Source organism: Amborella trichopoda, chromosome 10 (genome assembly GCF_054954075.1).
Source record: "Amborella trichopoda isolate Santa Cruz 75 chromosome 10, AtrichopodaSantaCruz75HAP2 v2.0, whole genome shotgun sequence".
Classification (NCBI taxonomy): Eukaryota; Viridiplantae; Streptophyta; class Magnoliopsida; order Amborellales; family Amborellaceae; genus Amborella; species Amborella trichopoda.
The window spans coordinates 42,983,616-43,048,688 of NC_142345.1; the positions used below are offsets into that span (position 1 = coordinate 42,983,616).

The 65,073-nt window shown below is 35.1% G+C and overlaps 4 protein-coding genes and 1 long non-coding RNA gene across 13 annotated transcripts; 3 read left to right on the top strand and 2 right to left on the bottom strand.

The window, feature by feature from the left end:
• The first annotated feature begins 5,938 nt into the window (after positions 1-5,938).
• On the top strand, positions 5,939-8,318 carry LOC18447574 (calcium ion-binding protein). The gene has a single exon (XM_006857668.4). The coding sequence runs from the start codon at positions 6,447-6,449 to the stop codon at positions 8,148-8,150; it is 1,704 nt and encodes a 567-aa protein (XP_006857730.2). The 5' UTR covers positions 5,939-6,446; the 3' UTR covers positions 8,151-8,318.
• Positions 8,319-19,905: 11,587 nt separating this feature from the next.
• On the top strand, positions 19,906-23,361 carry LOC18447573 (E3 ubiquitin-protein ligase At4g11680). 4 transcript variants are annotated; one of them, XM_088849144.1, is made up of 4 exons: positions 19,906-20,550; positions 20,765-21,276; positions 21,854-22,250; positions 23,076-23,361. In XM_088849144.1, exons 2-4 carry the CDS (start codon positions 20,825-20,827, stop codon positions 23,220-23,222), a joined length of 996 nt encoding a protein of 331 aa, XP_088705270.1. In that variant the 5' UTR covers positions 19,906-20,550; positions 20,765-20,824; the 3' UTR covers positions 23,223-23,361. The 4 variants fall into 4 exon arrangements, with proteins under 4 accessions (XP_088705270.1, XP_020531154.1, XP_088705269.1 ...); XM_020675495.2 differs by having other exon boundaries at positions 19,916-20,550; positions 21,854-22,259; XM_088849143.1 differs by lacking the exon at positions 23,076-23,361 and having other exon boundaries at positions 19,916-20,550; positions 21,854-22,644.
• Positions 23,362-23,639: 278 nt separating this feature from the next.
• Positions 23,640-24,053, bottom strand: LOC148780250 (uncharacterized). The gene is made up of 2 exons (XR_016042237.1): positions 23,971-24,053; positions 23,640-23,822 (listed from the first exon to the last, which is right to left on the bottom strand). It is a non-coding gene; the product is annotated as an uncharacterized LOC148780250 (long non-coding RNA).
• Positions 24,054-24,740: 687 nt separating this feature from the next.
• RNEE/G (RNAse E/G-like protein) lies at positions 24,741-46,163 on the bottom strand. Of its 6 annotated transcripts, none has more exons than XR_016042235.1 (14): positions 45,726-46,163; positions 44,326-44,426; positions 42,488-42,672; positions 41,876-42,134; positions 40,530-41,791; positions 38,254-38,571; positions 38,063-38,104; positions 37,207-37,331; positions 34,460-34,567; positions 33,320-33,392; positions 29,083-29,195; positions 28,338-28,457; positions 27,191-27,346; positions 24,741-25,281 (listed from the first exon to the last, which is right to left on the bottom strand). XR_016042235.1 is itself a non-coding variant. In XM_006857666.4 (14 exons), the coding sequence occupies exons 1-14, from the start codon at positions 45,848-45,850 to the stop codon at positions 25,102-25,104; spliced, it is 3,207 nt and encodes a 1,068-aa protein (XP_006857728.1). In that variant the 5' UTR covers positions 45,851-46,163; the 3' UTR covers positions 24,741-25,101. The 6 variants fall into 6 exon arrangements, 4 of the variants coding, with proteins under 4 accessions (XP_006857728.1, XP_020531238.1, XP_088705267.1 ...); XR_016042236.1 differs by having other exon boundaries at positions 40,530-41,802; positions 45,726-46,122; XM_006857666.4 differs by having other exon boundaries at positions 34,460-34,607.
• Positions 46,164-56,150: 9,987 nt separating this feature from the next.
• Positions 56,151-58,777, top strand: LOC18447571 (6-phosphogluconate dehydrogenase, decarboxylating 2). Its single transcript, XM_006857665.4, has 2 exons — positions 56,151-56,267; positions 56,907-58,777. Exon 2 carries the CDS (start codon positions 56,966-56,968, stop codon positions 58,430-58,432), a length of 1,467 nt encoding a protein of 488 aa, XP_006857727.1. The 5' UTR covers positions 56,151-56,267; positions 56,907-56,965; the 3' UTR covers positions 58,433-58,777.
• The last annotated feature ends 6,296 nt before the right edge of the window (positions 58,778-65,073 follow it).

The following is a 65,073-nucleotide window of genomic DNA, read 5'->3' on the forward strand; positions in this document are numbered from 1 at the left end:
TTTGGACTTATAAAAATATAATTATTGTTCTTACAAAGTTATAAAAATTCATATATATATTTTAAATTGTTTTATTCAATTTTAAAAATAATATTTTTTTATAATATTCCATGGGGGCCTATAGTGCACATGGGCCCACCATGTGGCATGTGGGTGGAGGTCCACATGTGCCACAAAAGGTGGGCACACCCCACCCTATTTGGATTTTCTTGTTTGCTTATAAGATAAGGTTAGTTTGATTTGTGGTATGTGGTCAAATCTTGGAAGGGATATATTAACCATGGTTTTATCTATTATGTAGTAAGTTTGTTTTAAAGAGATATGGTCAATTTGAATTGATATGGATCTTATCTTATTTATATTTAGTGGTATTTATCTATTTGATATTATTTAACATATTCTTATGGAATATGTGACATGGATAGTGCAATAGAATGCATGATATTTATTTTATTTAAATATATTGATGGAAAAATAGTTTAGGGAAGGGGGATAACGGCCCATACACTTTTTATAAATGTTGATGGCCCATCTATGGAATGGATGGCTCAGATCTCTTACCCCACTAGTCACCCTTGATTGACGGTTTATATTTAATCTCATAAGAAGAGGCAAGCTAAGGAAAACCCTAAGAAACCCTAATTTTATTCAAAACCTATAAAAAAGGATTGTCTCCACCCAAAAATATCTACACCTTATATCTTGTACCTAATTCTCATATTTCTCTTATAGTTCTTAAAGGTTTAGGTTATGGAGTTCTTCTCTCATATCTCTCAAATATGAAAGAACCTAAGGGTTTGGGTTATGGAGTTCTTTTATCCTATCTCTCAAATATGGAAGAACCTAAGGGTTTGGGTTATGGAGTTCTTCTCTCCTATCTCTCAAATATGGATTTACGTCTAAGAGTTTTAGGTTTTAGCAAAAAGAGAATTCATCTCTCTCAAACTAGGTTGCTAAGATAATGCACTGATCAAATGGGTTCATGTTCCATTAGTGTGGCTTGGCTGAATTTTGTTTTCCCGGTTCGAGATTGAAGCTAGACCGTTGATCACACGCCATCAGATGGTGGTGACTAGATGTGGCATGTAATAAGCCCGGTTTCGGTAATCTCTGACACTCTTCTTCTTTTTTGTTTCTTGCAATCTTATCTTTTATTCTCAAGCATAGTTTATAGGTGTTTCAATGACATCAAGTTGTTAAGATCTTGGTTTTATTGTTACGTAGATTTTATTTTGAAATTTATTTTATTATAATAAATACCACCTGTAAGTGATCTTTTGCCAAAAAAAAAGAGGTGAAAAGAAAAAAAAATGTATTCCCTAATAAAAGATCACATAGGTCTTTCTTTCAAGGCATACCTTGAAATATGTCGTTTCAATACCGAAAATCTTTATGATGGATTGAAATTTTATTTTCATCTCTAACTATGATATTTCTAGCTTAAAAAATAGTGTATATCGAGCGGATATATTAACACTTAAAAATCTTGAAAATTGACGATTTAGATCATGCATTATAAAAATGCACTATTTTTAAGACTTGAAGTCCATCGTTTTTTATGCTCGTGTATCTCAAGGTCAAGATGATTGAATTTGAGGATTTTTCAGCATCGAATTTGAGTATTTTTCAAATACAGATACGTGGGGTGGACAATTCTGCCTCACCAATCCAAATTTTGAAACACTATTATGGATGAATAAAAATAATATAAAAAATTCAATATAAAATAAGGACACGGTTTTGGTACGTCAGTCGACTCACCTAGTACCATACGGTCCCTAGCCTATTTAATGTCCATCTCTAAAGTGGATGTCAAAAAATATTACATTCACATAGTTAAAATCGACGGTGAAGAAAGGATTTCAAAAACTAATATTTACATTTTTTGAAAAAAAAATTCAAAATTTTAATGGTGGAGATTTAATTTGAATATGTAGAAAGACAGCACAAAACTAATGTGAGTCGGTCGACTCACCAAACACTTTTCCAATGATAATCCTCTAACCTCGTGTTTTGGGCGAGAAAATATTGGTTGATGATAGTCTTCCAAAACCCCTCTAAAGTTGTTTAATCTAAATGGGTGGTTTAGACTGTATATCACATTTAATTTTTATTATTTATTTTATAAATATCTTGAGGTAAAATTTTGGGATGTATCCACTTCTCCTATAAGTACACCTAAGAAAATTTGTATACATGAAAACCAAAATAATCATGCATTTTCCATGAGAACGAACTGTACAACATGATCATGCAGGACCATAATATGGGGAGAAAATGAACAAGACAAGAAGGAAATTAACGCTCTTGGGAGCGCGTGGGGCCGGCTTGTACAAGTAGCGTAAAGACCAAGTTAAATATATACAGTTGGGCACAATGTTTACCGCGAGACTCGGGAATTGGTACAGTCCGTGTCGGTTCCAGCACAAAATCAGAAACTGCCTGCGGTTTTTAAGTAGAACCATTAGTTTTCATCCGGTTCAGCCCGATTCACACACGTAACGCATGAGAACGAACTGTACAACATGATCATGCAGGACCATAATATGGAGAGAAAAAGAACAAGACAAGAAGGAAATTAACGCTCTTGGGAGAGCGTGGGGCCGGCTTGTACAAGTAGCGTAAAGACCAAGTTAAATATAAACAGTTGGGCACAATGTTTTAAAAAACGGTGAGATTCGGGAACCGGCACAGCCCGTGTCGGTTCCAGCATAAAATCAGAAACCGCCTGCGGTTCTTGAGTAGAACCGTCGGTTTCCATCCGATTCAGCTCGATTCACACACGTAACGCATGACACGCACGTGCAAGCGTGCCCCACGCACACTCACGCGTGTGCACGTGTATCCCAGCGTACGCGTCAGGTTGCCCTAATATTTTTGCACACATATTATAATTTATATTACATAGGTATTTATATACCAAATTTGAATACCTATTTTTCGATGTGGGATAATTTCCAAACATCATTAAATGAAACGAAATGTAAATATAGTCTATTAATCAGCAATTTATAATCATATGTAGTTATATGGTTTAGTGGTTATGACTTTTATTTATTTACTTGATATCCCAAGGTCGAATCCCCTTGGGGTCGAATCCCCTTGAGCATGTGTTGCATTCGAATCCCCTTGAGCATGTGTTGCATTTTTGTTGTGTATATAGTGGGTGGTATAAGTATAAATATTTTTGTTGTATATATAGTGGGTGGTATAAATATAAATATTTTTGTTGTGTATATAATGGTTGGTATAAATATAAATATTTTTGTAAATAATATAAAAGACAAAAAAATAAAAAATAAAAAAATTAATTTTTTATATAACAGTTAATTTTTGTTGTATATAGTGGTATAATTATTTTTGTAAATAATATGAAATGTATAAAAAAAATAAAAATAAAAAGTTTATTCTATGTGAAATCTCCATCTTTCTACTAACAATCTCTTTTACTAAATTTATTACAGAAACCTAAAAAAATAATTTTTTGAAAAATTGAAGTGTTATTTTCAAAATTTATACGTATTTTATTAATTTTTACATTGATAACCAAATCTTTTATTTTATTTATGAATTTTTACATTATAAATCATATAATGTACTACTTTTCTTACAGTTGTCATTAGATAATATTATAAAATATTTTTAATTTGTTATTATTTATCTAATAAAATAATTATAAAATGTAAACTAATAATTATAATTTCAGTATATAATATTATAATTAGTGAGGTTGTAATAATTTTGGATTATAGTTAGTTAAGCTGTAATAGCTTGGGTTTTTTTAGCGGATTAGGGATTTTCGCCAAAACGAGATTTTAATGGCCATTCTTTCATTGATTAGTCTACTCTTTATAATAGTCCATATATAATTATATATTTTATCCATGATAATTCTATGATTTTTCTTTTATTTGATGCAAATTTAATAGTTAAAATAAGCTTATACAGGGAAAGAGCATCTCAATATTCACAAATTGATAAAAAAAATAAAAGTTAATAATGCAGTACCCTCATTTTTATTGGATTCCTAAAAAACAACATTTAGAATGAATTTTATTAATTTTTTCGGATTTTTTTTAAGCTTTAATCCAACCGATTCAGTCGATTCCCGATCCGGATCGCCGATTCGTCGATTCGGATCGATTTTTGAGGTGCCCGATCAGAGTCACCGATCCGCTTTTTAAACCATCGGTTGGGCATAATGTTAGAGGGAGAGCAGGGTGTTGCATATGACTAGTGGAATCTAGATTGAGACAAGCAAACCGACATTTTGGGATTAAAAGAAAGATCGATTAATAGCGGTTAATCGGATTTGGCCCAAGAAGCATTTTTTTTTTTTTTGGCTAAGTGGGGATTTTGGGCCTCATTCATTGATGAGAATTACGGGGCCTTGGCAATATTACCGCCAAAACCCCATGTTATTCTTGGCCTTGATTCACTTCAACTAGCCTAACTGGTAAATCGATCGGTTCAACTGTTCTAATCAAACAAGTCAAGCCCCAAATAATTAAAAGTATTAAAAAAATATAAAAATATTAAAAAAATCTAATAAAATATGAAAAGTATACTAAAAGAAAGAGTAAATAAAAGCACGTCCAAATAAAATTGAAAATTAATGAAAAAATGAATTTTAAGTAATTGTTTTGTACCCAAAGGTATTTTTGAAATTTTCCAAAAAACAATAAAAAAACTTTCTATTTATTTTTACAAATTTTCTATATTTTTTAGAAATTTTTTCAATTTTTGCCATATTGATGAAAAACATAAAAAATATATTACAAACAAAATCTCTCATTTTTTGAGATTTTATATGTTTTTTAAAATTATTTTAAAAAAACCCGGCCAATCATCAAAACTGACTGAAATCGGAATCGGCCAGTAGCTGGTTTTGGTCCAACCGATAACCGGTTAGAATGACCAATTTTTTCAACAATGGGTTAGACCACTATCGCTGGCCCATGGGAAGAGTAGAGAGAGAAAAGCACGTGTAAAGAAGAGGGAGAGTAGAGAGAAAAATGCTAGGTAGAGGGGTCGCAATGGTATGGACCCAAAGGGTTTGAGAAACTGTATTTCTGTATACATATCTCATTATGAGTACATAATGATGTATATCAATATAGATATACATATTCTAATATATGGGATTTAGCGGGTTGGGTCCGGGTCTAAATCTTGGACCCAACACTATTCAGGTGTTGGTCTAGGTTTGGGTCTGACAATATTTTTCGGATCCTAATATATAAAATATATCTAAATATAGATAGCTACACACATGTTCTAATTTTTTGGTCATATCCAATTGGATCTGGGTCGGGGTAGTTCAGTGAATTTGGATCCAGGCCCCAAGTCATTTTTTTAGGTCCGGACATCACCCGACCCATTCGATTATTGTTGTCTTAGAGAGAGAGTAATACATTTTTGGACCGTCAATTTTCAAGATTTTTTAATTTTCATAGATATACTTGATCTACATTATTTTCGAAGGTTTAAATTTGATAATTAGATATGAAAATATATTTTAAGCACATCATAAATATTTCAGATATTGAAACCCTATTTCTCGATACTATTTGAAGGTGGCTTATCGTATAGAGCCTCTGTCCAAACCGCACCTTTAATTTATTTAAATTTTTTCTATACAGAAATAGTTTAAATGGGCCAGCTTGATGGCCCTTGAATACGTGGCCGATAAACGTCCAAGCCTAGTCGACTTTACAAGGTCGTCGGCCCAGGCCGTCTCAAATACGGCGCATTAGGTAAATCGGGCCTGGACCGGCGCACCGACACTTCTATCATGTGAGAAAAGAGGGAGTTATGTGACCTCACTGGTTAGAGCGAGAGTGTGGTAGAGAGAGAAAGAAGACAAGTAATTGGTTAATATTTTTCCACACCCTTTGTCTGGGCTTCAAGTCAATTCAACTCAAAATAAAAATAAAATTATAACCCTGACGAATGGGCTTTAATAAACCCTAGATCCAAGAAAAAACCCTTGTTTTTTACACTTTAATTGATGGGTGCATTAATTGGGTCTATAGATCCAAAGCTCAATAAACGTTGCTCACTCTCCTCAGCTCTCCGCTCCCAGCTGACCTAGTTTTCTGCAACTCAAAACCCTAATCTTACACTTCTTCTTCTCATTAGGAAAACCGTAATTCCTTACGATTTCAGTTGCATCTTCACCCATCAATCCTAATTCGTTTGCATTTTTCTTCTTCATCTCAGAGCCGTCTTTCTTTGCGGCCAATTCTTGTTTCACAGTCGGTAATAGCGTTTCCACTTTCAAAACCCTAATACTCTGGTGGGATTAACGAGTTGGAGCCATTTCTTCGCCATTGGAACCCTGGATCTCTGAATTCATGTCTTTTCTGTTGATCCCCTGATTCTCTGCAACATTTATTTGCATCCGAACCCTAGTTTTTGAGATAGTCCAATCCTCTGCATTCACAATGCTGGGGCAGGCAACAATGGGCAGATCTTCTGGTTTCAACCCTGATGCTTTAGGTCACAATGCCATGACCATTATCACCAACCTTTGCTTCACTGTATTTGTGGTCTCTGTGTTGATCTTCACCATTATAGCTGCAACTTATCAACCTGAGGATCCCCTTTTCCACCCATCAACAAAGATCACAACATTTCTCACCTCGAAATCAAATGCCACATTTCGATCCGATGATTCGGTTTTAAGAACTGGAGAGGACTTCGTCTCAGCAAACCAGTCTACTTTCTTAACCTTCATCAACATAACTGATATATTTCCAGCTTCAAATGTTACTACTGTTGTCTCAGAACCTATTGAAGAATGCTCAAACTCCATTAGAGATCCAATTGATTGCACAGACCCTGAAATCTTCCATCTCATGATGAGATTAGCCATCGAAACCTTTAATGACATTCATTTTTACAGGTTTGGGAAACCAGTGAGGGGTCCGAATCTCACCACCTGTGATATGGCATGGAGGTTTCGCCCTAAGGAAGGTAAGGCCGCTGCTTTTTACAAGGACTATCGTAGTTTTGTTGTTTCTAGATCAGAGAATTGCACATTTCGGGTGGCTTCGATTGGGGATTACCATTCTGGTGTCTATGCGAGGAAGAAGCAGAAGGGGAAACCCGGTGGCTTTGGGCCCAAAGCTAAGGCGGTTCAAGCTGAATCACCTATTTTGCTCCCTGTTTTGGGAGAAGCAGTGAATGATTCGGTCCCAGTAATCGAATCAGAGAGTGGGTTTAGCAGTGGAAAGTATCTATTGTACAATGGTGGTGGCGATAGATGTAAAAGCATGAATCACTTCTTGTGGAGTTTCTTGTGTTCATTGGGTGAAGCCCAGTATTTGAATCGAACACTGGTTATGGATCTGAAGCTGTGTTTGTCTTCGATTTATACTTCTTCACGTAAAGATGAAGAAGGAAAAGATTTCAGGTTTTACTTTGACTTTGAGCATTTGAGAGAATCAGCTTCCGTTTTGGATCAAAACCAATTCTGGTCAGATTGGGGAAAATGGCACAAGAAAGATAAGCTTAGTTTGTACCTTATTGATGACATCAAAGTTACACCAATGCAGCTTGCTGATATTCAAAATACATTGATAATGAGGAAGTTTGGGGCTGTGGAGCCTGATAACTATTGGTACAGAGTTTGTGAGGGAGAAACAGAGTCAGTGATTCAAAGGCCATGGCACACGATTTGGAAATCGAGGAGATTAATGGAGATAGTATCGGCAATTAGTGCCCGACTGAATTGGGATTTCGATTCAGTTCATGTAGTGAGAGGGGAGAAGGCAAGAAACACTGAGCTTTGGCCCAATTTAGCTAAGGATACTTCACCTGAATCCCTGCTCTCTACACTCAAGGATAAGATCGATGCTGGCCGAAACCTCTACATCGCTACTAATGAGCCAGATACTTCATTCTTCAATCCTTTGAACGATAGGTACACAACCCATTTTCTCAATGACTATAGTGATCTTTGGAATGAGAACAGTGAGTGGTATAAAGAGACCAAGGAGCTCAACTATGGAGTGCCTGTGGCTTTTGATGGCTATATGAGAGGGGAGGTTGACACTGAGGTGTTCTTGAGGGGGAAGAAACAGATCGAGACGTTCAACGAACTTACTCGAGACTGTAAGGATGGGATCAACACATGCTCTTCTTGATGGGTACTCTCTCCCTCTCTCATGCATGTTCTGGTCATTGCTTCTGTTATGTTTGTCAGATTAACTGAGGTGATTTCTTAGGCTTTCGGATTTGTTGTTTAGGAGAATGATCTATGTACTGCTTGTATTTGGGTGCCATCAAATTGAGTATTGTAGGTTTGATAGCCATGTAATATCTCTCTTTTTCCTTTCTTTCAATTGTTAGTGTTCTGAGATCTCTTATTTGTTAGCAAACTTCATTAGACCTGCCATTTTCCCACTTTAGAAGCTCTGTTTGATACTTGTTACTTTATTTCCTTCATCTTATTCCATCATTGTCTCAGCCTCTCCCTGTAACTATTTTGGGTCTCATGCTAATTTTGTATCCTTGCTACTTTTGGGGGTGGGAATGTAAATTTTGGGCATTTTGTTCTTTTGGGGTTCTTATGTTAATTTTGACATCCTTGCTACTTATGGGGTGGGAATGTTAATATTGGGCTTCTTTTTTTTTTGGTAGTTTGCTTGTTCTTTTTTTTAGTCATGTTAATTTTAAGGAAAATGGTTTGATAGGGCTGCAGCCCTATCAAAATAAGTAAAGCCTCACCTCATAACTGAACAAAAATTGCAATTCAAGCATTAGAAAACATTTACATCAGCCATCTTGGCTTTAATATTGTTGTTGTGAAAAAAAAAGGATTTCAAAATCTAAAAATAGTGTAAATTACAAATTATCTAGATCGTTCATTTTCCCTAAAATTAAGTGTTACCATTTTTTGAGGTTTGAAATTCATTATCGGTATTGAGAATCGATTTTACATCCATCATGAAAAGTTTCGTTGTCTAAAGTGCTTTGCGGACTAGGATTTGAGGTTAGGCTTTATTTTGTTTTCATAAAATCCTTATAGAAGCATCATCCTAATTTTAATGCTGTTGCTATTTTTGGGGTTATTATACTCTCTCTTCCCTTCTGGGACCAAGAGGCAAAATGTGAACCAGAAGCTTAGCTCATTGTATAACTTGAACTCTAGCCTTGAGCTTAGTTCACCTTCTCACTGTACTGTTACAGCCAGGGATCTGCCATATCAATGACTCAATGTATACTTTCACTGATATAAAATCATTAATTAAAAAAGATACGGAAGTTCTAGAAAAAATTTGGGAAAATCTTCCAGAATTTAGAAAAAACCAGGAATGTTTTAGGACTCGAAGATGATTAAAAATATCGAGTTCAGAGTTTGCGCATTAATATTTTAAGCTTAATTGAACTGAATTTCATCTCTACCATAATACCACACCAACAAAACTTCAAATAACCAACCTTACGGTTTGGAGTACCAAACCCATTCATTGTCAACCCTTGAATTTCTATATTAGAGCGGCGGATCCATTAGCAAGTAATAGAATCAATGTTTCCAATCCATAAAAACAATTAATACACTCAAAAGGATCAAGTGGTGAATATACGGTGTAGGAAAAATCGAATCGGAACGGTTAACTAGACATGGGGCTGGAAGTAGTTCAACCGATATAACCAGTAAATCGGCAAATCGGGCTACTCTGGGGCAGCCAAAAAAGTGTTAAAAAAATTAAAAATACAAAAAACATATAATAAAATATGAAAAGTATATTTAAGGCACGTATATCCAAATGAGGTTGAAAACTAATGAAAAAATAGATTTTGTACCCATAGGTATTTTTAAAAAATTTCAAAAAAGCTGGAAAAATATAAAAAGTAAGTATTAATGGCCAAAACAATTTCCAATCTTTGCCAAAATGATGAAAAACGTTAAAAAAATACATTACACATGAAATCCCTTTTTTTTAGGATTTTATATGATTTTTTTAAAAAATATATTAAAAAGATCCGACCGGTTCACCAAAACCGGTTAAAACCGAAACCGGCCAATGGTTGGTTCCGATCTAACGGTGCGGTTAGAATTTGAACCACCCAATATTTCGTACACTAGTTATAAATAAAAGGAAAAAGAGAAAACATCATTAAAAGTTTTGAATTTTCTTTCTCAATCAACTCGGAAGATCTCATTTATCAAGGTTTGGTTAATTGGGGTTGGCTACATGAATCATATTTTTCAATTCTTCTCTATCAAGGGTCATACCCTCACTAAGACAACACATGTTCAATATTCATGATAAGCTGCGGTAAAGTTTTACACCATTTGCCTCTTTAACCTGAGCTTAGGAAGGCTTGAGGAAAAGTTTAAGATCCTCAATCTTCTTAGACCTACAAAAGCAGGAAATTTAATGAGTATTTAAAGGGAATAGCATTTTTATAAATAAAATATTGAAATAGTTGTTACCATATAAATGAGATCTGCTGAAAGATTAAGAATGTTTAAACAATAAAAATTGTATGATTATACTATAGTAAAAAATAATTAAAAAATAGAAAAATATTTTAAGAGTGTTTTAGGATCCATTGGTGTGGTACATGGAGCACGAAAAGGCTTCTATCATCTTCTTGCTGATGGATGGTGGAGATTGATTGTAGTGGGGCCCACTTATCAGTAAAGAGAAAAAGATTTACCGCTTGGACATTCACCTAGGCTGAGTTGATTCTCCACTGTTGATCACAGCTAACAGAGATGCTCATGTCTCATTGGTGCCCTGTAAACCACATTCCAATGGAGTATGCAAGACCTTTTCCGATTAGAGAAAGTGTACTGTACATCTCATGGATTATGCTGTGCTCATAGTCGGGCTGGCTCATGGCAGTTACTGACTTTATGGATGGTGATGGAATGGTAATGAGGCATGATTCCTGTGATGCAGCCCACTCTCTCCATCACCGTCCATTTCATTGTATGGTGATGACCCCGATGTCCTATGGTGCCATGGTCCCTGGATGATAGTATACTCAGCATTTCGTATAGGAAAAATTGTTTCATGCCAGCTGGTCCGCATTTCTAAATATATGGTCCAAAAGTATAAAGCATCCATGTTAAAGATGGATACATATATGTGGTACATCTAAAAACAATTGAAACTAACGGTCTAAATATTTTTTTTAATAGAATTATTATTTTTAATTTTCAAAAATAATTTAATTTTTCATATTCATGATCTCCATGTTAGACATATCCTTAAAAATTAAATCCAAAAATTCATCTCAAAAATAAATTTATTAAGGGACCCGTATTTCTACATGTGTGTTTGGGCCGCATGCTAACTTCTATTGTATAATGGGAATTGAAGCACATCTAAATGACTTCAATTAAAAAGAGAATGTTTAGGCCTCGTTTGGTTCAATTATAACAGTTTGCATTATTTGGCTTTAAAACACTTAGAAACTTGCATTGTTAACCTGAGACATGTCTAGCTCATGGCCATGAACCACTTTGTTTAAGTTGAAATCATAAGGGACCAGAGTACTAAGCTTATTTTTATGGCAAAATCTTGGTCTTTTTGTTCTATAACTATGGTTTAGAGAGAGAGAAATGCAAATGGAGCATGGGCATGATAAGTTTCAATCCAATATATGAAGATGAACCTAGCTAATTAGTCGGGTTCGATGTGGTTTCAAACACAACATTCTTCAGACTGGTTGATGTTAATCTTGAGAAAATCTCCAGTTCCTGGTCGACCCTGTTTGGGGCCATGGAAATCTGGATTGAAAAGACCCAGAAAGTGCTGGAGTCTCCCGAGTTTTTCACAATATTAATATTTTTCATATTAAAAATAGCACTATGTAACTCCGAATTTTTCATATTAAAAATAGATCTACGTAACTCTGAATCGGATTCGCTCACGGTGGACCAGGGTGACTTGGGCTCCAGGCCATTGGATGTCGGAGCCCAAATTTGACTTTTCAGGGACTGGCTAATACATTATAGACGTGCATATTTCAAGAAATGCAAGAAAGGAATAAAAATAGTGATATAGTCCCTGATTTGCAAGTATCGAAACTTACTTCCTCTAGGGCATGTCTCTTTGATTGAAAGATTTCTTTCCAATTTAGTTAGTGTATCACATTTGACGGACAAGAACTTTGATTTTTTTCCGTCTTCCAATAAAGTTTCTATTCTTTTGTTAAAACATAAAAAGTTTAAGTTTCTAGTGTGAGAGAAAGAACTTGATCTTTTTATAATGTTTTTGTCAGTAGTCCCCATTAACTATTTACAATATAACATATTATATATTTTATTTATATATAAATAATATATTTGATATATAAATTATATTTTAATAATACAAATTATTAATAAATAAATAATATTTTATATAAATATTATAATATTTTATATTATATAATATTAAATTATATATGTATAATATAAGGAAAAAGTTTATATAAGGATGCTACCTTATAATGTAGAACTACAGATGCCCCTCAAAAATTCATCGAAAAAAGTAGTTTTAATGTTGAAAAACCCTTTGATTGATCATCTCGACATCGAGATGTATGACTATGAAAAATATAAAAAAATTTAAGTATCAGAAATAGTGTATTTTACAACATATTATCTACACCGTCCATTTTCAAGATTTTCATATGTTTATAGATCTACTTGATTTTAACCATTTTTGAAATTTAAAATTTTATAATTAGATATAAAAATAGATTTTGAGATAATCCTAAGAACATTTTACATCAAAATTATATACCATGATAAAATTTGAAGGTGCACCTTACCTCTACACCTACGGATGCATCCGTATGCAAACTGCACCTATAATATAAATACATAATATTAGTATGCAAAAGTTTATATAGAGGCTCTAAATCATCAAATTACAGTCTACCTCAAAAATTTCACTAGAAGAGGTTGTATTGATGTCCAAATGTCCTCAAATTGATCATCTCGACATTAAGATGCATGGACATGAGAAAAAAACATGGATTTCAAGTTTTGAAAATGGTACATCTTGTAATACATTTTTGGACCATCAATTTTAAAGGTTTTCATAGATATGCTCGATTTACACTATTTTTTAAGCTTAAAAATTATTAATTAAAGATGAAAATATATTTGAAGGCTATCACAAAGATTTCCAGTATTGAAACCACATTTCTTGATACTATTTGAAGGTGTGCTTTATTTTGATGGTTTAGAGTCTCGGTTCTATACAAACCGCACCCATATTAGTATTATTAAAGATAATAGAACATAATATTATATTATATAATATGATATTATATTATATTTTATTATATCATATAATATTTTCCTATTTCTATTTATTTAAATAATATAAATTGTATTATATTAATTATATATAATATAAATATATATTTATATTTATATTATTAATATATATTTGTTATCAAACACATTACCCATAACTTATTTAAACTTCCCATAACAAAAACAAAACATTGAAGAAATAGAAAAGTCTTTCTTTATGAAAGATATCATTCAGCCAAAACAAAAGGCGCCCATAGGGAACCTTTTAAAGCCAACAAGTGTGTGAGAGAGAGAGAAAGGGGGGGGGGGGGGGGAGTTTACTGATTTAAGATGAATTCTTTGGAGTTGACAGCAAAAGTGTGTGTGTGAGCGAGAGAGAGAGAGAGAGAGAGAGGAGGGGAGGGAGTTTAAGATAATCTTTGGAGTTTACACAGCAAAATTGCCTTTGAGATAATGGTTCAAAAGTTGGAAGGTCCGCTTAGGATGGTGACTAAAATAGTGGAAGTCAATGAAAAAAGCAAGCAGACTTTCTGCTCTTTACTGAAATTCCTTTGTAAATAGATCTAAATATGGAAGTAATATAAATGATATAGAAATTGAAAGAGCACATACTATACTCCCTAGGGAGCATCTTTTATTTCTACACCCTAGGAACCACTTGAGAACTCCTTTGAGAGGATTTTTTCAATTTGAAATCCTAGGAACCACTTGAGAACTACTGGATGATTATTCTTAAAAATAAAAATCTAAAATTTGAGTTTGTGAATACTTAGATCTCATCATCTATAAATTGGATGGTCTATATTCAATCTCTAGACATTATTTGTTTTCATGTGAATAATGGGTTAATTAGATTTTCTTTTTTTTTTTCTTTTTCTTTTTGTTTATCTATGGTTGAAGAGGTTATATCCGCAAAAATTGAGGTCTTAAAATAATTCCATGTAAGTTTTGCCCGACGAAGTAAATGGATATTCTACTCCTGCCAGAGTATAATATGTTTTGGCAAAATTGAAATTCGTTAAAACAAAATGATATTAGATCTATTTCTTTGTGTTTTGGGTTATTATTAGGGGAGGGCTTTCTATGTGAGTCCACCCAATATATATGTGACTGCTGGCCTTAGCCATCAGTTCTAAGTTGATGGCTGAGATGGCTTGACTCACAATGTCACCAGCTAGCACTTAACCATCAAATATTGATCAAACAGCTTATAGTGTTTTATTTTATTTTTTTATTCCACAAATAATTTTGAGGTAAAATTTGGGGTATGCATAGATCTAACAAGGGCACACATGATAAAAAGTATTAAAAAACTATTTCCTGTGATAAAAAATTGCCAGAATACCCGTGAAAATTGTAGGGGTATTTTGGTCATTTATGTTTACATCAAATATTTTTGTTTTATTTTTTCCAGGTTCGCCCTATTTTTATGATGGGACAACCAAAATTTCATAAAAAAAAAATATTTTGTTGAAAAATAATAATAAATGAAAATGTGTTTGACGTGACATTAAGGTATGAACAATCACAGCCATTCAATTTAGATCAAACGGCTAAGAAGTGGGGTTTGGGTCTCATACAAACATTTCCCTATTATTAGAACACACATTAGAATCTTCCACAATTGAAGATTACTAGAAAAAAAAAACAATGGAAAAGGTCACCAAAAGTTGATCTTGGTTTTCTATCGCCTCCTCCCTTAGTAAACTTTGCCTTTGAAATAAGTGAAATTTATCAAAATATTTGTCAGACGTATACTGCTTAACATTTCAAACATTTATAATTGAAATTCGTTCAAACAAAATGATATCAAATCTATCCATCCCTGTTTGTTTTGACATAGTTTTACTTTCAGTCAAACTATTTGTTTTCTTTTATGAAAAGGGTGTGGTTTCTATAAGGTTGCAATCTTAAACAATCCAATTAAGATGCACCTCAAAATTTTATCATTACATATAATTTTGTTGTAAAAAAATTTTAGGATTATCTTAAAATCTATTTTCATATCTAATTATAAAATTTTAAATTTCAAAAATGGTTAAAATCAAGTAGATTTATAAATATACGCAAATCTTGAAAATAGACGGTCTAGAGAATGTGTTGCAAGATGCACTATTTCTGTGACTCAAATTTTTTTTTTTTTTTTCATATTCATACATCTCGATATCGAGATGATCGATTAGAGGATTTTTCAACAGTAAAACAATATTTCCAATAGATTTTTGAGGTGCACCTGTGATTCTACATTTAAAGTTGCCACCTTATATAAACTTTTCCCTTATGAAAAATATAATCTCTCAAATTACTCTCCAAGCTTTACCCAAAGGCCCTCAAACTAGCTTGACTTGACTCATCTAAGGTGCCCAAACGAATTGGCTTGTTCAGGAGGATTGAATTTTTGAATTACTTCGAATAAGGACAATTTTAGCATGTTTGAAGATATTTTTGAAGAAGTGTCCAAGTGAAATGAAATGTAATCATAGTTAGTTAATTAGGATCTATTTGACAGCCTTCAATGATTTTGTAAGGGGTTTTTTATTCGTTAAATCATTTTTTTTCTTTTTTTTAGTGCAAAAAATAGGAGACTTGTGAACCCCAAATTTTGCACACACGTGACCATCATTTAGGTTCTTCAAATAAAAATAAAATAAAACATATGAATGTCGGCAAAGTAGGGCTACCACTCTGATGTAGATCAAAATCTTGTGGCTACAAATTTTAATTTTTTTTTTATCAATTTTATTTTTAGAGATTAGGTAGATTTTTTATTTTTATATATTCGGGTTAATTGTTAAAATTAGGATTTTTAGGTTTGTTCGATTAAATCTATTTTTTTAACAAGTTTTTTTTATATCATAAGGTACAATTTTTTTAGGAATGAGAACCATATTTTTGGTGGGATTTATTTAAGAAAATATCTATCTTTTAGTTGGGGGATTTACTTAGGAAACTTGGAGCCTTTCTTTTATAAAAAGATAAGTAATGTGGTATTTGGTAGTTAAGTAAGGTGGTATTTGGTAGTTTTGTATTTTTTTTTTTTTTATAAGGAGGTTATTTTCTTTATTGATAGGAGTAAATTAGATTGTTAATAAAAAAATAAAGTTAGTTTAGGAAAGTTTGTATTTTTCTTTGGAATAGGGCGTTTAGCTTGATGGTAGTATCTTTCTATTTCAAAGGGCACAAGTATGTATTAGTTTGGGTTGGGTTGAAATAGAGATTGTGATACGTTTATGGTTGGAACGTAGAAGATAGGGGTGAGGAATTTTCCTTTTCTATTAGGAGATAAAGGAGTTATGGTAAAATACGAAATCCTTTACAAAAAGGAGCAATGGCATTGAAAGTAAATGGATTTTTGATGAATGAGAAAAATTGATCTTTGAGATTGTGGAGAATGAGAAAAATTGATCTTTGAGATCGTAGAGAGAGAGACCTCTTTGTGGGTGTTATAATGATGCAGATTAAAATTTAGTGGCTACAAATTTTAATTTTTTTTAAAGATTGGGTAGCTTTTTATCGATGTTGTTTGCCTGTAAATTTTATACTTTGTCACACTCTTAGCCGTCTAGATCACCCTCTCTTTTAATCTGGCCTATAAAATAAAATAAATATGAGCAATGATTTTATGCAACCGTTGTACAGTAATTTGATGCAACAATCATAAAAAATCATTTTATGGCTATTGGTTTGATTCAAATTTTGAAATATACACTCTTTTCATTCTAATGAACAATCACAAAAAAAAAAATTGAAAACACGACCTAGAAAGTAGTTTTTAGCCCAATTAACATAGACCGTTTATTTTGGTGAGATGCTTAGATCTATGCCTTAAAAGGATTTTTTCACTTCCAATTTTTTTTGGATGGCTTTATTATCATTAGATGGACAATGTTAAAAAAGAAAAAAATGATTTTGAGTTTATAAAGGCTAAGATCTTGATATTCACAAAATGAATGGTCTAGATTCGTTTTTTAAGGGGACTCATTATGACCAAGGGTTCAAATTGAACTTTTTTTTTTGGGGGGGGGGGGGGGCTGGGGGGGATTGATTATTGAGATGAAGAGAGAGCGTGTGCAAAATTTGAAGTCATACAAATACCACAAACATGGTTTTCTAGAAGTGTCGTTGCATTGGATCATTGCTCAATAAAGATTGGATGTAATATGTCTATGTTAGCCCCTCTCTTTTAATCTGGACCATTGAACTTATGCTACAGTATACATTCTCTATCTCACATAATCTTGATCAATAGCCACAATATCAAGCCATCCACTAAAGAGAGATTGGATACGCGTACTCGCATAGGAGGATTAACACTTAAATCTTTAATCAATTGACCCTGATATCACTGATGAGATGATGACAATATCAGCAGTTGATCTTGTTATAAGATCAAATTAATAAAATATAAGATAATTGCTATTAACCTCATTTGCAGCTACTCATTTTGCTTTTATATTTATTCAAATGAAATAGCATAAAAGAATCAATCTTCTTAAAAAACTGTATACAACAATCAATTGTCATGGTCCCATGAAAATGATCTGATTGCCATGGTTGACCAAACCCACTATTACACAAATTATTTAATTCTAAATGATTTGTTTTGATGAAATAAAAGGTGTGCCAAAAAGACAAAAAATTTGTTTGAAAAAAAAAAAAAAAAAAAAAAAAACAGTAGAATGAAGTAAAATTCTAGAATTATGAAATAAAAAGGTGAAAAAAGAGCAATATATGCCCTTTTTTTTTTTTTTTTTGAGTGCTGAAAATATAGGTCAATTACGTTATTTTGCAAAAATTGGGGAGTAATAAATAGCTAATGAACTGCTTTATATATGCAATGTATTATATTTCCTAGTGGGACATTTTAAACTTTCATTAATCTCACATAGAAACAATTATCACAAAGAATAATAAAGAAACAAAGGAAAATCAGGAAAAAAAAAAAAAAGAAGCGGAAAAATTGCAGAACAGACGATTTTACTGAATTTTGTGAATAGGCATCTGTTTTGAAAGAATATGGAAAGAGAAGACCAAATTTGATATGATCACTCGGTAGAGGACAATAGCTACTTGTGGACTTTTCCTCACCCCAACCCACACACATCCACGTATTTGGTTGGTTGGTTGGTGAGTGCTCCCTATCTCTCTAGAGAGAGAAACATGGGTACGAGAGAGAGGGGGGTAGTGATGACTATGGTCAGAGAGAAATTTTGTCAAGAAGAGAGAGAGAGATTGAGTTTTAAAGAGAAAGAGATTGAATTTTAGAGAGAGAAAGATAGAATAGTGATTGCTATGAATTGTCGACAAAGAGAGAGAGAGAGGGGCGAGAGAGTGGGGTACGGGTGATGATTGTTATGCATCGATTGAGAGATAAAATGGGTTTTTGAGAGAAAAAAGAGCTTTTAAGAGAGAGATATATAGATTTAGAGAGGGAGAAACGAGGTTTAGAGAGTTTTTGAGAGAGAGAGAGAGAGATTTTGAGAGAGAAACTAGTTTGAGAGAGAGAGTGAGACCCGACCACCCACCACGCCATAGAGGGACTCTTTATGTTATTTTGGTTCAAAAAAGGATGGAACTTCCATGAGTCAGCTGACTCATATATTCACGTGCTGCCCCCTCCTAAAATTTAGGTTAAAGGTAGATTTTTTATTCAAAATTTTAAGGATGAAAAAGAAAAAGTTTAAAATGTTTTGGCAGCATTCATATTTGATTTGATCCCATACATTTTACACAAGCTCCATCTTAAATATGGATGTTGAAGAGTCAGCGGGGTGCAAGCTCTTGCACTCGCCGACTCATGGAACACTTTTCCTTCAAAACAAAATCGGATCCTCCTCCTTTTCAATTTCTAACATGATCTCCATTCCACCAAAATCTGATAAAACCAATGCCATTTTGTTATTTCATAGTTCACCCGTAGAGAGAATCCCACCCCCTAAAATAAAAGACGTGGTGTATATAAAGCTGGGACCCTAAACAATCAAAGTATGTCTTTAAATAATGTTGAAAGATGTTTCAGCATCGAAAATCTTTGACCCCTCTAATCATGAAATTTCTAGCTTCAAAAATAGTGTATATCAAATAAATCTATAAACACTTGAAAATTTACCGTTTAGATAATACATTACAAAAAGCGCTATTTTTAATACTTGAAGTCTTCTTCTTCTTTTTTCATGTCCATGTATCTCGAGATCAAGATAATCAACTTTGGGGATTTTTCAGTATCGAAACAACTACTATTTTTGAGGTACACCTTAATTTGATTTGATTGATTAGGGCCTCATCCTCGTATATATAAACTTTTCCCTTGCCAAAATAAGAAAGCTTGTTTAGTAGATTCCCCAAATTGATCAAGGGCACCATAGTCATGTCTAAACAATCATTGATCCTTATCCATATTTTCCACAAAGAATAGAGAGAGAGAGATTAATTAAACTATTCATTTGAAGAGATAGAGAGAGAGAGATTAATTACAATATTCATCTGAAAAAAATAATTGGCATGACATAAAAGTGAGTTGAGTTAGGCAGCCAACCATGGGATTGTTAGATACCAGAATCCATGTCAACCGTTAAAACCCGCCATAATTCAAAAGCCCCACTAAATTTCTTTAAATGGGTTTCTCTCTCCCACGTTTTCTCTCTCTAAACTCCCCCATTGCCATTCTCTCTCTCTCTAAAACCGATCCTTAGTTGCAGAGTGCTTTGCTTGAAACACAAATCAGTTAGGCCAACGGTTACTGTAATGATTGCCTTACACTTGACGTTACAAACAGCGTTGGATTTCTGGTCACCATCTCCACCTTCTCCCACCTCTCTCTCTCCCTGTGGCCTTACTTCTACTACTACTCCTACTCCTGCTCTCTGCAAACAGGGTTGTACTCCGCCTTCTCTTTCTCACGAGACTCGACTTCCCTTCTTTCTCTCTCTCTCTCTCTCGGCCAGGAAACAGAACACTGTAGTTTCTCTTACCTTAATTTCACTTTCTAGCACGGCAAGCAGAGGGCTCCTCCCAACTTCACTTTCTGACCCTGTGAACAGTTATTACCTCCTCCCTGACCTCTCTCTAACCCTGCAAACAGAGTGTACTTCATTTTCTTTTCCTTCCTCACTGACCCAGATACAGAGTATTCTCTATCCTCTCCCTTGCCGTCTTCTATGGTTTCTTACTTCTCTCTAACTGTTATCCTAGAACAAAAAAAAATCTTACCAGTCAATCATGAACAGTTTATGGCAAAACCATATTGAGTTTTCCAGCAGGGAAACGGCAATATTTTGGTAACCCAGACTCAACTTTTCCACGTTCCCCAAATATTTTTTTTCTTCCCTGGAAAGTTCAGCATCTCTCTCTCTCTCTCTCTCTCTCTCTCTCTCTCTCTCTCTCTCTCTCTCTCTATATATATATATATATATATATATATATATATATGCAGAAGTTGCAGAATCACTAAACTAGTTATAACACTGTTTTAAAGCTTTCCAATTGCATCAGTGTACGTAGAGCATCATTTTAGAGCTCGCAACTCTTTAAGAGAAATCAGCAGCTTCCATCATGTTGGTTCCTTCTCCGACTGAATTTCCAGCAAGTAGCGGCGAAGACAGAGAAACCCAACATGGGCCAGCCCGTTCGATGCCTTTCTCTCTCCTAACCCGAGCTGCAATCCAAATCTCTAGAGCAAGATGGTTCAGTTTCATTAGAAGGCTTTATCATTACCAAAATGGAGTGAGATCAGATTTGGGTTCGAATCCTTTGAATTCGAAGCCATGGATATGGCTGGAGCTTATCCTGGTAACTGCACAAATTATCACAATAACAACTATTCTGGTCATTTCTAAGAATGAGAAACCAGTTTGGCCCTTGAGAATATGGGTCACAGGGTACAACTTTGGTTGCCTATTGAGTCTGCCAATGTTGTATTGGCGTTACAGGAATTCGAACTCGAGCAACAGGAACAGTACTGGTAGTTCTGATTTGGAAATGCAGAGAGAGAATGGAGAATCCAGGTACACCATTCCGCATATTTCTATCACTACTAAATTATGTACCAAGAACACTACAAATGCATCAAAGGGAGGGGGAGAGAAGAAAGAAGAGAGAGAGGGAGAGGGGGGGGGAGAAAGAGTTGACATGCAATAGAAGTGTGTATGCATGTCTTTCTATACGAGCAGGGACATGCAGAGAGAGAGAGAGAGTTTTTGCAGTCCCAAAACAATAAGGTCACTTCCATCTAATAATTTAAATGATTGGGTTTTCAAGGCATTTTTTATAACTAATAGTAGCATTAGATCACAGTATACTTTCCCGAAATCTAGAGAGAAGGGGCTACGGGGCACCAGAACTGGACATAACCTGAATGGTGGGTCCCACACTCTATACATTACTCTCCAACCTTTGATCGGATGGTCATAGCCCCAATGAACGAAAGTTTTCATAATCCATTGGCTTACATTGTACTTCCCCAATTTCTAATAATACTATTTTTATTAAGACTAACTGAAATATTAGTAGCTCATGGGCTAATACTAATATCACATTCTAATAAGACTGAGATTTACTGGAACTTACTGAGATGCTATGCAGGGCTTCCTACATCATGAACAAATGCCGGGTTTGCTTGGAGCTCTTCTTTGCCATCTGGTTTGTTATGGGCAATGTGTGGGTCTTTGATAATCGCCTTGGTTCATCAAGCCGAGCTCCTACGCTTTATGGCCTCTGTTTTGGCCTTCTTGCTTGGAACGCTTTGAGCTACTCCTTTCCATTTATCTTATTTGTTGTCCTCTGTTGCTGTGTACCATTGATCAGTAATGCCATTGGTTATAACATGAATTTGGGGAGCTTGAATAGAGGGGCCTCAGAAGATCAGATTTCAAAGCTACCCAGTTGGAGATTCAAGGCTGGGGATGAGTTCATGAAGGCTAACAATAGTGACAAGCTTGGTGTGGTGAAATCCAATAGGCCACTTGCTCCCGTAGACTTGGTGAGTGAGGTGCTCTCTCTCTCTTTCTCTCTCTCTCTCTCTCTCTCTCTCTCTCACACGCATGTACATCACACACACGCACACAGGCTAAAGCAAAACACATGCAGTAGGTTCACCAAATTTGAAGATTCATGTTGTCAAATTACTGCTACATCCACCATCACCTCTCTCTCTCTCTCTCTCTCTCTCTCTCTCTCTCTCTCTCTCTCGCTCATGCATGCACACACAGGTATGTGCATGCAGACTAAAGAAAACTACATGCAGTAGATTTGCCACATTCATTCATGTCGTTATATTACAGCCACCACCACTGCCAGCAAAACTCTCTCTCTCACACACACACGCATACACACACACTTTAACACACAGACCAGTAGCATGCTCCACAATGATCCCCCTTTATTTTCTAGCTCTACTTGCAAACAAATAGCCTAGGGAACTTTTAAACCCTCTCCCTCTCCCTCTCTTGACCTCTCCATCTCACGCGCACACACAACTAAACATGCAAACAATGGTCTATGGGACTTTTCTCTCTATACATGCAAACAATGGTCTATGGGACTTTTCTCTCTCTCTCTCTCTCTCTCTCTCTCTCTCTCTCTCTCTCTCTCACACACACACACACACACGCACACACAAAATAATCTGATCATTTCCAGAAAATATATGGCCGATTCTGTCAATTCCAAACAGTATATTTGAAGTCTTCTTCAGATCCACAGCATTGTAGTCAATAATCATATCATGGATGATAGAGTTGTTTCTACTATGATAACGAAATGTAAGGAAACTAAATTTATTTATTTATTGGGTTGGCTTGAATAGGAATGTTGTATATGCCTTGCCAAGTACATGGACAAGGAGGAGCTAAGAGAGCTTCCGTGCTCACACTTCTTTCACCTCAGATGCATTGATCAGTGGCTTAAAATCATATCTTGTTGCCCTCTCTGCAAACAAGAGCTTGACAGATAAATTTTTGGCAAAAAGTGAAGCTACCCCCTTCCTGTACATAGGCCCCTCTTTCTTTCCGCCAAGGCACAAAATTTGGATCAACATGAAAATGTATTGGGTACCTCTTATAAGAAAATGAAGCTACCCGTCTTGTTGCAAAGGCCCTCTCTTTCTACCATGGTTCTGACTTTTCAGAACCCTATAGAATTATATTGGTTACTTTCTGTAAGAATGGAAAGTGAAACTACCTCTTTCCTGTACAAAGGCCCTTCCACTATAGTTCAAAAACTCAGAGCCATCCAGAATCATGGTAGTTGCTTGTTATAGAACGTAAAGCTGCTCTTTCTCACACCAATGCCCTTCCCTTTCTCACAAAGTTCAAAATTTTAGAGCCACATGGATTAATACCTTTTCAATGTAAACACAGAATAGAAATTTGGATTGCAGCTAATTGTCAAATTACTAGAGAAAATGGCGTTCACATAACACTAAAGGGGCTTAAAAATGGGACTACTACCAGAATTTCAACAAGAAGCTAAGTATTCCTCAATTGCTGTTGATGAAACAAGCCATAGGTACAAGAAGTAACCCAATGGAGTATGGAATATGGCATTCCACTATCTGTTCCAACAAACAGATGGTGAAGATTAGTCCTTGATTTATAACAGATGGTTTCTATAATACTGCATATCATACTCCATTGGACTGTCATACATTTCTCACATAAAAAAGGTAAAATAGAAAATTAGGCAGCAGCCTTGGGACTTACCTTAGATTTATGAGACTTGGTAGATAATCAATAACGCAACCATAACCAGGAGCAAAAACGTGATCTTCTCCATAGAAACTTTTCTTCGATAACAATGTGAATTTCTGCATAATCAAATAAGGTGCAAAGAATTAAAAAATGAAACTCATATGGAACAAACTTCATCTAGAGGATAGGTAGACTGTGCTTATCTGAGCTTCATTGAACCTTGAAGTTCAGAAGAGCAACCCATATGTAAAAGGAGCTCCAAGTTTCAGCATGCATAGAACTGCTTTCCAGGACCCAACTTATAGACAAGAAAAAGAAAGTATCGGGACAAGAGTGTGATAATTACCATCCCAAAAGCATCAGATGCCAAAGTCTACAAACTAGTAAAAGAACAGGATTGATTAGAGGGGCTTGTAGGAACAAGAACTTGAAACAGGTAAGAATGCTCCAATATAAAATCATGGATAGAACTCAAAAATGGGTACTGAAATAAGTTGCTTACTCACAGCTACCAATTGGCCGAAACTTAATTTTCACTCCCACCACAAAAGAAAAAGAACACAAACACATGCATACATGCATGCACGCACGACAAACACACACTCCCACCACAAAGGAATAAGAAAACACGCACACACATGCCCGCATGTATGTACAAACATACATACATACATATATACATACATACATACACACATACATGAATATATATATATATATATATAGAGAGAGAGAGAGAGAGATCGCCCTTATTAACAAAAGATTCTTCTCTACAAAGGCTCTTCACCAAGACCAGATGGCCAATTTATTAGAGAGAGAGATTACCCTTATAAACAAAGGATTCTTTTCTACAAAGGCCCTTCACCACGACCAGAGGGTCTTATTCATATAGAAACTTTCAATAAGTTACATTTTGGCCTTAAATTGCTTAAAAAAATTCTGTAGATTACAACTTTTACTCAAGAAAATCACAAAGCATGAGCCAAGTATTTCCACAATTGGAAATCTGAGTAAGTAACAACATACACCATGATCAAGCTTAGCAGGTGAAGGCAAAATGCACGTGCAAGTACAACCAGCTTTTTCAGGTGGCTCGTGAAAGCAAATATTTCCATAATTGGAAACATCTAGTATCAAGAATTATCAGCCCCTGTTCCTCAATTTTTTGACTGGGAAAAGTGTCAATCTGCCAGAAGTAATATAAGGTCCAACCTCAGTGGATTTTAGTCTAGAAATGTCTACTTGTTGTTGGTTCTTCTCACTACCCTTATCATCAGCAAATGGTTTCACCTCAAATGCTCCTCTCGCAAAGCCTCTTGCTACCTGCATAACAAAAATATAAATAATATAAAATGAGATAAATGTTTTCTCCCCTTTGGTATACACAGCTATCCAATATTTCTCACAAGATAAATAATAGATTGAATAAAAGTGACATTACGAAATAGTGATTTCTCTCCTTCAGTAGATCAAGATATCCGATATTTTCTACAAGATGAATCATACGGTGAATAAACGGACCCAGCAACCTCAAAAAAGAAAACTGTTTTCCACGCAGAAACACAACACCCATATAGGGACAGATGGATTTTGTTGAATTAATGTCTTTGTTAATGATGGAAACAAAAGGCTTTCCAGTTCCAGAAATAAAAAAGATGCATTTGACAATTCTATCTGGTCCAATCTCTATAAATAGTGTATTTTTGGTGTGCATAAAATGGATTTAACTGCAGACATTAAGGTTGCGAGAATGAGCCAAACAGAAATACACTTGATGTTTATGTCCGGCCAATTTGGAAATAGTTAAAGAGAAATTTTGGGTTCGTCAGAGGTTTTCAAATGATTTGATCTTTTGTACAAAATCAAATAAACAGCAGCACTATGCATGAAAACTACCCAAAATAAACAAGATTATACTTTTCACAGTCTGTGATGTGCCAACCTAGAGAAAATAGGCAACAAGGAAATGACTTCAAATTATTGAGAGAAGATACAAAATGATTTTACTTTACATTAGTCCGTAAGTGTCCACTAAAGCAGTATTTTTCATTTAACCAACCCATTCAGCATCATTCCAAAGTCTAACCCAGATTAAGGTGATGGCTGCCTTCGACAAGCACACACAAGAGGAATGCAGTGAAACAAGAACACAAGGTACACACAACGTATAGAGAACCTACTCTAATTTCATTCTATATACTTGCTTGCTTACAGCCAAGGACCTGAGTATGCATCTGCACATTCACCTACATATCTAATAACGCCTAAACCGCCATTATTGCCTACTACCCGGTGTCATAGTACAAGCCCACATCCCACCATCAATGGCTGCCCACCATGGCTCAATAAGGAGGACTAATGATTTGATCAACCCACTTCACAGATCATTAATTGCCCATGCATGCCAATTCAAACATGCATGGTCATCACACTGCTATTCATGGCCACATAGGCCCACTACCTGTGCACTGAATATCTCAAATAGCCTATGGTTGTCACACAAACCCAATTGTGGCGCAATTATGCAATTCAAATTCAAATCCAACACCTTGGCAGTTATGGGTCAAAACACCACAGCCAAGGGACACAACCATGCCTTTCTTACATGCCCATGCCCATGTTTCGTCAGGTCATGCAGCCAATGGATCAACCATCCAAGCCTCAACTTGTTCGTCTTGGTGAGACACCAAGTCCCACAATTTTAGCTTTCTGTCTTCACCTTCTTGCCAATCATACCAGGAGTCTTGCTGCTAGACCAACACCATCTGTATCTAATCCTGCACCGCACTAGACCCGCCTCCAAGAAAGTCAGTTAGGGTCATACCTCCCTTATATAGGTTTGTTGGCCTAAAGAATTGATCCACCAAGAGAGATAGCTAAGTCACACAAAATAGCAAAAGTTCATACAGGATCTTCAGGCCTTTGTAATTTGTTTTGTCGGCACTCACATGTGAATGTGATGCTAAGGAGAGGGTCTGACAGCAGGATTTAAATATTATAACAAAATCAAAATTTTTGAAAAAGCACAAAGAAGAATTGCAACACACTGGTCAGGTCGTTTTTGTAGCAATTGCCAAATTTCTTAACAAGTCACTCCCCTTAAAGGGCTCCAATTAAACCCAAGAATATAATGTCATTAAAGAAATATCAAGAAAATCAATAGAAATAAACTCCTCAAATTTCATGAGAGGAACATAAAATATAATTCACACAATTTGTGTATAAAGCATACCTTGAGAAGGATCCACACTTTGAGAGAGCTGCTCAAGTCCGCTAATTTTGTCCTTTTACCCGATGTCAAGTAGTTACACATGTAGCGATCTACCCTTAGGATGAACCTTGGCCAAGATTTCACATTCTCTATCTTTGGTTTCTGGCGCATTGTAGCCTAACAAACAATAATACCAGCAACGTATTACCACAATATAATTTAAGGAAAAAAATATATTTAAGAACAGAAATAGGGATTCCACATTCTCATCTTATGGAGTCAAAGTGGGGAAGATCCGATCCAAGAATGAACAGGGTAACAAAACAAAGTTTTAGAAGCGTGAAGCACGGTAGAGAAAGCCACTGTAAGGGATTTTGAAGCTCAGGCCAAGCTCCACTAGGAATTCAGAACCTTTGGCTGTGGGTGGCATCTCCAAGGTTGATAATGGAGGTTCTTGATAGTCATTGAAGGGTCAGCTAGAGTCAGAAATTTCACAAAGGCAGAAGCAAGAGCTAGTCTAACTCAGAGTCTTCTGCCAATAGTTACATTGCACCGAAGACTGAAGGGGATCCATTAATGTACTCGAGTGGTGTAGATGAAATACTCCACAGAGGCTGCAAAGGTGATGGACGAGATTCATGATATCAGGAGCCAAAAGGTGATTCCCTTCATTTATGTCCTTAGGGGCACGCATGAAACAGTTGATTCACAAGACATGGGATGAGTTACCAGGCAGGCTCTCCCTCAACAACTTTCCATATGCATGAATATTCTTTCTCTTGATCTTAAATAAAAGTTACTCATTAAGACACAAAAAAGGCCTAAGAAGAGCCAATTTTAAAAACCGGGAAACCACCCGTAGTAGAACCTCTACATAATTATTCATCTTATATCGCACGCTCTTCATAGAAGGTCATTTCTATGGGAGTTATCCATATAAAACCTCTATGCAACTTTTTGTAACAGCTGCCTTAAATATGATCCAGCCATCAAGGTTTCATTTTGAATAGAGGTTTGATTCAGCTCAAAAGAATTCAGCCTCACTAGATTATGCAACAAAGTATGAGGCCATAATGACAGATGCATCAAGCTCTATTGAAACATATCCCTAATAATAGTAGTTAAAAGGATTGGATTTTGTTAAACCTCGCCTCAAAGAACCACTTACTAGCAAACGGCAAATTTCACGTTCAATTTTTGAAAAAGATGTCTCAAGAGCTTCAACACGCCCAGTTGCATGGCAGCAACTGCATGGTTCGCTAATCATAAATGTGACACTTGGACGAACCTGCAATGTTTAAAACAAATAGGTAAACTTTGTGAATGCATATATGCAAGGGAAGGCTCAAAATCATGAGAACTAAACAATAAGAGACTTTGAATTTCAAAGGTATTCTAGATCAGGAACAGTGACTCGAGCCACGATATAATACATTTATATGAGTACATGTTTTCCAAGAAGGCCCTTAATTCTTCCTTTAAGTTAAAGAGATGAGAATTTACATCCTATTAATTTATTTCCGATATTCATTTTCCTTAGAAATCTATAGTAAATTAGTTAATATGCTTATTCAATTACAAGTCTGCTGCAATCTTGGTGGATTTTCAGACAGGAGAAAAATGTGTCACAGAATTAATAAAACTAGAAATCTGCATCAGCAGAGAGGTATTTTCTCTTTGGTTTTTCAATTGCTTTTTCTTCCAAACTCATGATGTAGTATTATTTTACAGAAGAGAAAAGGAAATTCATTTATGAAAAACGCAATTTCTAAAATTATACATGACAACAGTGAATCATCAATTGGAAATCGTATATGAACAGTCTACCCTGATCATTTTGCATAGTTCAGTGTTCAGCTAAAATGTTGCTAAAGTAATTAATAGAGAATTACTGAAAGTCATGAGAAGCATACCCTCTTTCTTGTTATTTCCATCAGTCCATGCCTAGATAGTTCAGAAACTCTTACTAATGACCGATCTCTTTCTACTGCTCTCTTTATTTCATCATAGACCAATCTTTTGTTCACTGGGACATCATGAAAGCAAAACCACACCTTAAATATTTTTTTGTTGATGGACGATTACAAGAAAGCATGATATAGTTTGGACCTAAAAAATCTTATTTATTCAACATATAATTCTAAAACCACAATATTCAAAACTGCAGTGAAATTCTTAAATCAAGTAGCTGTGTATGTCAAATCATCATTAAGAGAAATATATGTCAAGAGATACAAGTAAAAGAATAACATAGCATAGAATGTCAAAGAAATACTTCTTTTTAAGTGTCTGACGATCACACACCGACCACACAATTGAACTCTAATGATGAATCAAGCGATAAGCATGAAACTGGTACTCACACTTTTAGATTCTATCACATTTTAGAGAGACAGAGAGAGTCGACCATTGGTTTTCAAATTTCTATGGGTGGCATAGGCCCAACAGATGTTTACCATCATCGCGATTAGATTAGTTTCATCAAGCTAACCCCAAATAGTTGGGATAAGACTCGGATGATGATGGTGATGATTAGACTGGTTTCACCAAAACTTGAGTGGTGTCACACTAGACCAGCAGGTTTTTCAGTTAAAATTTGGTGACACAATATTGGTATTGAGCATGATAAAATTTGTTTCCACATATGCCTAAATATGGCTATGGACTCCATGTTCAAGATCATGCCCAAGTTAGTCAATAGTTCATCATCATCACCCAAACCTTATCCCAACTATTTGGGGTCCGCTTCATCAGTCAAGACTTGACCAACTAAATTATCAAATAGAGTATATATATATATATATATATATATATATATATGGGAGTAGCTGAGGTCAGCTATATATATGGGAGTAGTTGAGGTCAGCCCACTAGCTGATGGCTACAGTAAACGCCCAACATCCCAACAAATTAAAGATGAGCCAATCCAATGGTCGCAATTGCATTTTGCATTTTAATTGTAATATTTTTCTACAAACCCAAATAACTTGAAATTTGGACCTCTACTCTTGAAAAATACGTGAATCGAATAAAAATATTAAAAATTTATTCTCCAAAAATAATAACAAAATTACCCCTAAAAATTTTTTTTTGTCAATTTTTCTGGGAGTTAATTTTTTAATTTTTTTATTAGGTGTGTGTCAATGAGAAGAGTAGACGCTCCAATTTCATGTGATCTCGATTTGTAGAAAAGGCTTAGAATTCAAATACAAAATGCAGTTGTGACCATCAGATAGGCCCATATTTAATCTGAGATATTGGACTTATACTATTCTATCAGCCCATGGGCAGACAGGATCCTCTCTCTCTCTCTCTCTCTCTCTCTGCGTGTGTGTGTGTGTGTCTCTCTCTCTCTCTCTCTCTCTCTCGTGTGTGTGTGTGTGTGTGTGTGTGTCTCTCTCTCTCTCTCTCTCTCTCTCTCTCTCTCTGATGTGTGTGTGTGTGTGTAATTTAGGCTTGGCACCAATAGATGATAAAATGAGAGAAAGTAGACTTAGATGGGTTGGCCATATGCGACGCCGACTAAGTACAGCACCTGTTAGGAGGTGCAAATTGTTCAAGTGGAAGGTTTGATAACGGCAAGAGGTAGGCCCAAAAGGACATAGTTGGAAGTAATCCGAAAAGATATGATGACTTATGGCTTCACTGCGGATATGACCTTTAATAGAGCAAAATGGAGAACCAGCCAATCAGGATTCATGTAGCCAACCCCAATTAAATAAGAAAAGACTAAAATGATGATGATGATATACATATATATATATATATTGGTTATGTTAGGGTGCTCACACTATGGAGTAATTTATCATTGTACTCAACAAATTTTAGACACTTCTATACTCTATTTTTTGTTATTAGGATGAGTGTGACGTCATCCATATGGGGTGTGACATCACCCACATGGAGCACAAAATGCCATGTGGGTGATGTCTCACCCCATGTAGATGACATCACACCCCTCTAATGACCAAAAATACCCTTACAAAAAAAAAAACTCTATGTACAAAGTACAATGTTAAATTACTCTATAGTGTAAGCCCCCTAACATACCTCTATGTATGTATTATATATATATATATATATATATATAAAAAGATATGGTGCGCAGCCTAGTGTAGATAAGCTAAATGCGCCAACGGCCCAAATTGAATCTGGGCCGATCTGACGATCACAGATGCCCGGTAGTGTCTGAATTTTAATTTTTTTTTCTAAAAATCAGAATGACCTAAAATTTGGATATTGTGTTCATCAAAAATAGGCAAATCTACGAAAAATATTAAAAAAAATATTTTACATGAAAAAAATTGATGAAAATACCCCGAAACTTTGCAAGGGTATTTTGGTCAATTTTTTCAGGTAAAATATTTTTTAAATATTTTTCTTAGATTCGCCTATTTTTTATAAACACACGCTCCAAATTTCAGGTCATTCCGATTTGAAGAAAAAAATTAAAATTCAAACACCACTGAACACTATCGGACATCCGTGATCATCAGATCGGCTCAGATTCAATCTGGGCCGTTGGCGCATTTAGCTTATCTACACTAGGCTACGCACCATATATATATATATATATATATATATAGAGAGAGAGAGAGAGAGAGTCATGATCATGTGAGACCCTCTCATACCCCAACCGCATGAGACCCCAATTGATAACTATAAGATTCGCATCCACATCCCAAGAAATATGGGATGCCAGAGCACCTGGTTAACCTGTCATTTATTGCTTTCCCAACCTTTTTTTAGTACAGCTCGTCTTCTCTGTTGCAAAACTGATTCACTTCTAAACCTCCTCTACTTTCTATTCATGTGCTTCCTCTCTAAATCCCCTCGCATCTCTCTCTCTCTATCGAAAGAGAGAAACCCACAAAAAAACCCATTCGTTTAGAGAGAGAAATTTTGACAAAAAAACCCATTTGGTGCTCTATGGTGCAAAAGCTCGGTGAGGAGCACTCGCTTCAGAGTTTTGGTTGTTTTCCGGCAAAAACTTCATAGGAGTTTTACTGTAACTATATACTAAATCTGATTACTTCTAGAGTTCCCATCGCTGACTTCAGTCGATGAGGAAGTGATTTATCTCTGCCATTACCAGAACAAGCGAATAAAATTCTTAAGTTTTCTTCTCATCAATCAATGGAAGAATTTTCACGGGGAATTCACCATGTTTATATAATGAATTTTACAGTGATTCTTTTGTGGCTTCTTTCAGCATAAACGGGTGATTATTGCCATAAAAGTTTTCCATTTTATCATTAGAACGAGAGAGAAATCTGTTTTTTTTTTATTGGCATATTGAAATTTAGAAATTTTGGTGACAAAGAATTGAGAAATACGCTTATGCTTTTTGAACTGTAAAATAATTGGATTAACTCGTGCAGATGTTGAATACTTACAGGCCTGTGTTTCCTACACCTTTCCTCTAGACTAATGGGGTCTTTCTTTGTGGGTTTCTGTCCATTGAGAGAGATTTTCCTGTACTTTTCGTTCTAAACTAATGGATCTCTTTCTTTGTGGGTTTCAATCGATAGAGAGAGAGAAAGAGAGAGAGAGAGAGAGAAAGAGAGCGTTTCCACTACTTTTCTCTCTAAACTAATGGATCTCCTTTTTTTTTGGGTTTCCGTCAATAGTGAGAGAGAGAGAGATGCGAGAAAACAAACATTGGGATAGAAAGTGGAGGAAGTCTAAAGGGAAAGGGTTTTGCAGTAGAAAAGATGGGCTGCTATTATGCCAAACAAAAGGGTTGGGAAAGCTATTCTATGACAGGTTAACCAGATGATCCGGCATCCCATATTTCTCGGGATGTGGATGTGAATCCTATGGTTATCAATCGGGGTCTCATGCAGTTGGGGTATGGGAGGGTCTCATATGATTTTGAAACCCACTTGTGTATACAAGTATACGCTCAACAGCCCAAATTAGAAGGGTAAAAAATGGATAGCCATGATCACATATATTTTCTTGATTTTATTTTTTTACGCGTCCAATTAACTTGAAAATAGGGGTGGCCACTGATCTCAATCAGTTGTACCCAAATAATAGTAAAAAAATTGACCAAAATTAAAATTCCCATACGTACATATATAAATATCACTAACGAAAACATGAGACACTGAAAATAAATCAGTAAGTGGAGAATGCTTCACTTACTATCGTCAACCATGTCGATGAAGTCTACCACAATAATCCCACCAATATCTCTAAGACGCAACTCTCTTGCAATCTGAAACATTAAGTACTACTTATGAGATTGCCGTTCTTATAGACATTATCATAACCTGTAATCAAATAAGGCATCCAATAATAATGGGCAACAACCACATAATTTATCAAAACAACATATCCCTAGACAAACAAAGCCAACTTCAACAGCCCTAAACATGGCCAGTTTCTTCTTTGAATAGGTAAATAACTTGGCATGATAAAATTCAGAAAACAACCATGAAGGTTTTTGACAAATTGTTTAATCTTAGTACATCGCTAAGAGCAGTTCTTTGGGAAAGTTCAACCAAACTTTTAAACTCTTTGAATTTTGAGAGGAACATTATAATACCATCAGCTCTAGACAACTCTAAAGCTAGAGACATGATTCAAAGTTCTGCCCATCCAATAAGCCCTTAGCACTAAACACAAGTGCAGGTATTAGCATAGATCAAGAAACTGTCTTAGTACTAAAAGCACAGGGGTCACAAATATGGGAACTCATGTTTTAACGGCGGATAGGACTTCCCATCATTCAAGTGAGAAGAGGTGAAAGGGGGGGGGTAAGGAGTCGAGAGGAGTAGGATAGGGAAGATTCTCCAGTTTGCTGAGCAGGTACAGAAATTTGACATGTCACTTGTTGTAATTCTTCCCAATACAAACTTTATATTAGTTATCAATAAAAAGTTCATAATGCTCTTTTGATATTACAAGGCCACAAAATAGAAGCTTCCGAAATTATTTGTACCACATTCAGTTTCTACTACCACTTTTTCCTGTTAGCAAGTATGACACTAAAAAGCATGTTGAAATTGAAATGTACAACAAAACACAAATTGGTGATCCTAAAGTTTAGTCCCTATCAACTTGATCTAAAAATTTTGCATCAAATTTAAAAAGTTTAGAAACTTATAAATTGCAAATTCATTTCTTTAATTTTCAAAATTTCCAAACATACCATGGGATCTGAATGACATAATATTTTTTAAGCATAGATGGAGTGTAAAAAGAGAAGTATAAAGCAATTCCACTTTGTCTATGACATGAGATGCCATCTTAATAATCAACTTAGGTTGGTTTGCGACATACTTGTTTAGCAGCTGCAAGATTGACTTCAAGAATTGCTTGTTCTTGAGATGTTTCCTCTCCAAGCATTCCAAGCCCTCCATTCACATCAATTGATACCAATGCCTCGGTCTGCTCAATGATCAGGGAACCACCAGTCGTAAGTGGAACCCTGCATGAGAAGCATCAAAACAGGATATGCCAAAATATAAATTACCCAAAATACCTCATATTGCCACAAAAAGAAGAAAACCCTACACAAAAAATAGAAGATATTGATTCTGGAGCAGAATACTACTATCCAATGGAGTATGGTACACCTTACTCCAAAGAGCATCCATCGCGCATTCCTGCTGATGGGCAGTGAAGCTTAATAGCATTGGGTTCAAAAGGATATTCAGCCAGGTATGGTTAAATTTCAGTCTGCTCATCATCAGGAATTGACAGCGATGTCATTCAGAGTGCTAATAGATTGGATCATTGTGTACTTGTCAATTTATCAATTATGCAATACCATGTGAATTTGATTAGCAAAAACAGATTAAGTTTTAACATATCACACATGCGCACATGCATGGTGCACAGAAGTCTAAGACGAAAATAACCTTGAAACACACCAGTGTTTGTAAACTGGGCCGAGTCCACTCAGACACACCAGAGATACTCGGGCTCAGCACCTTGCTGAGCTCGAAAGCTCCAAACTTCCCTGCTGAAGCATATGAAGTATAGGAACAGAGTATAGTACATGGGTGAGTATTGTACAGACTCGCCTGAAAACTGTAAAACTCAGGATATTTCTCCCATTTTCGATTTTAGACAACCTAAGAGGCACCTATTTGAGCTTAAGTTTCACTTATAGGGTGATTTTTACACGTTCTATCCACTAGCTAGATCAGATTTGAGAAAAACACCAATTTTGACAGATTGAAGAGATTGAAGTTTTCAATCTAAGTTTTGCCCCAGTTTAAAAACTTACCATTTCTTCACAACGGGGCGGTCGATTTTCGATGAAATTTGACCCCTAAGCCTATTTTTGGATTTTTCATCCAATAATATGTTTCTTTTTCACAAGAAAACTCTAACAAAAAAAAAATCTGAGATTTCAATTTTCAGAGTCACTATTCATCCTAAATTTTAAGAGCTCAAATCTTCAAGATCCAAAACTCAAGAGCCAATACTGCTCCAGGGTTTTTCTTGAGGTTGTCTAAGGAAGCTTTGACTTCCTTCAGAGAATGAAGATTGGGAGATCCGTCGAAATTTTTGGTGAGTTTCATTTTTTCAATTTAAATTCATAAATTTGATTGTTTTTATTTAAATAAATTTTATTTGATTTATAATTAACTTTTCTATACTTTTTATGACTTCTCTTTTTTTGTTTTAGTATTCTTTCCATTGTTTAGATTTTTCTTTTTTTTTCCAAGCCAATGTCATCAGTTTTTTCTTTTCATAATACAATATATATATATATATATATATATATATATATATATATATATATATATATATATATATGTGGAAGATGCAAGGGCGAGCCCACTAGCTGATGAATAGTATAAGCCCAACATCTCGAGATTGAATCTGGGCCGATCTGACGATCAAGACCGTATTTCGGTAATATAATTTTAATATTTTTTTATATAAATCCAAATAACATGAAATTTAGAGCATCAACTCTTCTCATCAAGGCGCACCTAATAAAAATATTAAAAATATAATTTGCACAAAATAAATTGACCAAAATACCCTTGAAGAGTATAAATTGACCAAAATATTCCTGAAACTTTTCAGGGGTATTTTGGTCAACTTATTTCATGCGAATTATTTTTTGATATTTTTATTAGATTCCACTATTTTTTAAGAATATACGCTCCAAATTTTAAGTCATTTGGATTTGTAGAAAAAAAATAAAATTCAATTACGAAATACAACTGTGATCATTGGATCGGCCCAGACTCAATCTGGGACGTTGGGCTTACACTGTTCCATCAGCTCATGGGCTGGCATGAGCTTTTTCCATATATATATATATATTGCATTTCTTTTCTGAAGTTTTCTATTTTTTGGAATTTTCTTAAATTTTCCTTTTTTTCATGTTCTCTGGCTCTTTGAGCAGCTAGGCACAGACTCAAGCAAATTGACTCTCGACCAGCAAGAGGCCCAGTTTCCATGGCCAAAGCCGAGATAGTAAAACATTAGAATACGTTACTAAGAGAAAATGCATACCAGAGAGAGGTTTCACGAGTTCTTATCAAACCCATGTTTGTGCTAAATGCATCCAAATATTGGATGGCAACATCCAAAATGTCGGGTGGATAATATTGCCACCCATATTTCAGGTACATAAGTTAACATGTGGGTTCAAATAGCAAATCCTAAGAAAGGATGTAAATAAAAGATAATGACCAAGATATCTTGGTGTTGGCAGTGAAAAAATAACACCGTGCCTGAGAAATTACATGAGTATGATTAGAATTTTTAGTGCACAAAAGATTTTATAGTATTCACTTTTAAGTTTTGTTTTGTTGAATATTTGAAGCGCGCACAAGCAATTGTTCTTGCTCAAAGTTTGATCAAAATATGAAAAAAGGCATTATATTTTCACAACATGCACTTTTGATAACTCCAATACAGTAGACAACTAATATTAGTAAATGATTTAGAACTTTCAGATCCAGTAATAATACAGTAATAGTTCGCATTCTAATATTTCGTGGAGCATGCTCTTCATCTCTAAACAAATTTAAAAGGCACAACTAAACATTGGTTCTCACCTTTTACTGAGCATATTGTCAATCTCTTCTTCAATGCCATATTCATCAAAAATAGGGACCCGTTTATCACAGAGCTCGACTCTATTGCACAAATCTGGTGCAACTTCTTGGAGATAGCTTGTTACCTGAACATATTTCCCTTCTATCAGTATCCTATAGTATATTCAGCAGCATAAGAAGGTAGAATCCATTCAAATTTTGAAAATGGTTGCCAATTGTTTAAAAAAATTACCAAGAAAATAAGAAAGCCCACTTAAAGCCAGCCATCAATGAATCAAGAGCCAAAAATAACCAGAGGTAAATGGGACAAAGTGCAAATTATATGACTCCTTTAGCAGCTAATGCAGTCACAACCAAAATATAGGAATCAGCAATTAATTAATCTATTGCCAGAGACTAGATTATGTTGTATGAAGATGATGTTACGGCAGTCAAATGATAATCTAACCACAACTTTGACAGTTTCAGTGAAATGATTCGTGAGAATCACCATTAATGGATTCTACAATGATTAAACGCTTCCTGCCTCTCCCCACTTCAATCAAGCCCAACTATTCCTAGAGACTGGATGTTATTGTAGTAATTGTCTAACATAATACCAAAAATAGACCTAAACAAATGGTGCAATCTCTATGGTACATTAAATTTATAAACCATTTCCAATTACTTGTAGTTTCGGCCCAATCATTGCATTTTAATGTTTTAGACTCACCAATAATATCTTGTTCAGATATTCACAACCTATTGGAAAGTTGTGCTTCAAATGACAGAATAAGCACCAACAAGTAAAAGCAGAAAAAAAAATGAATGCCTCCCCAGTTCATAGAGATTTTCCTACACAACAGATACATCTTACCTCATGATATGTCCGTGGGGAATCGAGAACCATCTTCTCAACCTGTAAGGGCATCGTTAGAAGGTAGTCTACAGAAATTAATGACATAAATAAACGAATAAATGAAAAAATTATCAACTTATTTTACCAAATAATGTATACAGCAGAGCCATTGTTTCTTTTGAGAGAGAGAGAGAGAAAGAGAGACATACCTTGTCATTGAAATAATCTTGCACAACAGATAGTGTTTGACCCATTGCTTTGTGCAAAATAACTGGCACTGCACCTTCAACCCCCTCATCTGCAGCAAGGGATGCTGAGGTTGCATGCTCAACTATATCTTTCCATGTAGAAACCAAACCCTCAAGGTCCTTCTGAAGTTCCTCCATAGTGTGACCAGCGGCTACAGTTCTCACAGTTAACCCAAATCCTGGGGGTTGCAATGTTTTAGCAATAAGCTTAAGCCGTGTGCGTTCAACTCCAGAGATCTTCTTTGATACCCCAACTCTATTACAGCGAGTACTCAGAACCTGAAACCCAAGTAAAGATAATCCAAAACCCAGAATTATGAAAAACATTTAAAATTGCCTCAAATCAAATAACACTATTTTTCCACAGGCTTCTCCATTCACACCAAATTTTTCTGGTGCTAATTATATCATTACCTACACAAGAAACTCAAAAGACAGAGTATATACTACCCAAAGAAACAAAGCGAATTCCACAAAGAAGAAGAAAATTAGAAGCCTGGAGGATTCTCTGTTCAACACAGTGAAAATCATTACCTTGCAGCAATATATTAAAGCAGTTACAAAATATCTGTAGCATTCCAAATGCCATCATGATACATAATTACTAAGTACTATGAAGGAGTATAGTTGCTGGAGACGGGAGCGGGATCAAGAGCGGGATCGGGAGTCGGATTGGTTCGGGATACGCCAAACCGCCCTATAGTGGAAGCTCCTTGGGGTTAGGATCGGCGTCCGTACAATGAACAAGACAAGGAGCGAGATCCTTATGTTTATGGGACGGGAGTAAGATCCAATGTTAATGGGTTCACTGTTTTGACTAGCAGGAATCTAAGCTCCACTATACAAAAAATGAGGTTGTCAGTAGAGCTAGTACGAGTTCCCTTGGTTAAGGAATCAAGGTTTAAATATGTCATATAACGGGGTTCCTTTTGTTCTAATATCGAGATTTTTAAAGTATAGGAATCAAGGTCCTCAACTGATTGGCCCGAGGTCCGCAAGTGCCATTTACCAAGAATCCCATATCAAGTGCCCCCCGCCCTTAACAATGGATTTATTTATTTTTGTGTAAATAACAACGGATTAATTATGTAGCTCTATTAGTCGGTTTTTCTTATGACCACTACATCTTTGGGCTATGACACAAGTTTGGCATGCACCATTCCCTCTGAATCCCCGACAACCTAGAATCCTATCGCTCAAGAGCCATCTTCTTCGAATGTAGTCTCCTCTGCTTCCATGGTTTCTCAAAGGCTAGCTCTCAGAAGGGCCAAGAGGACAAGATAAGCTACTCTCTCTCTCTCTCTCTCTCTCTCTCTCTCTCTCTCTCTCTCCGTGACTGATGTAAAAGAAGCTTTTTAAAGCTTGAAATGGAAGCATATATTCTCATTTCACAACTGTAATCAAATTTAAGACTCTAAAACAATAAGACATTATAAAGATAAAATTTTAAATGAAATATGTATTCTCACAACTAAGAAGGGTGCTTCCACAGTAGCCCTAATTAAACAATGGGCCACTCTAGACTATGCCTAGTTCAAATTAAGAATCTAAAATAATGGAACTACGTGCTATGCGAAAAAGGGATTGGATTTTAACATCATGGAATTTATGATTCCTAAATAATGGGAACTTCGGAGAATGGCAATCTCTAACCTAATAGCATTTGTTAATGAAAGTTGAACAACCAAACATGGAACCCAAGATTTTAATGTACCAAAACCTTGGACCATGGTTGATGGGAGCGGGAATCTATTTCGAAATGGAACTGGATTCCACTGATGGATGGAATGTGGTCCCCTTTTTGGAAGCAAGATCTCAAAATCGAAAAAACAGGGTCCCTACAAGACCCCTTGCAGGAACCGTGGGATCGAGGTTCCGGAGCAAGATCGTCACCCTACACAAAGGTTCCCTTAACTAGAGAAGGAGTAAATTGTTTCAACAATGAAACTAGCCAAACTGCACTTTCATTCTCCATATGAAGAAAAAAATGAATGACATCTATAATGTAGCTCAAGAGAAAGCAATCATGGCAATTTAAACCACAAAGCCCAAACCCATTCCTTTTTACATAAAAATTATTGTTTTCTCCATCAATTTCACGTCCCCAAGAACATGAATGAAGTCAATATGGCTTGCATAAAGCTAAACCTCAAAAAGAATATTCAACATAGTTTGCCCAATTCTACTTCAGAAAGGAAAGGAGAAAAGAATAATGAAATGCAAAAAATAAGACATACCCAGAATCTGCTTTTTAGATTTGGATAAGCAGTAAGTGTAGGACCCTTTGTCCCAAGCCCTTCTTTCACAACTTGTACAAGTACTTTTGTTCCCTTGGAAACATTAGCCCATTTATTCTGTTCTATGTTTGAATCAATGGCCTCAATAGGGAGATCTTCCTGAGGCTGTGTATGATGTGATATTTTACACTCATCGAAGTTCTCGGTTTCTAAAGGCAGAGATTTACTATGAGCTCCAACTAAGTGCCCATTTCCTCGAACATACTCGTCAAAATTGGTCTCACCAATGGGCGAATCATTAAAAACATGTACCCCATTTGTTTTCTCATTAAGAGGATCCAAATTACCATACTTATTGTCCAACCCATGCTCCTGAAAAGTCTCACTAGTCAAAGGCTCATCATGTAGCTCAGAAGACTCAATCAAGGGTAAAGACTCATCCTGAAGCTCAGCCTCCAAAAAGTCATCAATATCCTCATCCTCGTCATGTAAATCCATTGCTATGCTATGAGTATGAGAACGTTCTTTCAGGTCACTGATAAAAGAAACATTGCCTTCCCCTTCCTTAGTCATAGTACAAAATGGGGGGAATGCATATGGCTCTCTGTTCCGCTTTATTTCCATGAGAGATGGCCTAGAAATTCCTATATCCACAAATGCTCCCCCCATATGAGGAACAAGCTTTGTCACTACCCCAAGATATACATTCCCGCACTGTACATTATTTTTTACGGGTTCCAGTAATAACTCAACCAGCTTTCCATCTTCTAAAACAGCAACCCTCTGCATGGTACATACTGAAGAGTTTATAACTATGACTGTAGAAACAGGCTGCTCCTTATTAATCTCAAATTTAGATACTTCCTCTGCAATGTCTTGATGGGGAACTAAGAAATCCATAATGCGATCATCCAAAGTTTCCATACTTGCGTCTTCGAACAGTTCCAAGCCTTCATGGGGAACTAAAGAATCCATATTTGTGTCTGCACTAACCTGTTCCAAGTCCTCGTAGTGAGCTAAAGAATCCATTTCAGGTTCAATATCTTTGTGTATTGACAGAGAGGATTCAGGAAACCATGGTTCCTCAACTGGCTCATCTCGTTTGGAGGAATTCAGGAACCCCAGATCACCAAAAAATAGTAGCTCTTCAAAATCTATAGAAGAGGACTCCTTGCAAGACAGTTCACTAGAAGAAGAATCATCGAGACGCGTATTCACTTCTGAACTCTCGCATTTTAGCATTTCCAATAAGTCACTCGTACCTGCCAAAGCACTGGAACAATTTAAGTTCAGCTACTTAAGAAGATACCCATTAAGAATAGCTTAACATCTTTAAGGCACAATACCTGCACAAAGAGTTTGATGCTTAGCCAATTGGATGAGATGGTCTGTCTCCACCAGCCATGAACCCCATGAAGGAAGAGGCATTCCCTCAACTTTTGCCTTCATCCAGATATCCTTAACTATAATCTTCTCATGTGAACATTCAAAGGAACATGGTACCGACAAAGAATATACAGGTCCTGGTCTCCAAACAATATCACAAGAAGCACAAGAGTCTTCCTTCACAAAATAGTTGTATCTGATATTCACCCCGCAAGGCACCTGTCAATAAGAAGCAATTCAGAGTATGGCATAAGTCAAAAAAGTGATCTTTCAAATGTAAGGCTTTTGTAATAACCAAGTAGAACAATTACAACTAAGAATAACAAATTAGTCAAATTACAAGCATTAACAAGTGAATGGAAGTGTTGTTTCAAGTAATTGAGCTTTTTATAACGGAGTGAACATAACTTAATTGCATGTTTCAAGGACAAAATATGTGCACAAATGTCCACTCAGCTAACTTCATATTATAAACAAGCGATGATTGTCAAATAAGGAACAAAATGAAAGACATCTAACCCGTAACCACCAAGAAATGGAATATGCATAGCACCAGAGTTTAATTTATTTACCTCTATTTCTGTCTGCCAAACATTAGCTTCTTCTTCACAAGGATACATTAGAATAGCCAATGCTGGATCCCAACCACCTAAAGCAAGAGTATCCCCTGTAATGTACAAAAGCTGACCATCTTCTAGATCAGCTTGTATACTCCATAGCACCTCGCATGATCCCTGGATTGTTGTTTGTATGCTGGCTGAAACAGTTTAAAGTAACTACCATGGAATAAGGAACACATCTCTATGGACAATTATTTATTCGCTTCACCTTAAAGACTCAAGAACAGTAGAAGATCAAACCTGCAGTCTCTCTTGTTAACTATGAAAATAAGAAAAGAAAAAGACAAAATCCACATTCATCTACCTATAAGAATGTCTGTATATTCATAACTCAGTTGGATTGTTCCAACTAAGTAAAAACACTGTTTGCTGCATAAAAAATATGACTCATAAATAGGTGAAAAAAGAATGGACCAAAAATATCCAAATCTTGTAACAAGCAATTGTTTACATGTTCATCCAAAAAAAAAAAGTACTTGTTTGCATGCATCTAGACAGAAGCAGTGCCTGGATAACAACTAGAAGTATACCTGATTGGCCAGTTAATGGGGCAGCCCAAAACGTTTGCTAATAATGGAGCATCCTCATTAAAGCTACATATATAGGACATTCCTCACTGAGCTTTGGCCGTCAATATGGGGTCTTTAGGAATTTCTCTACTCTTCTACAATTTTAAAATATATCTTTCAAGATCCTTACAGAGTTGTGGCCCTCAATAAGTGGTCTTCAGAAATGTATTCTACTCTTTTACAACTCTATTATTTGACAAGAGATAAATATCAATCATACAAGAAAGAAGAATACACTAAAAAATCTAAAAAAGGAAGACTTCCTGGTTTCAGATCCGTAATTAACTCTCTCTTTTTTAGTTGTTCATAACCAACTGCTTGTATTTTGTCAGTAACCAACTGCCTTTTTTCTTTTCTTTTTTTAATTCATAACCAAAATTGCCAATTTGAAAATAAACAAAGAATCAATTCACAACAAGGGAATAATGACATCACACACCATAAGTGTCAGAAATTCATTTGTCACCATTTCAACATATCTCAGCAAGCAATATGGACGAAGAACATAAGTAGGGATCAGAATGTGGCCAACAGGGTGGGTGTGGAGGTTGAAGGGTGCAAGATTCGACCAATCACATCCACATGCACACAAGGAGAAAGAGGGAGGCAGGCAAGGAAACCAACCCTAACCACCCCCTCTCCCTCCCCACCCACCCAAGAGACACACACACACACTCGTGCAGAGAGAGAGAGAGAAAGAGAGAGAGAGAGAGAGAGAGAGAGAGGGGAGGGGGAGGGAGAGAGGGAGCGAGGAAGAGGGCGAATGGGAGAGAGCAACGTAGGGAGGAGGAAGGGAAAGTTAACCTAGATCTAATAACCCAAGCAAGTCCTGGTTGAGCCACTATGCTACCACCTGAGAAGCCCATATCTCTGACATGAACACCTTCTAGTATACCCACAGCAATCACCAGTTCATCAATCAAGCTGAATTATGACCCTTAGCACCCCTCTTCAGGGATACATATGGCCAACCACCAGAATCCTCTATACTAAATGCATGATGGATTTGCTTTCATTCATAGTATAGAAAATCAATGGAAGCTACTATACTTACACTTCCAGTGCACAATCACAAGGAATAGACAAGGATTGCCAAGCAAATTCCTAGCAAGTGCCTTATTCAGAAGTGCAAAGCGAGAATACCACACTAAAACTGAAAAGAAAAGCCATTCCCTGTTTGTGTTCCAAAAAGAAGAAAAGATTAGGATTGCAGCATGTTACCTTTCCTAGTGGACATTAGTGGTGATTGTTGAAAATGATTAACAAGTCCTGCACGGCGAGTATTCCTGCAAACATTCTGAATAGGAACTCGACACATGTACCTACCAAAAATCAAATTTCTCAAGCTATGCATGTCATATAAGTTACAGTCATGAAGATGACCACATTCAGAAGGGCTAATAGTTTCACATTCTCAAATGCTTCATATACAAAATTCATCCAAAGGAAGATTATCTCTGCGATAGATTTATGAGAGACAAGAATGCAACATCGAATGATAAAATTAATTTTTTAAATGAGATATTTTTTATTTGTCTTGTATCAAAACCATGAACATGGTCATACAAGAAAAACAGCAATCTCAAACAAGAAACTCCTTGCGATTTAGAAGTTCAAACTATCAGAAACAAGGCTCCAACTAACAGAATAAGTATATGGCTCATATTTTGCAAAAATGTAAACCAATGAGACAATAAAACTCTCATGAATCCCCTATAGTTAAAGTTTTGAACGTCCAAAGTCTCCTCATTGAAGTTAATGGTTCTTCCAATAGCACTTCATGAGCTATTTACTAATGAGAATCGTGGCAATTGCGAATGGGTGATATAATTAAAGGCAAATCATGTGTACTAAATAAACTTGATTCCCAAGAAAAATAGCAACAGAGAGAATCATTCCATGCAATGAAATTAGCATAAACAAGTGTACGTCCATCTCACTGATATTGACAAAGAAAAAAAAAAACCTCTATACAAAAACCAGGGTTCATCACACATAGACCAACATATTAAATGCAGGTTTCCAAGATAACACAATCAAGAAATAGCACTAGAGTTAATCATTGATTAACTTGGCAAATGTACCCATTCGGATTTTAGGCATAATTACCTTTAATTTGTGCATTTACTTCCAGATATCACATTTGCTTCCAAAAACGAAACTTGCAGTCTTGAAAAGACATTTTCATGAATCAAGCCCAATTGTTTTCTTTGGTTCTGTGGGCTAGATAAAAAGGAGAAATTCCAAACCCACCACCTCATACAACTTAAATGTCACACCACTGGTCCAAAAGCCAGTGCCCCGATTCAAATAAAGCCGTAGTAATGAACAGTTTCTTTGTTGATAATGACTGCTGCAATAGTTTAATATCAATCCAATGTAGCTCAATACTTAGCACAGAAGTGCAGTTCAGCTCCATTACATCGTGAACAAGTAAAAATCTCCATTAGAAGCTTAGAACCAATCAAATTAGTAGTTTAACCACAAAAATAAATGATATTAGACAAAGCATAACAGCATTTTACCCATCAATGTTTTTCTTTTCTTTTTTTTGTTTGAACCATCATCAAACAAAAGGATTGATATAATTCAGAGAGCATTAAAAGACTAAAAAAACTTACCAGGTCAATGGGTTTAAAAAAGGGAGCTTAACATGGCCATGCCCAGAGAAGAGTTGCGGCGACAAGGTATCGAAGGCGTCCATTTTAGCTGAGATATTGCACCGAGGTAAGAGGGAAGCCACCATTTAAGCTCACTTTGAATTTCATGGAAATTGCAGTAGTAAAACCAGCTTAAATCTTCATAGAAGACGGAAATAAATGAAGGATTTTAAAATCTCTGAAAACATGAATTTGGGTTTTCTGATAATGGCGGGAGATAGCGGAAAAAGTAGGGTTTGATTGGGTTGGAAACAAATGTTGGAGTTAGAGAGTCCGGGTCGGAGAAACTGCGGTATAGATAAAGATGACCGGTAGAGAGAGGAGCCAGGACAATTGAAGCGAGGTGAAGGTCCTGGATAATGGGAGGGAACGGGAAAACTTCCTAAAATACCCTACGATAAGGAAAACAAAAATATTTGGAAAAAAATATTATATAAGGTCTCACCCGTATACCGTACAGTGCACCTAAAAAACCCTCTAGTTAATACTGTTTGTAAACTGGAAAACCCTCAAATCAATCGTCCCAATCTCGACATTCATAGACAATCAAATAAATATTTTATTTTTTAACACGTTATTTGGATTATCTATTTTCAAGTGTTTAAAGATTTATTTGGTCGTCACCATCTATGAAACTTTAAATAAATTTCATAATTTGAGGTAACAATAGATTTTCATATCATCGCAAGGTTTTGCGGCACCGAAACTATATTTTCGGCATTGTTTTGAAGCACACCTTACTTTAATAGTATAACGTTGACACTTTATACAAACCTCACCCGATATTGGGGTGCTTGGACCACTGTTCGAAACTATTACTCAGCTCGAGTACTACGATCATGCCCAATCTGAGTACTCGGATTGTGTAACTCGGTCGAGTACAGTAGCTAGAATAAAATGTTAAAAAATTAAAATTTATAAAAAACCAAAAAATAATAAATATATGTTTAAATGAGTTGAAGCAAAACACATCTAAATGAGATTAAAACAGTAGTAAATAAAATATTTTAAAAATCAATTTGTGACTATGAGTATTATTAAATAATCTAGATATGGAAAAATGTAAAAATGATTATTCATAACCAACTTGGAGTGGCAACGAGTCGGGTCTATAGGACTCGGACGGGTTCCAAGATTCCCATACCGGAATTGAAAAATTAAAATGTATGTTTAACTCAAGAAATAAAGAGAGGGACTACCTGGACCCAGACCCGGACCCAAAGGGACTGCCTAGATTCGGACCCGAAATGGATTCAGGCTATCGAGTCGTCTCACCCTTAGACCTATACCCAGACCCGGGGTTGGGTCCACCCATTAGATCTCCATTGCACATGTCCCAATTGCCATTGCTATTTCCGATATTTACAAAAATGATAGAAAACATAAAATAAACATATCACAAATAAATTATTAACTTTTGAGATTTTTATAATTTTTTTTAAAAAAATTAATATCCCTGAGTGGGCACCCAACTTGAGGAACTCAGGTGGCGAGCCTGAGTACTCGGAACTCGAAATGAGTTGTCAAATACTGGCTTGGACAATTGAAATATTCATTTTATAAATCTACCCAAATGTCTCTTAAATTTACTTTTATTTAAAAAATCTTTCCTAGAAATTGAACATTACGTTAATATCTAATTTATGTTTTTTTTCTTTCCAAAATGTCACGACCTTGAAGGTTTGAAATTAAATATTTTTCTACTCATAACTTACTTCAAACTTTGAAAGTCTAAGGCCGAAGTTGATATAGTTAAGGTCTCAAATCAACTTTGGACCTTAAAAGGCCTCAGGTATTTCTCAAATCAGCTTTAGACCTTGAAAGTCTAAAATGGATATTTAGAACAACTTCTGATTTTCAAGATCTTAAGTAAATTTGTCGTAAACTAAGATCATGAGATCAGATGTTGTACTTGTTAAGGTACACTTTGAAGTTTTAAGGTCCAAAGTAGGAGCAATTTGGGGAAACTTAAACAATAAGAATAAATAAATAAAGTATGAGTTATGAACCAAAAACATAATTCTTGAGCTAAATTTTCAAATAATGAATGTATGGGCGTATGAGCAAAAATTTCTCTAATCCTTTGATTTTTGTAACTTGTATATTCACATCTAGTCTAGTTGCTTCTTCTTTTTTTTGGTTTTTGTAATCTTTGTAACATTTCGGCTTCATTCCTTAGGGCAAAAGTGTTAAGTCTGTCTCAGTTCTGTTCAATGCCCCGAGTGTTTCATCCCTCTCTTAATTTTGTTAAACAACCTTAATTCTTTAACTTAAATTTATATCTTATAGGGATTGGATTTTGTGTTCTTTTAGGTATGTAGACACCTATTTTTTAAAGGGACAAATTTTGTAATACTCTTGAACTCTTATGACCATATTATCCCAATAAACCCTCGAATCATAGGCCATCATAGTCTGTGATCCATATCATGTGATCTATAATCCTGCAAAATCACTATTTTAGTAATAAATCAAATAAAAATAGAAAAACAGTTTATTTTTGCTTAATTTTTTGTGTGCAATATCACAAAAAAACAACTGCTAAATTTGGTCATATTTGTGCTTCTTTTGACCCCCAAAATAGAAACGTGGCTAGTAAATCTGCTTGAAATTGGTATATATTCGTTACAATATGATTTGAACCTGTATATAGATACACTTTGTGACCCCCTTTAGGATGGACTCGATGAACCCGCATGCCAGGAAATCTAAGAGATAGAGAGAGCCCAGTAGAAAACTTGTGAGCAAACCCCAGATTTAAGAAAACCTTAGCTTTAAGACATTAAACCGGTATCCCTTATGTTAAATAAACCATCCAACCAAGTCAATGCCTGGTCAAAACCTTAAGAGAAACAAAGAGGACACAGCATAAACTCAGTCGATCTTGATACGTGCGAGGCCTTGAAGCCTCAGGTGCCCGGGGCCAATTGGCCCGGCCAAGTATTTTCCTCATCGTCATCTTTTCTTTTATTTTTCAGTTATTTTATTAAATCTAGGATTTTATTATTATTTCATTCAATATTTCGTGCTTTTGGTTTATCATCATCTTTTCATTTATTTTTCAGTTATTTTGTTAGATCTAGGATTTTATTTTTATTTTATTCAATTTTTTATGCTTTTTGGATCAATGCTGACTTTGTCACTAATCTGAGCGCGGATCTATTCGTTTTTTAATAGATCTGGCCTTAGATCATAATTGGATTTTTTCCACTCTATCTCACTTGTAAAATCAGATTATGGTACGGATCTAAGCGATCTTCCTCTGAAAATCTCTCCAATTTGCATCGTAAACAAGGTAGGATATTGTAAATATCATCCATCCAACAATGGTTACTAGGAGGCTGCCAATGGGGCCGACGAGTCCCCGTGGGCCTCTGCACCAAACATGGCCTCTGGTCATACTTTGAGGCTAGCAGACTTGACCCAAACCAAGCTTCCCAAGGCAGAACAATTTTTTGCAACAAGTTGGCCCTAGTCTGGAAAAATATATATGGGTCTTAACCTAGCTTGGCCAACCTCAAATTATTATCCAAGTTGAGCCTGGTCTAGAAAAATATATATGGGTCTTATCCTAGCTTGGCCAACCTCAAATTATTATCCAAGTTGAGCCTGGTCAAGCTAAGGCCTCGATGATATATATATCAGTCTTGGCCAAGTCAGGCCAATCAAAATACCTGGTTCAAGCCCTATCTATGTCTGACCTATGGGCATCCCTAAAAACAAGGCATGCAATGAAGCACTCAACTAGCTTGGCCTAACCAACAACGTCCTATAAAGGCTGACCTGGGGCACTTACTTTGGCCAAGTTCTTGAATTTGGCCCATAGGTTGGCCAGGCTTGATGGCTAGATTAGGCTTGGCCAAGGGGGATACATAGCCCCTCTGGTTTGGAAAATATAACAAGTAAGGTATTATGTATTTTGGCCCGAGAGACTCAATGGGAGGCTCATTTTAAAAAATGCTTCTCCTTGTTTCAAGCTATAAAGCTAGAGCAAGATATGTAGTGAAAAAACACCTATTGGGATTCCAATTCATGACACACAAAGGTATTTAAGTCATTTGGATTAAGTAATCACATGGATCAAATTACCAAGATACCCCTGGTTTTTAAAGGTTATAAACCCGTAACAAGGAAATTTGAATTTATTTTTAATAAAATCTTACAGGAGTCACCTAACTATAAGGATTTAAAAAAAACAAACTAATTTGCATGCTTTGCGAACTTCTGCACGTGCTAACGATACCAAACGAAGTACAAAGTATCCCCGCATGCATGTACACGTTACACACTTCACGTGCTTAGAATATAGTCTTTTCATATAAGGATGAAGTTTCTATAAGTTTTATGAAAACAAAATAAAATCTTACCTCAAATCCTCATCGAGAAAACACTTTCAGCAATGGAAATCTCTATAATAACTCTAAAATCAATTTTCAAGACCGACAAAAAATTTTGAAGCTTAAAAAATGGTAGATATCTTGCAGATCTAGATCTGTGAACACTTATTTTTAAGGCGATGGTCTAGATAATTTATTATAGTATACATTATTTTTAGGGCATGAAATCCTAATTTTTTCAAAACCATAGGACTTATAATTTTATATGAGTTCTTAAGGTGTGGCTTTACTTATTTCAGTAGGACTGCAGCCCAATCAAATCAATTTCTTTCATATAATAATTTTCTCTTTCTATTTTCTAACAAAAAAACCCTTTACTTGTCTCGCTATAACAACACACTTTACTGAACTAGGGTTTTGAAATGATTTTTTTAAAAAAAATATAACCTAGTAGTTTCAAACTACAGATACTACAAGATTGATGCAGCTTCCTACAATGATCATGTGAAACATTTGTATACAATACACTCCTTGTAAAAATAAGAGAAATTAACATATATATATCCATATCTTAATGCTATTTAAATATTGCCGTAATTTTTTGTCATTACATATGTAATTGTTCTTTACCCGTTATTACAATAATACCTCAATTTTTTTAAATGACCAAATTGCCAACTTTGGATGTTAACATCTCAAAATTTGCATTTTAGCATCCCCCAACATTTTGGGATTTTGAAAATCCGAAATTGCATTTTAGCACAAAACAACTTCATATTTTGAAAATTCAAATTTTAGTTTAAAATTAAATTTTTTTATTTTTTAAATCCAAATTTTGCATTTTAGCGTTCCCAAACATTTTTCGAATTTCAAAATTCCAAAATTACTTTAAAATTAAAATTTATATTTTCAACATTCCAAAAGTACATTTCCCCATTGAGAACCTTGTATTTTTGTTAAATTCGGATAATTGAACATATGAAATTTTATGTGAGGAAAAAAGTAAAAGATAAAAGCCCGGACCATCCTCTCTCCCACCGAGGATCTTGTTTCTTTATTGCTTTTTTTTTTTTTTGGGTGAGTAAGTAGGGTACTGAGGATCTTGTATCTTTATTGATTTTTTTTATTTTTTTTTGCGTGAGTAAGTAGATTTTTTTTTTTTTTTTGGGTGATTAAGTAGGGTACCGAGGATCTTGTGTCTTTATTAATTTTTTGTTTTTTTTGGGTGAGTAAGTAGGGAGAGGGCCCTTACCCTGGTAGGAATTGAGCCTATATTGATTTTTTTTTTTTTTTTTTTTGTGGTGAGTAAGTAGGGTACCAAGGACCTTGTATCTTTATTGATTTTTTTTTTTTTGTGGTGAGTAAGTAGGGAGAGGACCTTACCCCGGTAGGAATTGAGCCTATATTGATTTTTTTTTTTTTTTTGGGTGAGTCAGTAGGGAGAGGGCTCTACCCTGGTAGGAATTGAGCTTAAGACGTAGTGTTGCAAATTGTCAAGTGGCAACCAATTAAGCCCGAGTTCCTTTCTGATATTTATTGATTTTGCATCTACAAGATCGGACAATGGGCAATTTTGAAACCATAAAATAAATTGGGTGTAGATGCAGTAGCTGTAAATTGTGGATAAATTTTAATAACATTAAATACAATAGTTATTAACATTTTTTTAAATAAAAATAAAATGTAACCGCATCTGCATACATTCGTTAATGTAAATTGAAAAAGTACTAAGGTTTACACAATCATATCTCAAATCCCACTATAAACACAACAAATGTATTGGAAAATAGCAAATTGTTTATCTTTACCTCAACAATCACAGATCCACAAAAAAAAGTTTGATACGAAGCTTTATTGTCCATTTCATAACATTTTTTCCAAGTCGTCTACTTAAAATCTGTACCATTTTTTGAAGCTTCAAATTCTATGACTCATAATATGAATTTACAAGACATCACAAGCTTTTAAGTTGCTAGATGTAGTTTTATTTAAAGGAATTTCCTATACATACTAACCAAATTTATTTCATAAAGCTACCCTCCATTATTACCGTGAACATATAAACAAAACAAAAAATGATGGTTTGTGATTCAGTAATTTTTTTTTATTGGCATTTATAGATTTTGACCCTAAGACTTATTCTCATTGCACGTTCTCCATTTGTTCACTTTTTATTTATTTATCATCTCATGGCAATTTGGAGGCAAAATATTTGACCAGCTGCTTTCCCACCACTAAACCGACCTAACATTCTCTCTCCTCTCTCTACATTCTAGAACACAAGTTATTATCTAGAAAATCTCATTTTCCAGGAAAGAGGAAACTTTTCAATGACGAGGGCATTTTGCTACAGGACCGCATATAACCATCGATTTGTTGGATGTTGGCTCCGACTCTAACTGCCATTGTGTACCGCCATTTATGTGATGATTGGACCCATATTTTAAGAGCTCAAACTAAAGAGAAAACTTTCCATATTTCCCTTATATTTCCTCCCATCTAGCCGTATGATCTGAATGGCCGGTTGAGATGGACTCAATCATAATGTCACGTCTTTACATTTTAATTTTTTAATTTTTTTTATTTTTTTTACAAAACATTTTGATACCAATTTTTGGGTATTTACTCCTCTTTTATACTAGCACTTGCTATGAATATAAAAAAAAAGAATTCCTGACAAAATACCCCTGAAAGTTTTCAGGGGTATTTTGCTTTTTTTTATTTTTATTTTTTAAAATATTTTAACTAATTTTGTAGGTGTTTCCCATTGAGATGATGGTACTTACCAAAGTTCATATTCAAGATATGTAAAAATAAATAAAATAAAATACTTTGAAGCATTGGATCTAGATCAAACATTTAGTGGCTCACTTAATCTAAATTAAATGGCTCGATTGAGTGGAGTATATAGCTTCTATATAATAAGGGAAGTATAAAAATCTTCCCCAAATTAAATTCTTTTACTTTTTTATTTAATCTTAGAACTCTGCTAGTTATATTTTTTTAAGTTACGTGCGTGTGATGTTAGAGTACATGAGCATTAACTTTCGGCATAAGGAGGCTATAATTACCTTTTGTTGTCAAATATTAGACTTAAGAGTTTGAGGTGCGTGACAAGTTTGTTTTTATTTTTTTTCAAATAAAAAAACTTTGAGTATAATCAATAGCATAATATATGTCGCCTAGTTTAAAATTCAATCAGGAAGAATGATTGTAAGCTCTTTGTACCAAAACTAAGTGATCTATTTGTATAAAATTCTTGTGTAGAAATGGAGGTAGTTTTCTCAGTAGTTTGAGGAGGGAGGAGTATGGGTCTGTAATGGCCTGCATCTCAATCCCTCTTCCGGTTCTTCTCCCTCTCTCGAATTATTTACAAGGAGCATCAGACAATTGAAAATGTGAACATATCATTGGTAAATTAAAATTGGGAATATGTTTTGTGTAAACAGTTTTAGGTTTTTCTGAAAAGACTCAGTATGCATTGATCATATTAATATATATTGGTCTTTTATAGACAAATTATAAATGACAATAATAAAAACTAAATCATAGATACCTAAATATTTAATAAAGTACATATACTCTATCAACCCTTCCCATAAGTATTGGTTGCAATATATATTTTATATATTAACCTGATACTCAATATACACTTTCCTTTCACATTTTGTACGGTCACGACTTTATGAAGATGCATCCCAAATCTCACCCAAAAATATTGTATTGCTACTGGAAAACTTGTAATTCGATAATCTTATCATGGAAAATAATGGAATTACAAAAAATAAAAGCATTAAAAATGGTTTATATTATGGCACATTTTATGGACCGTTTATTTAAATGTTCATAGCGGTGCACATTTTTGGAACTTTAAATTCTATAGTTAAATCTGCCATTATAAGGGTTCTCCTACATGCCATCAAGAAGCCGCGATTTATGGAAATAACATCCGTCAATAATAGTAAAAATAAAAGTCGTGTGGTATCTTTTATTATTTTGAAAAATGTCAGTTAAATGGCCAAATCAGTTTACAAGTTCATCACAGTGGTCAAATGATCCATTTAGTATTAGAATGAAAATTTTATGCATTTCATCATAGTATCTCTTCAAAAAAATTACGTTGAAAATGTCTGGATTATCCTAACTCGTGATTTGAAACCTTGAACAAACAGACCACTTAAGTGGCCCGAGCTAAGTGTGCCCTTGGGTGCTTAGGACAACACCAGGGAAGTGATAAATGATAATAGCACCCAGTTGAACTCATTTTTAACTTTGAACCCTTCTTCCTTTTTCCTAACTCTATAATTATACCCCAAGTTGAACTCACTTTTTTAGTGTGAACTCTTGCTCCATTTTCCTAACTTTGAACAACATCATTTAACTCTGATCACTTAATTGTGGCTAAGTTATTAAAATGCCAAGAGTCTCAATTATGAAGGGAGCAATTTAGTCAAAATTTGACATACTCTTTAGGAGATATTGCAGTATTAATTTAAAGGAAAAGTATATAATAAGACCATTTATCTTTGGTACAAAATGATCATAATTGATCTTTACCATTGGATGCGAATTTAAATGGTTGTATTTATTCTTATGACTAAGGTCAAACTAATTTTTCTCAAACTTTATGACACACCAAATATATCAAATATCATATATGATAGTTGTAAGCAATTGTAACCTCCTTGTATCAAAGGTAAATGGTCTCATTGTATGTAATCTTTAATTTAAAAATGATTGTATACATAAGACCAATAACTTTTAGTATAAGGAGACCACAATTACCCTAGCCATTAGATATGAAATCCGAGAGCTTAGGAATTTCATGCAATTCAATAAATTTTATTTGGGGGTTTGTGCCCAATCAATATCATACCTCATCCAACTGATTTTGCATCTACCCGTCACCAACGACTATGATCTCCTTGTGCTAAAAATAATGTCTTGTTGTACACTTTTTCCTTAAAAAATAGTCATTTTGAATGTATTTTGAGTATTTAATTATGGGTTATGTTAGGGTGTATATACTATGTAATAATTTATCATTGTACTCAACAAATTTTGGATATTTCTATGTCTTGTTTTGTACATAGAGCAATTTTTTAATAAGGATATTTTCGGTCTTTACTAGGGGTGTGATGTCGTCCATATGAGATGTGATATCTCTTAGCACACTAATGAAATTTAATACTCCATACGGGTGATGTCACACCCATGTAGATAACCTCGCACCACAAAAAATATCCTTATTAAAAAATATAGGTGCAGATGACATACGGATGCATATGTGGCTGTAGAGGTAATGTGCACCTTCAAATTTTATCATGGTATATAATTTTGATGTAAAATGTTCTTAAGATTATCTCAAAATCTATTTTTATATCTAATTGTAAAATTTTAAATTTTAAAAATAGCTAAAATCAAGGAGATTTATAAACATATAAAAATCTTGAAAATGGATGGTGTAGATAATATGTTGTAAAATACATTATTTCTGAGACTTAAAATCGTTATACTTTTTATGCTCATACATCTAAATGTCGAGATGATCAATCAAAGGGTTTTCCTCACATTAAAATGACCTTTTCTAATGATTTTTGAAGTGCATCTGCAGTTCTACATTATAAGGTTGCATCCTTATATAAATTTTTATCTAAAAAGAAAAAAAAAAGCTCTATGTACAAAACAAATACATATAAGTGTCTAAATTTTATTGAGTATAATAATAAATTACACATAACCCTTTAATTATTTTACGATAAATCATTTTTTTTAGTTGATTGTCCTCCCTATCTCTTTGGTGCCAATCAAATGTGACCACCAAACTCCCTTAATTTATAAATTGAAAAAAAAAAAAAAAAAAAAAACTTATGTGGGTTTAACATGGATCTTATTGTCATAATTTACTTGTTTTAGTTAGCCAAAATTGACCTACAACCACCACGGACTCTTGGCCACCATATAAAATGAGGAAAATGATGTCCAAATTACATATACCTACTTTCTAGGGATATCTTACCAATTACACGTAACCTTCCTGCTCCTCCTTGCCTTCCTCTTCTGCAACTTTACCTTTACAAATCCTCTCTCTCTCCCTCTGAAAGCATCGAGTCTTTTAAGTTTTCGGACCCATCCAGCTACTGCCCAATTCCAGGCAAAAGTTAAGGTATGGGCCTCTCTCTCTCTCTCTTAAAATTCTGTTTGGTCTCTCATTGCATTTTGATTAATTTCACCACTTCAAATCGTAGGCGGTCTTTTTGTTGGCTTTTGTTGTATATATACCTCTCTCTGATGTATCTATGCCTCTCTCTCTTGAAACTCCGGATTGTCTTTTTCTAGCGTTTTGATCTCTCTCTTGAAAATCCAGAATGCATTTTTCTAGCATTTTGATCTCTCTCTGGGGGTTGGGGGAGGGATTTCTAAGTTTCTTTTTTCTTTTTCTGTTTCTTTTCCCTGAAATTATAGGTTGTTGGTTCTTTCGCATTCAGATCCATTTATCATCTCTCACTGGATAGTCTTTTTTTTTTTTTTTTTTTTTTTTTTTTGAGCATTTTGATCCATTTATAATGTTTATCTCTATCACTTTCTCCTCTCTTGAAGTTTTAGGTTGTTAGAATTTTGATCCATTTATTATCACTATGTATGTTTATCTATGTAGCCCTCCTGAAATTCTAGACTGTTTATGTTTAACAATTTTTTATCTTTTTACCTTCTATTTCTATTATTGTTATTATAATCATAATTTCCATTGCTCTTTTCGGGCTGAGATGATCCACTAAGCACATTTTTGCAATTCTCTCTGCAGAATCATACAGAGGCTTCAATTTTGATTCCCCTCATAGAAAAAAAAAAAACCCTCAAAAGATGGCAGAGTCTCTCTCAAGAATAGGCCTTGCTGGCCTTGCAGTCATGGGCCAAAACCTCGCTCTAAACATCGCAGAGAAAGGCTTCCCCATCTCTGTGTATAACCGAACAACATCGAAGGTTGACGAAACAGTCGAGAGAGCAAAACGAGAAGGAAACCTCCACCTAAGAGGTTTCCATGACCCCAAATCCTTCGTCCAGTCGATCCAAAAACCAAGAGTTGTGATCATGTTGGTAAAAGCTGGGGCCCCAGTTGATCAAACCATACAAACTCTCTCTACTTATATGGAGAAAGGAGATTGTATTATTGATGGTGGTAATGAATGGTATGAGAACACAGAGAGGAGGGAGAAGGCCGCGGCTGAATTGGGTCTTCTTTATTTGGGAATGGGAGTTTCAGGAGGTGAAGAAGGGGCTAGACATGGCCCTTCTCTTATGCCTGGAGGCTCATTTGAGGCCTACAAATACATAGAGGACATAGTTCTTAAGGTTGCAGCCCAAGTCCCTGATAGTGGCCCATGCGTCACCTACATTGGCAAAGGTGGATCTGGTAATTTTGTGAAAATGATCCACAATGGTATTGAATATGGCGATATGCAGCTTATTGCTGAGGCCTATGATGTTTTAAAATCAGTGGGCAAGCTCTCGAATGAGGAATTGCACGAGGTTTTTGCAGAGTGGAACAGGGGAGAGCTATTGAGCTTCTTAATTGAGATCACTGCTGATATCTTCAGCATTAAGGATAATAAGGGAGATGGGTATTTGGTTGATAAGGTATTGGACAAGACTGGCATGAAAGGAACTGGTAAATGGACTGTTCAGCAAGCTGCTGACCTCTCAGTGGCTGCCCCAACGATCGCTTCTTCCTTGGATTCAAGGTTTTTGAGTGGGTTAAAGGATGAGAGGGTGGAAGCAGCTAAGGTTTTCAAACATGGGGGAATGGATGATATAATTTCGGGTGATCATGGATTTGTGGACAAGTCAAAATTGATTGATGAAGTTAGGAAAGCACTTTATGCATCAAAAATTTGCAGTTACGCTCAAGGGATGAATCTTATTAGAGCAAAGAGTGTGGAGAAAGGGTGGGACTTGAAGCTCGGTGAGCTAGCGAGGATTTGGAAAGGTGGGTGCATCATTAGAGCAATTTTCTTGGACCGAATCAAGCAGGCTTATGACAGGAACTCTGAGCTCGCCAACTTACTTGTTGATCCTGAGTTTGCAAAGGAGATAGTTGAGCGCCAGTCAGCTTGGCGTAGGGTTGTTTGCCTGGCTATCAATTCAGGCATTAGCACTCCTGGTATGTGTGCAAGTTTGGCATATTTCGATACTTATAGGAGGGAGAGGTTGCCTGCAAATTTAGTACAGGCACAAAGGGACTACTTTGGAGCTCATACTTATGAAAGGACTGATATGCCCGGTTCCTTCCACACCGAGTGGTTTAAGATCGCGAAGCAAGCAAAGATGTGAGTCTTTTGGCCTGCAACTTCGACATTGCAATTAATAAGGGGAGTTGCTTTGTTTACTTGGTTTACAATGTTGTTTGCTTGTTCAATAAGTACGGATTTTGGCAGCTTAATTGTAATGGGTGCCTATGGATTCATTGGTATGTAATCCTTTGAATGTTGGAATTTTACTTGGTTAGAATTTTGTTCTTATTTATTTTCCCTTTAGTCCTCCCCTGAGTTTATTTGTAACAACTGGATCAGTTTATGGTCTTGGCCATTGGAAGCCAGTTATGAACTTGTCATGGTAATTGCATCAATTTAATATGTCTTCCATGCTTTTTTAATGTATCAAATTGTTTTCTCTTCAGAGTTTTAGTATGCTAAATTGTGTTTTAGATAAGAGGCCTGATTTTATCATATTTACATCTGCTCAATTTGTTCAAGGAAAGGCTCCGAATATAGTCCCAGTTTCATCTTTTTGTGTTTTCACACTTGATGGTCAAGTGGCGTGACATGCTTTTAGTGATTGGATGTTTTTTATCTTCAAAATTAGTTTCACTTGTTTTATCCAAGAGATATTCCCTATTATTGACTGCCTTATTTTGAAGTTATGGGATCAATTTTTGGGGTTCCTTTGACATGGTTATTTCAAGTGACTGCTAACTTTCACATAAATATCTGGTAAATATATAAACTTGTCATCTTTTTGCAATGTCTCAGATAAATAGAGAGTTTAGAGATTTCACAGTCACAAATGGGTGCAGAAATCATTTACCTCCTATGCTGGATATGTTTTAGCTTGTGTATGATAGCATGCTTGCTGTCAAAATTTCACACTTTCCATGCTTTTTGGGGACAATCATGTCAAAACATGAAGGGCTTCCAGTATAACAATAGCTATGCTACTATGGAAGTGGTGGTATCTTTTTCATTTATGCAGGAATGCTTGTTTGTCCTTTAACTCTCAATCGAACAGACTCGTTCCTTGAAAAGGCACTCTTTTGTTGATCCTCCACTTTCAAACTATATTTATGCTTATCGGCCATAAATTCTGAGTGAAATCATCTTTGTAAGTGTAGGATTACCCTGTGTTATTCATCATCATCATTGTCATCATCCAAGCCTTGTCCCTAACTATTTGGGGTCGGCTAAACGAGTCATGTTTTGCCATTCCACTCTATCAAGGGCGATACCCTTAGTCAAACCATAAGTCGTCATATCTCTTCTCATTACTTCCATCCATATCCTATTACCCCATGTTATTCGTTTTATAATTATTTATACAATCCTGTGCAATATAATAATCTGTTTCATTTTTCTTACTATCCTTGCTATTAAAGAGCTGCACATGTCCTTCCTAGAGAGGTTGCATTTCTTTGAAAGAAACATATGAGTTCCTCAAACTGATCTAAATAATGCTGTAAATGTCTAGAATTTTTTTTCTTTATTTCATTTTCTATAATTAATCGATTGGGGTTTCACTATAAAAGGTTACCCCATCTGGTCAGGTGCCTGAGTACATGATGTGCTCTAAAGTAATTGAAGAATGTGCCATGTGCTTCTAGATTCTGAATTGGGATAGAGATGTGATAAAGGAATTCTTGAATCACCAATAATCTATAATTTTTTTCCTGGTTTGGTTTTTGAACCAAATATGTGTAAGATTAGGCAGAGCTTGGGATGAAATCAATAAGCTCTACCATTAACTGGTTCTTATTGGCCCTTTAATTAGGTTTATGGTTTATGAGGTTTGTCCAACTACTTTGCCCACCGGAGAGAGAGTATATCAAAACTACCACCAAGCATCCGGGATAGGGGATATATATATTCTTATAGTTTATATTCCAAAAGTAAGTATTGTTAGGCAATTCCCAAAATTGCTGAACAGGGAAAAATGACCATTAGGCCATTGGCTCTTTGGGAAAGGGTTTAGTTGTCCGCATTGTTCACCTAATAATAGGGAGGTTGCAACCTTATATAAACTTTTTCTTTTCTTTTTGTCCATTTCCTTCGTCTCTGTGTCGTATCCGTCTCTTTTTTGCTCTCTCCTTTTCCATCATCACCTTCTCTTTGTCGACCTTTTGAGAAAAAGTATATATAATGAGACCATCTACTTTTGGTACAATGTGGTTATAATTAATATTGACTATTAGATGTGAAATTGGGTGATTGCATTTATTTTATTGACCTTTGTGACAGACCCAAGCTATCAGATTTTGCATCGGATGATTGTAAGTAATTGTGACCTCCTGTACCAAACATAAATGGTCACATACAATCTGTTTTTTTTTTAATAGTTTTATTATATACCATCCCTTATTTTAATGTTCCCCTCCTCTCTTCTCTCCCTTCCTCTACCCTCCCTCTATATCTTCTACTTTTTCCTCCTTTATTAAATTTTAATTTTCTGTCCTCCACTCTTTTTTTTTTTGGGTATCGTTTTATAATTTATTATAATAAAAGTTATGTTTCAAGTAATAACAATAACAATAATGCTATGAAACATATTGAAAATATTGTCTAATTTAATTTTGTTTATTTAATCAGTTGAAATGTCTAACTAGTTAACAATCGATTCTAAACTATTCTCAATTAAGCTGATTTTGTTTTTGGATAAGCCCAAGTATCGGTAGGTGGTACCAATGGGCTGGGATCAGACTAGCCCCTCATAGGCTGGGCCTGGCTGAGCTTGAAAAGCAATTTCCAGCCAAGGCTAGGGCCCGGCCCAAATCAGCCTAAGCCCATGTCAGGCTCCAAATAATAATATCTAAAAAGATTATATAAGATACTATATAAATGTCTTAAAAAAAACACCTAAAAAATACCTATAAGTGAGTTTGTACAATACTTCACTCATAACTCATTATTGTCCAAAATCCATTAAATGGCCATGATGGTCCGATAGCATCTGATAGATGGATGGATAGAAGCAGGGGGAGGGCGGGCGTGGGTTGGTTTTAAGGGAGAGAGGAGGAGGCTCCTAAAAACAATAGGGTCAAGGATGATAAAGAAAGGTATGAAAAGAAGCTCACGCTATGGTCTTTCCACAAGGGTAGAGACTAGAATGAGAAGAGTGTGGCATCATAAGCTATAGGAAAACGTTTATATAGAGCTGAGGTTCTAAACAATCAAATTAGAACCCATATAAAAAATTTCACCTCAAGAGGTTGTTTTAATGCTCAAATATCCTCAAATTGATCATCTCGACAACAAGGTGCATGGACATGAGAAAAAAAAATGAATATCAAGTTTTGGAAATAGTGCATCTTGTAACGCAATTTTGGATCGTCAATTTTCAAGATTTTAAAGGTTTTGTAGATCCGTTCAATCTACATTATTTTTTAAGCTTTAAATTTTATAATTACATATGAAAATATATTTCAAGGCTAATACAAAAATTTTCAGTATTGAAACCACATTTCTAAACATTATTTAAGATTTATTGAAAGATTGAAAATTGAAATATATTAGGGAAAATTTCGTATAGATCCCCTAATTCGTCATCTTATTTCACGGTAGACCCTATTTCTATTTTTTTTTCAAGCGGTATAAAAAAACCTTTAAGTATTTCATCATACCCCCTCATTTGGCCACAAAAACTAGCTTCAACAAATTGTTTTATTCCATCTTAATCTAAAAGCTTTTTTTAAATGTACAAAATAGGGTTGAAACGGCTTTTGGATTGAGACGAAATAAAATATTTTGTTGGGGCTAGTTTTTGTGGCCAAAAGTGAATATACGTAAAAGAGAAGAGATAGAGGGTACGGTGAAATACTCAAAGGTTTTTTTATGCCGTTTGAAAAGAAAATAAAAAGAGGGTCTGTCGTGAAATAAGATGGAAAATTAAAAATGTGTTAGAAAATTTCCCAAGATATTATTGGTTATTTGGTGGAAGCAGATTTACCTGCCATCGCAAGATTGAAAATTTAAATATATCATTGTTCATAATAGCATAATACATACGTGTGAGAGAGAGTTGAGCTTCGGTGAGGGCTATAGACAGAGAGAGAGAGGTTCGCTAGGGTTTGAGGGCCTCTGTGAGGGCTGTGCTCTTTTCAGCAACATTGGAATTGTCGCAAAAAACCTGAATGAAACACATTTTCTGCAAGAGGACGATATGAATGGATTAGAAAAAGAAACAAATGCACACACAGAGCCTTGGCCATTTTCCACACACACACCTCAATGGAACACATTTTTATTGCCAAGCCCACATTTCTACGTGCAGCCTTGGCCGCATGGTCCATTTTGTTATGCAACCATTTAATGCAACATAGGATAGGGGTTGGGTCGTGGTGATCCGCACGTTCAGTTACCACATCGTGGTATCCATTCCTATTATCGACATCTTCAATTATCCCTTTCGAAGTGTAATTCTCTAAAATATTTAAAAAAATAGGTAAGATCTATCTTCCTCCACTGAATTACCCAAAAATAAATAAAAATAAAATAAAAAAATGTTTAATGGAAAAGTATAAAGTACACCACCTCACTTACCCCGCCCAATGGCTGAGAAAGCGTGAAGGCAAAACAACGGCTACCACGGGGAGGTTCAAATAACTTTTGAAACCTGCAAAACCAACCCCATTCACCGTAGTGCTAACCCATTCACAGAAGGGCTTTTCTAACTTTCTTTCTTTTTTTTTTTTGGAAAGTAATAGGTTATTATATATAAGGTGCACTTGGCATACGGATGCATCCGTAGCTGTGGAGGTAATATACACCTTCAAATTTTATCGTGGTATATAATTTTGATGTAAAATATTCTTAAGATTATCTCAAAATCTATTTTTATATCTAATTATAAAATTTTAAATTTAAAAGATGGTTAAAATCAAATAGATTTGTAAACATATGAAAATCTTGAAAATATACAGTGTAGATAATATGTTGTAAAATGCATTATTTTTTAGACTTAAAATCTTTTTATTTTTCATGGGTATACATCTCGATGTCGAGATGATCAATCAAACGGTTTTTCAACATCAAAACTGCTTTTTCTGATGGATTTTTGAGGTGCATCCGTAGTTTTACATTATAAGGTTGCATTCTTATATAAACTTTTTCCTTATCTATAAGATTGTCTACGAAGAGACCATTTATCTTTTATATATGGAAGTTACAATCATTCTCATTTATTAGATGTCAAATTAAATGGCTTGGAATGAGTTATGAAATCCGAGATTTTTTTTTGTATGTCTATTCAATGACACTTTTACAACAATCCATTTTGAAATTTAAGGGATAATAATGCTTGTAACTTCCATGTTCAAAAGATAAATGGGTTTTTTTTGTGGACAATCCCATTATATATTTCACATGTTGTAAAACTTCACAATCCTCGTGGCTATTGGATATAAAGTCTAACCACTTGTGGTGTGTCACAAAATTAGAGAAAATTTTGTGAGACTTTGTGCTTAGTTAAAGCAACCTGGATTGGTCCACGTAATATAAAAGTAAGATTGCACTTAAAAAATCCACTAGAAAATATTGTTTTGATGTTGAAAAATCGTAGTATTTATCATCTCAACCTCGAGATTATGAATATGACAAAAAAAAAAAAAAAAAGGATTTCGCATCTTAAAACTAGTGCATCTAATTCATTATCGAGAGTGTCAATTTTTATATTTTTTAAGTTATTATAATTGTGCTCAATTTGTACCGACTTTGGAATATCAAATTTGATAATTAGGGTTCATGTCACACCCCAAGAATTTACAGTACTGTTATTCCTGAGATGTGACAAACAAAACATATATACATTTATTGATAGGACAAATTTACAGTGGCGTGGTCTTACAAAATAAATAAAAAAAGCTAGCACAACAACAATATCTTCCAAGGTTGATCTTGACTAGCACTCAAAATGAATCCGTAGTTATCCTGAAAAAAATGTTTACCATAGTTTGATGAGTTTAGCTACTCAGTAAGTGATCATCATAATCCTAAAAATAATTATGATTGAAAGATATCAATATTTTTCAAAATGAGATCTATTAACAGAAATGCATCAACAGTTTCACTTTCAATAAATGCATAATTAAGTATAATCCGAGTAATTGAAATGCTTATAACACTTTTAACGGCAGTACATAATTTAAAGGATTTCACAAAATACCCTACTGCCGTCCCAAGTAGGTCACCTATATATCCCATCAGCGTCCTGATGGGTCCACTTAATCCCTATCGGCGTCCCAGATAGGTCCACTTAATCCCTGCAGGTCCACTTATACCTCACCGGCGTACCGGATGAGTCCACTTAATCCCTACCGGCGTCCCAGATAGGTCCACTTATACCTCACCGGCGAACCGGATGAGTCCACTTGCATACTTAAATTATTTCTAAATCTCTTTAAACATTCGAAAGCAGCAATATCATGTACTCAACATATCACTGAAATCATTAATATGAATTTCACTTAAACCATTAATAACAGCCACTCTCTATAATATTTCAAAAATAACCAATCAAATATTTTGGGCTCAAATTTAGAAAGGTAGCAGTTTGTAAAGGCATTCTAGCATAATTGCCAATTTAATATGTATAGAAAAACTCTTATAGAAATTCAAGAATACGGAATTATCACAATTTATGGGATATCAATTCACAAATAAACATTTCACAACAATACTATAATCAATTGCAAAAATGTCAATTTTTAA

What these genes read in the sequence shown, in the direction of transcription:
- LOC18447574 (XM_006857668.4), top strand. Translation starts at nt 6,447, where the DNA reads ATGCTGGGGCAGGCAACAATGGGCAGATCTTCTGGTTTCAACCCTGAT.
- LOC18447573 (XM_088849143.1), top strand. Translation starts at nt 20,825, where the DNA reads ATGTTGGTTCCTTCTCCGACTGAATTTCCAGCAAGTAGCGGCGAAGAC. An exon ending in AGAGAGAATGGAGAATCCAG is followed by an intron (nt 21,277 to 21,853) that starts GTACACCATTCC and finishes GATGCTATGCAG; the next exon opens with GGCTTCCTACATCATGAACA.
- RNEE/G (XM_006857666.4), bottom strand. Translation starts at nt 45,850, where the DNA reads ATGGTGGCTTCCCTCTTACCTCGGTGCAATATCTCAGCTAAAATGGAC. An exon ending in CATCGACATGGTTGACGATA is followed by an intron (nt 29,196 to 33,319) that starts GTAAGTGAAGCA and finishes ATGATGTCCCAG; the next exon opens with TGAACAAAAGATTGGTCTAT. An exon ending in TGGAAATAACAAGAAAGAGG is followed by an intron (nt 28,458 to 29,082) that starts GTATGCTTCTCA and finishes TAAACATTGCAG; the next exon opens with GTTCGTCCAAGTGTCACATT.
- LOC18447571 (XM_006857665.4), top strand. Translation starts at nt 56,966, where the DNA reads ATGGCAGAGTCTCTCTCAAGAATAGGCCTTGCTGGCCTTGCAGTCATG.